At 40.0% G+C, this 72,089-nt stretch overlaps 1 protein-coding gene and 1 non-coding gene across 9 annotated transcripts in view; both read right to left on the bottom strand.

The window, feature by feature from the left end:
- LOC112750361 (uncharacterized) overlaps nt 1-6,856 on the bottom strand; it is a 9,254-nt gene extending 2,398 nt beyond the window's left edge. For 3 of the 8 annotated variants that reach the window (XR_011871978.1, XR_011871979.1, XM_072216325.1), the window contains exons 1-7: nt 6,542-6,856; nt 6,368-6,442; nt 5,608-5,710; nt 5,432-5,483; nt 4,635-4,739; nt 4,402-4,502; nt 1-666 (exon numbers count right to left, since the gene is read on the bottom strand). The exon at nt 1-666 is cut by the window's left edge and continues 21 nt beyond it. Coding sequence is in view for 5 of the 8 variants with exons in the window: in XM_072216325.1 (XP_072072426.1) it covers nt 1-666; nt 4,402-4,417 (682 nt within the window). In the remaining 3 variants the exon portion in view is untranslated. Of the gene's footprint in view, nt 667-4,401; nt 4,503-4,634; nt 4,740-5,431; nt 5,484-5,607; nt 5,733-6,367; nt 6,443-6,541 lie in introns of all 8 variants that reach the window. The other 5 variants (XM_029293197.2, XM_029293201.2, XM_029293200.2 and 2 more) reach the window with 5 other exon arrangements.
- A 35,669-nt stretch (nt 6,857-42,525) lies between these two features.
- On the bottom strand, nt 42,526-42,632 carry LOC112752594 (small nucleolar RNA R71). Its single transcript, XR_003177023.1, has one exon. It is a non-coding gene; the product is annotated as a small nucleolar RNA R71 (small nucleolar RNA).
- Nucleotides 42,633-72,089: the final 29,457 nt, after the last annotated feature.

Genomic DNA, 72,089 nt, shown 5'->3' with positions numbered 1-72,089 from the left:
CACCAATGGTTGGATTGAGCTCATCATAATCATATTCATATTCTTCATCATTTTCATCTAATGATATCCCATATTTTTCAAAGAATTCGTCTAAAGTCATAGCAGGGATAAGAGACTCAATCTTATGTTCTTCTTCGTTGGCATCTTCTTCATTCGATTCCTTCATCGACATTTTATTGGTCGGCTTCTTGCTTTGACCCTCAGCGTCATTGGTATTTATCATGACTTTATCACCCTCTACCTTTGATTTCTTCATTGGCACCTTCTTCCTAGACGGCTTCTTTCCACCTGGATCCTCATGTTCAATAGCTTTCATCTTGACTAGATGATTTTCTTCATTGGAATTCTTTGTTGGCATCTTGATTTGATCCTCACCGTCTCTGATGTTTGTTATCTTCTTGGTTACCATTTTTCTTTGACCTTCATCGTCACCTCTTGTCAACACCTTTTTCGGCATCTTGCCCTTTTTCCTTGTCTCATGTTTACAACTATTAGCCCCACATGCAGCTAAAACATGTTCCCTTTTTATTTGAAATTGTTTTAGCAAGGAATAAGCACTTGTGAATTGAATTTTTCCTGAATTTTTTACTGGACTCCTCATCTTCAAAGGACTTCTTTGTGACTCTATTTGTGATAGGTTCCTTAACCTTTTTCTTTTGGAATTTCCTTCATTGTTCATCCAGTATAAAAAAAAGAAGTCAAATAAAGCATCAATACTAACATTACGAAAATTAAAAGAAAGAAGAAATATGGTAACGCATTAGAAAATAAACATGATAATGCATTAGAAAATAAACATGATAATGCATTAGAAAATAAGTTAAAAAATAAAGCATCATGGACAATTTGTGCACTACCTCAAATTCAGCATTACTGTCAAACTCATCAGACACTATTTCTTTGTCTTTAGGTTTGATCTTGTTCGGTGTCACATCAACAACAGTAGGTCGCACACCCTGTCTAACCAAGTCTACCTCACCAATATCACTTAAGGGTATCAGACTATTCACAGATTCATGTGGCTCTCTTATGTTAGGGTCATACTGTAATTGGACACCAATGTTAAACAAGTCTCTTGGAACCGTTTTCATCACATAATGCTTTTGGGGAATATATGGATCTTTCACATAAAACCATTGGTGTGCTTGGCTTGCCAACACAAATGGTTCGTCTTGGTAACATCTTTTGTTGAAATGAACGTATGTCAAACCATAATTATCTTCCTCAGCCATAAACCACTCACACTTAAATAACACAACTTTAAATTGGCTATAATAGTCTAACTCGATAATATCCATGATTCTACCATAATATCTTATATTGGCCTTGATTGGTTTTTTGTCCTTAACACTCGCAAAGCTTATAGTTTCAGCCACCACAGTGACACCACTATTTTGCGTTTTCCGCATCACTTCTCGCTGCTTAGTATGAAATCTGTACCCATTGACGACATAAGCAGAAAATGATTTTGCAACTTTATTTGGACCCCTTAGACAGCTGCCGTATCCAACTGGGAACATCATCCTTCATGGCACGTCCTGTAAACCATTCTATAAAGTCTTCATTTTGATCTTTAACAGCGTTCCACTTTCGCTTCCGCTTGGCTTGCTTTTGTTGCTCACCGTGTTCTCTACAAGGGATGTGTATTATTATGTAATACTACCAAAATTAGTCTAAGGATAGAAGAAATGAGACATGAAATTTCACCTCATGTAAGGCTCCACATTAACGCAATTGTTCAATACATATGCATTAGCTTGAAGGAGTGACTTCTCATCCAAAATAATTAGTTGCCCTTTTTTTCCACCCAATGGACTTCCTTTGTTTGTGAACAAATTTGAATCAGGATCTTTGGTTGAAGTGCCTTCATCATTATTCCGAGATACTCTGTTGAATCTTGTTTTTACTCCCTCATGCAAATATCTTGAACAAAAAGTTAGACACTCTTCAGCCAAATAACCCTCTGCAATTGATCCTTCCGGACGACTTCTATTGCGAACATACCCTTTTAGTGTGCACATGTATCTCTCAATCGGATATATCCAGCGAAACTGGACGGGACCACCTAACCTTACTTCATTAGCTAAATGAATAGGCAAATGAACCATTATATCAAAAAAGGTAGGGGAAAAATCCTCTCTAACTGGCACAAAGTCTCTACAATCTCTGACTCCAAACCATTAATCTCTTCTAGCGAGATTTTCTTTTGACATAGCCGACGAAAAAAGGAACATAGGCGCACTAGAGGAACAGCAACATGATCCGGAAGAATGCTCTTGATTGGTATTTGCAACAGGTAATGCAACATGAAGTGAGCATCAGGAGTTTTGTAACCGTAAAGCTTTCTCTCTTCTTGTTGTACACAACGAGAGATGTTTGAAGCACTTTCATCAGGATATTTTATTTTCTTCAAAACACCACAAAAAATGGATTTCTCCCCTTTGGTCATTGAGAAGCATGCTTTGGCAAGTTTAGTTCTTTTGCCATCCTTCGTATTTGTTGGGTGAAGATTCTTTCGAATGCCCATCTCCTTAAGATCATAACGAGCCTTTGCATGGTCCTTCGTCTTTCCAGGAATATCCAATAAGGTACCAACTATACTATCGACTATGTTTTTTTCTATATGCATTACATCAAGGTTGTGCCTGATCATACAATGCTGCCAATATGGTAACTCAAAAAAGATTGATTTTTTTCCATTGGCCTTTACTTTTGTTTTGCGTCTTCCCAGAGGCATTATCTACTGACTTTAGCATATCCAGAACCTCTTCACCGGTTAACATTCGTGGTGGACCCCTGAATTCATTTTTTCCATTAAAAGATCTCTTGTTAGACCTCCATGCATGATCAATTGGCAAAAATCTCCTATGGTCCATGTAAACTGTCTTTTGGCTATGTTTCAAATAACAAAAAGAAGTATCATGGTTACAACATGGGCAAGCCAACTTCCCTTTGGTACTCCAACTGGACAACATGGCATACGCTGGAAAATCATTGATTGTCCAAAGAAGTGCAGCATGCATTTGAAAAGTTTCATTCTTAAAAGAATCATATGTATCTATCCCTGACACCCATAGCTCCTTCAGCTCTTCGATCAATGGTTGTAAAAAAATATCAATATTATTTCCTGGTGAACAAGGTCCAGGTATGATTAAAGAGAGCATGCAATATTCTGACTTCATGGACATCCAAGGGGAAAAGTTGTATACCATTAAGACAACTGGCCATGTGCTATGTGACATATTCATAGTTCGAAAAGGATTAAAACCGTCACTTGCCAAACCAAGCCTCAAGTTGCACAGTTCTTTTGAAAAGTTATGGTACCGACTGTCCAAGTTCTTCCATGCTTGGCCATCAGCAGGGTGCCTTATGCAACCGTCTTTCAAACACTGCTCGTCATGCCACCTCAACGCCTCTGCTGTGGTTGGGCACATAAAAAGCCTTTTAAGCCTTGGTACTAAAGGAAAGTATCTTAAGGTTTTCGCAGCAACCTTGTGAACTTTATTCGGAAGCGCAAAGTCCTCTTCATTGCCATCCGTAGTAGGAGTCTGATTATATAGAGACTCTTCACAGATACGGCAAACTGAGTCATTTATGTACTCATTCCGATACAGCATGCAGTCATTAGGACATGCATCAATCTTTTCATAGTCAAGACCCAACTCTTTAACTATATTCTTAGCTTTATTAAAAGAAGTGGGAATGTTCAAATCAGGTATAGCTTCTTTCAATAACTCCAAGAGGGAGGTAAAAGATTTGTTACTCCACCCATGTAGACACTTCAAGTGGTAAAGACGAATGATGAATGATAATCTCGAAAATCCAGTTGTACAATTCGGATATAATTCCAGACCTGCTTCGTCTACTAGCTTATAAAATCTCTTCGCATCTTCATTTAACCCATTGTTCCCCTCCTCAAGATTTGCCATATTTCCGAATACGTCACGCAGCAACCCGTCAATAACATCAAGGCCGCCTCGATCATCCATGTCAGTATCTACTACTGTTGGAATTACTGATTCCCCATGATTAGTCCATCGTTTATAACCTTCGACAAACCCATAGCAAATAAGATGCTCATATACGGCGTCTCGTTCACGCCAATAAGTGTTTCCACACTTTGCACACGGACATTGGATTTCTTTTCCAACCGGTTTTCCCTTTACGAAGGCAAACTCTAAAAAATTATTAACACCATCTATATACTTGTTCTCAAATCTTGGTGAATCCATCCAATCTTTTGATAGAGTATGATTAAACCTAACAATGTAAATACCTGAACTTACTAAACATGATCTAGTAGGTCAATTATAGTGACAATCTAGCTAGCATATACACACTTACTACCTAAATAAATGGAAGATCAAATTATTTTATATAACAAGTATGATACAAACTTACTGCTTAGTTCCTTCATTTTGAGATGCTATATGAAGTTATTATACACAGTGTCACAGCAACTAGTCAACTCCTTTTGTCTTTATCAGTCCAAAAAAATTATACTGTATACAAAACAAAACAAAAAATTCAAGAGAAGCTAAAAAATATTCAATAACTCTGTGATCCATCAAGGTTAAATACATCACCTAAAATAAACAAAATAAAGTCAAAATTGCTTTATGAAGCTCCATTACCTGTGCAGCTAAAAATTTAGTGCTTGCTGTCAACTTGGTCTTCACCTTTTTTTTCCTCACCTGAAATCCATCTCCACCCTTATTACAAAGTGTAGAACTATTTTCCTGAAAAAAAATCAAGAGCTAGTAATATTTGAAGAGAAAGTAATGAATAAGAATTTAAACATGAATTTTGTCCTATATATGCTTGTCATCTGATTCAAATTACGAAGTCAGGCTATAAGTCCTACGTTTTTTGAAGTCATACAACATTGATAAATATACTTGAAATGGAAATAATAGCTATTTTCATGAAAGAAAAATGAAAAAACTAAGTGCAAGTTAGTGACGTAGAAGTAAAGTAGCCCCTAAACTTGATACATTTAATAATATTTTAAAATAAAAAATAATACTAATTAAAACATGTAATAATAAAAGTTTGACCTTCATAGGGTGGCACTGATGTCATCATAATATAAACTCCAATCAAAGGGACTTATATATATAAATGGTGTTGGTAGTAGTAGGGTAGCTATCATCAAATGTTTGAATAGCCTTTTTTAAAATTAAATTAAAATTCCTAACACTGTATTTAAAAAATGGAAAAAAATTTGAAATATTCTAAAAATATTAGTATTTTAATAGTTTTAATAGTTAAGTAATTAAATTAACGATTATAATTATTAAAATATCGGTATTTTTTAAATATTTAAAATTCTTCTTAAAAAATTAATACGAAACATTATAAAAATAAATGTATGTACAAACATAAAAGGTATATATAAAAAAATGAAAATGCTAAGAAGAATGGGACCGACCTGTGACCACAATCCTAGAAAACAAGTACTCTTTGCCTCTAAGCTTCCATGCCTTAATTAAAGAAAAAATGAAAATAATAATTAGCTATTGAAAAAAAAAGCTTAAAGGGGTAGCCACATAGGGATTTTGATCCAAACAGCACATAACCAAGATAAAAAAATAAAATACAACTTACCTGCAACGACAACAATTGTTAGAATATCGCCAATTTTTTTGAGCTTCTTCACACTCTGTTTATATGACTTAAATGATTTCAAAGCTGCATCTTTAGCTAAGAGCTGCAACAATTGAGTGCCATAACTATAACCAAATATTAAAAAATAAAATAAGATAAAAAAAATATCATAAAAACCATGACTGCAAGACAGAAAAAAAGTTATCAGAAAGATTAGTGCATTAACTAAAGTTCTCTAATGTAGTCATAAAACTTCTATGGAAATTTCGTCAGTACTCCTATCAAATTGGGAGGTTCATACCCTTATATTGTGTTGTGTGACCAAGAATTTCCCATTGGTTTTATTAACTAAAATAATTAAATTTTTAAAATTCATAAAATTTGTGATCAAATCTCAACCATTGATTGGATAAGAGGTACTGAAACCCTATTTTTTTTATACATGAACATTGCACAGTAAAGTCCCTAACACTAATCCTATTCATTGCACCATTGGAGCCAAACCAACAAGATCTTGAAACCAGATTCAAGAGATCATTTCAACAATTTGCTTTGATTCAGCCAAATATTTTACTACATATTCAATCAATGAAATATTTGAAAGTATACACAAATTTAATGGGGTAAAAGAAAGAAGTAAAACTTAATAAATCAAAGTAACTATAGATAGGTGAAATACATTAGTTCAATTATTTGAACACAACAAAATTTTAGAAAACCTAAATAAAATAAACAGCAAAGAAAGGGTTTCAAATCTTACCGCTTTTTCAAGAGGTCCAGGTTCGATATGGTATTGACGGCGTGAGAGTGTAAGCAGGTCTTCCCCTTTTGCTCTCTCAAAAATAATAATAAAAAAAATGATATTTTATATTAAATAAATATTATGTATTAATCAAAAAGAAAAAAAGAGAAAAGAAGATGGGATCTTAGAAACCTGGGAGTGAGATCAGAAATGGGAAGCAATGGGTGTTAGCAGGGGTGTTTTACTGCAGGATGCCACCGGTTCTGGTTCTGCGTCTAAAAGATGGAGTGGCGACGGCAACGGTGACGGTACACTGACACAGTTGAAGCAAGACGATGAGAGTTTGGCATGACGAATAGGCCAGGAAGCAAGAATGAAAGAGGGCTTGGCTAGGGTTATCTTTTCCCACTATTTTTTCCTTTCTTAAGACCTAGCTAATACGAGGGAATGGAGATTTTGGGAGGGAAAGGGGATTTTGGGAAGAGAGGGGGTAAACTAACGACGACGTTTTTGGTTTTGTGGGGGTGGGGTAGGGTTTTAAACAAAATAATTTCATAAACCATATTCTATGGTCACTCCAAAAAATTGTGACTATAGACCATTTAAGGTCACCCTCTAAAACCGTGACCATAAACCCCTTTTGGTCACCCTTTCGTAAAATCGTGACCATAGACTTTTTTTGGTCACCCCTCAAAACCGTGATCATAGATGCCTTTTGGTCACGGTGAAAAATCGTGACCATAGACCATTTTAGGTCACCCGGCCCTAAAACCGTGACCATAGACCCCTTTAGGTCACCCAAAAAACCGTAACCATAGACCCCTTTAAGTCACCCTTGTTTAAAAAACCGTGACCATAGACCCTTTTTGGTCACCCCAAAAAACCGTGACCATAGATGTCTTTTGGTCATGGTGAAAAACTGTGACCATAGACCATTTTAAGTCACCCCCAAAACCGTGGCCATTGACCCCTTTAAGTCACCTCAAAAAATCGTGACCATAGACCTCTTTAAGTCACCTTTGTTTAAAAAACCGTGACCATAGACCCCTTTTTGGTCACCCAAAAAAATCGTGACCATAGATGTCTTTTGGTCACGGTGAAAAACCATGACCATAGACTATTTTAGGTCACCCCCAAAACCGTGACCATAGACCCCTTTAGGTCACCCCAAAAAACCGTGACCATAGACCCTTTAGGTCACCCTTTTTTTAAAAACCGTGACCATAGACCCTTTTTGGTCACCCCAAAAAACCGTGACTATAGACTACTTTTGGTCACCCCTATAAACCGTGACCATAGTCCCTTTTAGGCCACCCTTTTTTAAAAAATCGTGACCATAGGTACTCTATGGTCACCCTTTTTAAAAAAACCGTGACCATAGCTTTTTTTTGTCACGGTAAAAAACCGTGACCATAGAGGGTCTATGGTCACGGTTTTTTACTGTGGCCAAAAAACCGCGGCCATAGACCCAAAATGTTGTAGTGAATTAAATGCTTGTGGTGCTTGTGTATCAAGTGGTAATACTTGAAAACAAAGCATTTAGAGTCATAGCTTTGTTATCAACTCATGGGGCAAAGCACCCAAAAGGAGAAGCTAATAAGAAAATCAAAAGCTTGTTTCAAAGGAGAATTATAAGGAAAAGATTTCATAAATTGAGCTAGATAGAAGCATCAATCATTTATATTTCTTTTGTGATTGTAGCATGCATAGAAAACTAGCTAACCATGAACATTGAGTTGCTATTCTTCTCACCTTGGATTGTCAATCTTTATTGCATGATTCTTTTCTTGCTTGGGGACAAGCAAGGTTTAAGTTTGGTCTTGTGATAACATATCATCATGTCATATTTTTCTATGCTTTTTCATACAAGAAATTGATGATTAGAGCTTAAATATTGCATTCTTTTATGCTTAAATGGTATATTTCCTTGATCTTTTGATTTCATAAATTTTTTTGGAAATAAGTGGAAAAATAAGCAAAATAGCACAAATCAGTTCAAAAGAAGAAAAGAAGGATTTTGGGGCACACTTTGAAGTTTGAGCACGCTTGAAACTTTAGCCACGCTTTTAAAAGTGTGGTCCATGACCATGAAGCCGTGGCATTTAGTTAATGCCTTATGCATGCATCATGAATCAATTAAGCATGCATGCATTTAAATTGAATGAAAGCAACGGCATGCATTTTCATTAATGCCAATGGATTATTAAAGCATGCATGTAATGCATTATAAATTAAAGCATGCATTTCACTAAAGCCAATTGGCCAAAAAACATATCATGCTTTAACGTAATGCATTAGCATTTAATTAATGAAAGCATGCATTAAAGCTAAGCCAATGAAAGCAAAAGCAGCAAGCGTTCATGAAGGGTAGCGTTCATTTGTTTCAACGGAGCGCTCACCCATGAAGACAAGTGGAGATGCACTACAAAAGCATGCCAAGGAGCGTTACGTTGAAACATTTAACTTTTTCGGGCTTCACAAAACAAAAAAAAGCAAGGCACAATGCCAAGGAGGGGTGAAGCTAAGGTTCGAACTAGGGAACACAAGGAAGGAGCAACACAAGGCTTTGGCAAGAAAATTAGCCAAAATGCATCCACCAGGGCTCGAACCAGGCACACATGGAACCAAAAAATTGTTAACGGAGCACTACTTGTAAAGAGAATTTGGCCAAAATGGGACAGCTATGGTTCGAAGCTAGAAACCCATATGCAAGCAAAAGGGGCGCTCAGTTAACTTTGTTAACTTAGCGCTATGAAGGCATGCACAAGGAGGCTTGTCACGCACCAAAACTGAAGGCCAAAGGCAAGGATTGAGCGCTCAGTTACCTTATTTAACTGAGCGGTCCACTGGAGCTGCACCAACACACCATGGCACTTAAACCAAGCCAACCGAACCCATCTCTCTTCAAATCCAAAGCAAGCAAAGTCCACATCATTACTCAAAGGAACAAGAACAAGCTAGAATGAGGATTTTCATTTAATTATAATTTGTTTTTCATTCCAATTTCATTTTCATTTTGTAAAGCCTATATAAAGGCATCAATTCCATTTTATAGAGGAGGCTGGCTCCAATAGGGAGCAAGTAGAATAGAGAGCTTACCTTTACATTTTAACTTGAATTGGGGAATTGGAATTGAGAGCTAAGTTCTCTCCTCCTTGTTCTCACTTTTGGATTACTTGCCTTCTGTTTTTGAAATATGGATAGAGATTGAAGGAATTCTGTTTCAATCCTTGATCTACAATTCATCTTTGTTTTCTTCTGCATAATTCTAAGGATTGGGAATTGGATTTAGCTTTCTGTCTTTATTTTCATTTCTTCTGTAACTCTTGCTATCTGTTCTTGGAATTTAAATTGAGATTGAAGAGCTTCACTGATTCTAAGTTTGAGAATCCTCTTTTACCTCTCTTCTCAATTGTTCTAAGAATTGGATCCAAGTTTTATTTGCTGTTCCATTTACTTTTCATCTGCAAATTGTTCTCTGTTGGATCAAGGAAGGAATTGAGATCTATACTTGTTTTCTAGTCTCATTGATTTCCTGAGATCTTGAATTTCTCCTTTAGATTTCATAATCGAGCTAAATTTAAATTCTATTTTAGTTATTCTGAAATTCCCTTCATCTTACATTTCTCTGGTTCACTGCAATTTATATTTTCTTGCTCAGTTTTATTTTGAATCCCAGTCCTCAAATCCTTTATTGTTCAAGCAATTTAAGATTCCTAGCAATTTAGATTCAGCAATTTAAGTTTCTTGCAATTTAAGTTTCAGTCATTTACTTTTCTTGCAATTTAAGTTTCAGCTATTTTACTTTCTTGCACTTTAAGTTTCTGAAATTTTACTTTCTGCACTTTAAATTCCTTGTCATTTACATTCTGTTGCTTCAATTTTCACTCAAATCATCAATGTTAGCTTGACTAAACTAATCACCCACTAAAGTTGCTTGATCCATCAATCCCTGTGGGATCGACCTCACTCTAAATGAGTTTTACTACTTGATGTGACCCGGTACACTTGCCGGTGAGTTTTAGGTGTTGGAATTTCGGTTCCAACCCATCAGTTGTGCAAAAAATATTAAGAAAAGTCACTAGGATTCCAAGTTCTCTTCTGGAGCTGCACTCTGAGTGGTTGTGGGAGGAACAGTCTTTATAGGAACATCATCTACAGTTCCATCCTCTCGATTCAGAATTTGGACGTGAGGGTCGGGCTCAGGACGACCGACCACGGCAGCAGTCGAAGAAGTCGGCAGAGCAGCAGCTTTGATTGGCGGCTCAGGGCGAGGACCATCCTCATCTTCCTCGTCTAGGGCGGGAACAACTTTTACCATCTTCAACAACGTTGTCTAGACTGAAAAGACTCAGGTCGAGCTCGGGAGCAAGAACCCGGACCTAAGCTTTTAGGTTCTCATATGCGTCAGTCACTGGTGCACGAAATTGTGATCTCTAAAACGGCGCCAACAACTTGGTACGCACGAATATAATCTCAACTCTTTTGTCACAACTCCGTACAATTAACCAGCAAGTACACTGGGTCGTCCAAGTAATAAACCTTATGTGAGTAAGGGTCGATCCCACGGAGATTGTCGGCTTGAAGCAAGCTATGGTCATCTTGTAAATCTCAGTCAGGCAGATTCAAATGGTTATGGGATTTTCATAATTAAAATATAAATAAAATATAAAATAGGATAGAAATTCTTATGTAATTCATTGGTGAGAATTTCAAATAAGCGTATGGAGATGCTTTGCTCCTTCTGAATCTCTGCTTTTCTACTGCCTTCATTCAATCATTCATACTACTTTCCATGGCAAGCTTTATGTTGGGGATCACCGTTGTCAATGGCTACCGTCCGTTCTCTCAGTGAAAATGGTCCAAATGCGCTGTCACCGCACGGCTAATCATCTGTCGGTTCTCGATCATGTTGGAATAGGATGCATTGATCCTTTTGCGTCTGTCACTACGCCCAACACTCGCGAGTTTGAAGCTCGTCACAGTCATCCCTTCCCAGATCCTACTCGGAATACCACAGACAAGGTTTGGACTTTCCGGATCTCAGGAATGGCCGCCAATAATTCTAGCCTATACCACGAAGACTCTGATCGTGAACCAGGAGGCTAAGAGATACACACTCAAGCTATTGCAGGTAGAACGGAAGTGGTTGTCAGGCACGCGTTCATAGGTGAGAATGATGATGAGTGTCACGGATCATCATATTCATCAGGTTGAAGTGCGAGTGAATATCTTGGAATAAGAATAAGCTTGAATTGAATAGAAAAACAATAGTACTTTGCATTAATTCATGAAGAACATCAGAGCTCCACACCTTAATCTATGGGGTGTAGAAACTCCACCGTTGAAAATACATAAGTGAAAGGTCTAAGCATGGTCGTGAGGCCAGCCTCCATTGTCTAAGGAATAAACGTTCCAAAGATGAAAGATGAAAATACGATAGCAAAAGGTCCTCTTTATAGAGAACTAGTAACCTAGGGTTTACAAAAATAAGTAAATGATGCAGAAATCCATTTCCGGGCCCACTTGGTGTGTGCTTGGGCTGAGCGTTGAAGCTTTCACATGTATATACTTTTCTTGGAGTTAAACGCCAGCTTTGGTGCCAGTTTGGGCATTTAACTCCAGCTTTTATGCCAGTTCTGGCGTTTTGACGCCAGAATTTTTATGCTGACTTGGAACGCCGGTTTAGGCCATCAAATCTCGAGCAAAGTATGAACTATTATATATTTCTTGAAAGCCCAGGATGTCTACTTTCCAACGCAATTGAGAGCGCGCCGATTGGGCTTCTGTAGCTCCAGAAAATCCACTTCGAGTGTAGGGAAGTCAGAATCCAACAGCATTTACAGTCCTTTTTCAGCTTGAATCAAATTTTTGCTTAGCTCCCTCAATTTCAGCCAGAAATTACCTGAAATCACATAAAAATACACAAACTCATAGTAAAGTCCAAAAATGTGATTTTTGAATAAAAACTAATGAAAATATACTAAAAAGTAATTAAAATATACTTAAAACTACCTAAAAATAATGCCAAAAAGCGTATAAATTATCCGCTCATCACAACACCAAACTTAAATTGTTGCTTGTCCCCAAGCAACTGAAAATCAAACAAGATAAAAAGAAGAGAATATACTATAAATTCCAAAATATCAATGAAACTTAGCTCCAATTAGATGAGCGGGACTAGTAGCTTTTTGCCTCTGAACAGTTTTGGCATCTCACTTTATCCTTTGAAGTTTAGAATGATTGGCATCTATAGGAACTCAGAATTTAGATAGTGTTATTAATTCTCCTAGTTTAGTATTGTTGATTCTTGAACACAGTTACTTTATGAGTTTTGGCCGTGACCCTAAGCATTTTATTTTCCAGTATTACCACCGGATACATAAATGCCACAGACACATAACTGGGTCAACCTTTTCAGATTGTGACTCAGCTTTGCTAGGGTCCCCAATTAGAGGTGTCCAGAGCTCTTAAGCACACTCTTTTTGCTTTGGACCATGACTTTAACCGCTCAGTCTCAAGCTTTTCACTCGACACCTTCACGCCACAAGCACATGGTTAGGACAGCTTGGTTTAGCCGCTTAGGCTAGGATTTTATTCCTTTGGGCCCCCTATCCACTGATGCTCAAAGCCTTGATTCCTTTTTACCCTTGCCTTTTGATTTAAAGGGTTACTGGCTTTTTCTGCTTGCTTTTTCTTTTTCTTTCTTTTTCTTTTCGCCTCTTCTCTCTTTTTTTTTTTATTTGCATTTTTTCTGCAAGCTTTTGTATTCACTGCTTTTTCTTGCTTCAAGAATCAATTATATGATTTTTCAGATTATCAAATAACATTTCTCCTTTTTCATCATTCTTTCAAGAGCCAAAAATTTTAACATTCATAAATAACAATATAAAAAATATGCACTGTTCAAGCATTCATTCAGAAAACAAAAATATTGCCACCACATCAAAATAATTAAACTAGTTTCAAGGATGAATTCGAAATCATGTACTACTTGTTCTTTTGTTTTTAGATCATTTTTCATTTTAAGAAAGGTGATGGATTCATAGGACATTCATAGCTTTAAGGCATAGACACTTAGACACTAGTGATCATGTAATAAGACACAAACATAAATAAAACATAATGCATAATTTTCGAAAAACAGAGAAATAAGAACAAGGAAATTAAAGAATGGGTCCACCTTAGTGATGGCAGCTTGTTCTTCCTCTTGATGATCTTATGGAGTGCTTGAGCTCCTCAATGTCTCTTCCTTGCCTTTGTTGCTCCTCCCTCATGATTCTTTGGTCTTCTCTAATTTCATGGAGGAGGATGGAATGCTCTTGGTGCTCCACCCTTAGTTGTCCTATGTTGGAACTTAATTCTCCTAGGGAGGTGTTGATTTGCTCCCAATAATTTTGTGGAGGAAAGTGCATCCCTTGAGGCATCTCAGGGATTTCATGATGAGGAATTTCCTCATGCTCTTGTCCATGAGTGGGCTCTCTTGTTTGCTCCATCTTTTTCTTAGTGATGGACTTGTCCTTATCAATGAGGATGTCTTCCTCTATGTCAATTCCAGCTGAATTGCAGAGGTGACAATTGAGATGAGGGAAGGCTAACCTTGCCAAAGTAGAGGACTTGTCCGCCACCTTGTAAAGTTCTAGGCTAACCTTGAGCATTGGATGAACTCCAACCATCCCCTAGCCACGGGTTTGAGGTCATGCCTTCTTAGTTGAACCGGCTTTCCTCTTGAATCTCTCTTCCATTGAGTGCGCTCTTCACAAATGTCTATGACGACTTGGTCCAACCTTTGATCAAAGTTGACCCTTCTAGTGTAGGGGCGTGCATCTCCTTGCATCATGGGCAAGTTAAATGCCAACCTTACATTTTTCAGACTGAAATCTAAGCATATCCCCCAGACCATTGTAAGCCAATTCTTTGGGTCTGGGTTCACACTTTGATCATGGTTCTTGGTGATCCATGCATTGGCATAGAACTCTTGAACCATTAAGATCCCGACTTGTTGAATGGGGTTGGTGAGAATTTCCTAACCTTTTCTTTGAATCTCATGTCGGATCTCCGGATATTCACTCTTTTTGAGCTTGAAAGGGACCTCAGGGATCACCTTCTTCTTGGCCACAACTTCATAGAAGTGGTCTTGATGGGCCTTTGAGATAAATCTCTCCATATCCCATGACTCGGAAGTGGAACCTTTTGCCTTCCCTTTCCTCTTTCTAGAGGTTTCTCCGGCCTTAGGTGCCATAAATGGTTATGGAAAAATAAAAAGCTTTAGCTTTTCCCACACCAAACTTAGAAGGTTTGCTCATTCTCGAGCAAAAGAAGAAAGAAGAGAGTAGAAGAAGAGGAAATAGAGGAGATGGAGGGGGTTTAGTGGTTTGGCCAAGGGGGGTAGTGGTGTGTATGTTGTGTGAAAATGAAGGTGGTGAGTAGGGGTATTTATAGAGTAAGGGGGAGAAAGGGTTCGGCTATGTAGGGGAGGATTTTGGGAGGAAAATGGTTTGAATTTGAATGGTGAAGTAGGTGGGGTTTTATGATGGATGGATGTGGATTGGTGAAGAGATTATGGAGAAGAGGGTAGGATTTGATAGGTGAGGGGTTTTTGGGGAAGAGGTATTGAGGTGATTAGTGAAGGGTGTTATGGGAAGGTGTGAAGAAGAGAGAGAGAGATGAGGTAGGTGGGGATCCTGTGGGGTCCACAGATCCTGAGGTGTCAAGGATTTCTCATCCCTGCACCATGTTGGCGTGTAAACGCCCCCTTGATTGCTAATCCTAGCGTTAAACTCCAGGTTGCTGCCCATTTCTGGCGTTTAACGCCAGCTTTTCTCCCCTTTTTGGCATTTAAACGTCAGCTTTTCTCTCTTTTCTGGCGTTAAACGCCAGCTCTGTGCCTATTTCTGGCGTTAAACGCCAGTCTGGTGCCCATTTCTGGCGTTTAAACGCCAATAGGCTTCTCCTCCAGGGTGTGCTATTTTTAATACTGTCTTTCATTCTGTTTTTGCTTTTTCAGTTGTTTTTGTGGCTTCACATGATCATCAACCTACAGAAAACATAAAATAACAATGGAAAATAAATAGACATAATAAAATTGGGTTGCATCCCAACAAGCGCTTCTTTAATGTCAATAGCTTGACAGTGGGCTCTCATGGAGCCTCACAGATACTCAGAGTATGATGATGGCCTCCCAACACCAAACTTAGAGTTTGAATGTGGGGGCTCTATTTGACTCTGCATTGAGAGAAGCTTTTCATGCTTCTTCTCCATGGTTACAGAGGGAGATCCTTGAGCTTTAAACACAAGGGAGTCCTCATTCATGTGAAGGACCAATTCTTCTCTGTCAATATCAATCACAGCTTTTGCTGTGGCTAGGAAGGGTCTGTTAAGGATGATGGATTCATCCATACACTTTCCAGTGTCTAGGATTATGAAATTAGCAGGGATGTAGTGGCCTTCAACCTTTACCAAGACATCCTCTACAAGTCCATAAGCCTGTTTCCTTGAATTGTCTGCCAACTCTAGTGAGATTCTTGCAGCTTGTACCTCAAGGATCCCTAGCTTCTCCATCACAGAGAGTGGCATGAGGTTTATACTTGACCCCAGGTCACACAGAGCCTTCTCAAAGGTCATAGTGCCTATGGTACAAGGTATTGAGAATTTTCCAGGATCCTGTCTCTTCTGAGGTAATCTCTGCCTAGTCAAGTCATCTAGTTCTTTGGTGAGCAAGGGGGTTCATCTTCCCAAGTCTCATACCAAATAACTTGGCATTTAGCTTCATGATTGCTCCAAGGTACTTAGCAACTTGCTCTTCAATAACATCTTCATCATCTTCAGAGGAAGAATACTCACCAGAGCTCATGAATGGCAGAAGGAAATTCAATGGAATCTCTATGGTATCTGTATGAGCCTCATATTCCCATGGTTCCTCATTAGGGAACTCCTTGGAGGCCAGTGGACGTCCATTGAGGTCTTCCTCAGTGGAAATCACTGCCTTTCCCTCCTCTATGCATTTGGCCATGTGGGACGTGTTTATGGCCATGCATTCTCTCTTTGGGCTCTCTTCTGTATTGCTTGGAAGAGTACTAGGAGGGAGTTCAATAACTTTCTTACTCAGCTGACCCACTTGTGCCTCCAAATTTCTAAAAGAGGACCTTATTTCAGTCATGAAACTTTGAGTAGTCTTAGTTAAATCAGAGATTACGGTTGCTAAGTCAGATTAGCTCTGCTTAGAATTCTCTGTCTGTTGCTGAGAAGATGATGGAAAAAGCTTGCTATTTCTAAACCTATTTCTTCCACCATTACTGTTGTTGAAGCCTTATTGAGGCCTCTGTTGGTCTTTCTATGAAAGATTTGGATGATTTCTCCATGAAGGATTATAGGTGTTTCCATAGGGTTCTCCCATGTAATTTACCTCTTCCATTGCTGGGTTCTCAGGATCATAAGCTTCTTCTTCACATGAAGCTTCTTTGGTACTGCCTGTTGCTGCATGCATTCCAGACAGACTCTAAGAAATCATATTGACTTGCTGAGTCAATATTTTGTTCTGAGCCAATATGGCATTCAGAGTATCAATCTCAAGAACTCCTTTCTTCTGACTTGTCCCATTATTCACAGGATTCCTTTCAGAAGTGTACATGAATTAGTTATTTACAACCATTTCAATGAGTTTCTAAGCTTCTGCAAGCGTCTTCTTCAGATGAAGAGATCCTCCAGCAGAGCTGTCTAATGACATCTTGGACAGTTTAGACAGACTATCATAGAAGACCTATGACGCTCCATTCTGAAAGCATGTCAGAAGGACACCTTCTGATCAATTGCTTGTATCTTTCCCAAGCTTTATAAAGGAATTCACCTTCCTTCTGTCTGAAGGTTTGGACTTCCACTCTAAGCTTACTCAATTTTTGAGGTGGAAAGAATTTGGATAGAAAAGTACTGACCAGCTTTTCCCAAGAGTTCAGGCTTTCCTTAGGTTGTGAATCCAACCATATTCTAGCTCTGTCTCTTACAGCAAAGGGAAAAAGCATAAGCCTGTAGACCTCGGGATCAACCCCATTGGTCTTGACAGTGTCACAGATTTGCAAAAATTCAGCCAAAAACTGATGAGGATCTTCCAATAGAAGTCGTAAAACTTGCAATTCTGTTGCATCAGAGAAACTAATTGAGGTTTAAGCTCAAAGTTGTTTGCTCCAATGGCAGGGATAGAGATGCTTCTCCCATAGAAGTCGGGAGTAGGTGCAGTAAAGTCACCAAGCACCTTCCTTGCATTGTTGGCATTGTTGTTATTTTCGGCTGCCATGTCTTCTTCTTGTTTGAAAATTTCTGTTAGGTCCTCTCCAGAGAGCTGTGTTTTAGCTTTTCTTAGCTTTCTCTTCAAGGTCCTTTCAGGTTCAGGATCAGCTTCAACAAGAATGCATTTGTCTTTGCTCCTGCTCATATGAAAGCGAAGAGAACAAGAAAGTATGGAATCCTCTATGTCATAGTATAGAGATTCCTTGAGGTGTCAGAGGAAAAGAAGAATAGAAGGAGGAGGTAGATATGAGAATTCAAACTTATAGAGAGAGAGAGTCCGAATTGCTGATAGAGGAGGAGTGTTAGTCCTTAAATAGAAGGAGGTGAGAGGGAGGGGAGAGAATTTTGGAAAAAAAAATTGAATTAATTAAAAGGAATTTTGAAATAATTAAAAGAAATTTTGAAAAATTGGTTGATGATTTTCGAAAATTAAAATTGAGAAAGTAGTTAAGTGATTTTGAAAAGGATTTTGAAATTAGCAATCAAAAAGATATGATTGAAAATTAATTTAAAAAAAAAAAGATATGAGTGAGAAGATATAATTGAAAGGATATGATTGAAAAATACTTTAAAAAGATTTGATTTTAAGATTATTGACTTGGCTAACAAGAAATTTAAAAGATATGATTCTAAAATTCAAATATTGAACCTTTCTTAACAAGGAAGAAATTTTTGAATCAAATCACTAATTGTTAGCAAGGATTTTCGAAAATAGTAAAAAAAATGGAAAGGATTTGATTTTGAAAAGATATGATTGAAAAGATATGATTTGAAAAAGATTTTATTTTGAAAAATTATGAAAATTTGAAAAGATTTGAATTAAAAATAAAATCTTCCCTCTTCTGCCCTCATTTGGGCATTAAACGCCCAGAATGGTATCCATTCTGGCGTTTAACGCCCAAAATACTACCTTTTTGGGCGTTTAACGCCAGTCAGGTACCCTGGCTGGCGTTTAAACGCCAGTTTTCCTTCCTTATTGGGCGTTTTGAACGCCCAGCTTTTTCTCTGTAATTCTTCTGCTGTATGTTCTGAATCTTCAATTCTCTGTATTATTGACTTGAAAAGACATATTTTGAAAATTTTGTTTTGAATTTTTAATGATGAGAAACAATCAAAATGCAACTAATCATGGAAAACTAAGATCAAATAAACAATGCATGCAAGACACCAAACTTAGAAATTTTTATATTGGAGACGCTAACAAATTGAGAATGCATATGAAAAACAACAAAACACACAAAACAAGAGAATTTAAAGATCAGAGCAAGGAAATCATCAAGAACAATTTGAAGATTAATGCAGAACATAATGCATATATTCAAAAAATGCAAGAGAATTAAATAAAACATGCAAGACACCAAACGTAAAAATTGACACTAGACTTAAAAATTGGTTTTTATTATTTTATAATTTTTTTGTATTTTTTGAAAATTAATTGGAAAAAGAAAATAAGGAATTCAAAATTCTTAATGAGAATTCCAGGAATCATGCAATGTTAGTCTAAAACTCCGGTCCAAGAATTAGACATGGCTTACTAGCCAGCCAAGCTTTCAGTGAAAGCTTCGGTCCAAAACACTAGACATGGCCAATGGCCAGCCAAGCTTTAGCAGATCATTACTTTCAACAGCAAGATTGATAGAAATCAACAAGCTCTTGTGATGATAAGTAGAAACCTCGGTCCAAAAGTTTAGACATGGTTTCACAACCAGCCAGACTTCAACAAATCATCATGAAACTCTAGAATTCGTTCTTAAAAATTCTGAAGACATAGAATAATTTCTTTTTGAAATTTTTTCGAAAATAAAAAGTAAAAAGCTTAACCATAAAATAAAATTACCTAATCTGAGCAACAAGATGAACCGTCAGTAGTCCAAACTCGAACAATCCCTGACAACAGCGCCAAAAACTTGGTGCACGAAATTGTGATCTCTAAAACGGCGCCAACAACTTAGTACGCACGAATGTAATCTCAACTCTTTGTCACAACTCCGCACAACTAACCAGAAAGTGCACTAGGTCGTCTAAGTAATAAACCTTACGTGAGTAAGGGTCGATCCCACGGAGATTGTTGGCTTGAAGCAAGTTATGGTCATCTTGTAAATCTCAGTCAGGCAGATTCAAATGGTTATGGGATTTTGATAATTAAAATATAAATAAAATATAAAATAGGATAGAAATACTTATGTAATTCATTGGTGAGAATTTCAGATAAGCGTATGGAGATGCTTTGCTCCTTCTGAATCTATGCTTTCCTACTGCCTTCATTCAATCATTCATACTCCTTTCCATGGCACGCTTTATGTTGGGGGATCACCGTTGTCAATGGCTACCGTCCGTCCTCTCAGGGAAAATGGTCCAAATGCGCTGTCACCACATGGCTAATCATCTGTCGGTTCTCGATCATGTTGGAATAGATTCCATTGATCCTATTGCATCTGTCACTACGCCCAATACTCGCGAGTTTGAAGCTCATCACAGTCATCCCTTCCTAGATCCTACTCGGAATACCACAGACAAGGTTTAGACTTTTTGGATCTCAGGAATGGCCGCCAATAATTCTAGCCTATACCACAAAGACTCTGATCGTGAACCAGGAGGCTAAGAGATACACACTCAAGCTATTGCAGGTAGAACAGAAGTGGTTGTCAGGCATGCGTTGATAGGTGAGAATGATGATGAGTGTCACATATCATCACATTCATCAGGTTGAAGTGTGAGTGAATATCTTGGAATAAGAATAAGCTTGAATTGAATAGAAAAACAATAGTACTTTGCATTAATTCATGAAGAACATCAGAGCTCCACACCTTAATCTATGGGGTGTAAAAACTGCACCGTTGAAAATACATAAGTGAAAGGTCTAGGCATGGCCATGAGGCCAACCTCCATTGTCTAAGGACTAAACATTCCAAAGATGAAAGATGAAAATACAATAGCAAAAGGTCCTATTTATAGAGAACTAGTAACCTAGGGTTTGCAGAAATAAGTAAATGATGCAGAAATCCATTTCCGAGCCCATTTGGTGTGTGCTTGGGCTGAGGTTGAAGCCTTCACATGTAGAGACTTTTCTTGGAGTTAAACCCCAGCTTTGGTTCCAGTTTGGGCGTTTAACTCCAGCTTTTTTGCTAGTTCTGGCGTTTTGACGCCAGAATTTTTATGCTGACTTGGAACGCCGGTTTGAGCCATCAAATCTTGGGCAAAGTATAAACTATTATATATTGCTGAAAAGCCCAGGATGCATACTTTCCAACGAAATTAAGAGCGCGCCAATTGGGCTTCTGTAGCTCCAGAAAATCCACTTTGAGTGCAGAGAGGTCAGAATCCAACAGCATCTACAGTCCTTTTTCAGCCTCTGAATCAGATTTTTGCTCAGGTCCCTCAATTTCAGCCAGAAAATACCTAAAATCACAGAAAAATACACAAACTCATAGTAAAGTCCAGAAATGTGAATTTTAAATAAAAACTAATAGAAATATACTAAAAAGTAATTAAAACATACTGAAGACTACCTAAAAACAATGCCAAAAAGCGTATAAATTACCCGCTCATCAGTCACACTGCCCACAAGATGGCCCTGAAGCTCAGCGTAATCAGCATAGGCTGACTCAAGTCTCTCCCTGACCTTCAGCAACTCATCGTAAGTAGTAGTGTAACTCTCCTTCGACCTCTTGGCCATCTCCTCGGCCAAGTTCGCTGCCGCCTCAACCCTGGTAGCCCGGACTTTTCCTTCTCTAAATCTAGCTCCATTTTAATAACTCTAACATCCAGCTCATCCTTCAACCCCTTAATCCTATCAAATTCTGACTTGGCCTCATCCATAAAGGCCTTCGTTGCATGAACGGGGATATCCTGAGCAGTTCAACATAAGGCTGCACCTATGTGTGCCATCTTAACACCATTCCGGGTGATGAAATCTAGGTGGTGAAGAATGGACACGTTGTCCATAGAAAGTCGGCCATAAGGAGTAATCTGGTTATCCATAAACCCCACAGCATCAAAATCAGGGGCATCCAAATTGAAGGGCTCAGTAGTCCTCTGCTTCTTGGGGAGAGGACCGGCAGCAGAAGGAGAGGCAGCACCAGGGGTCGGATGGGGTGGATCAGAAGAAGCCAAGTGAACCTGGGGAGTTGGGATGATCTTCCTAGGCCCAAACGAGTCTGAGGTCGACCTTCTAAGCATAACATTGGAAGATCCCTTCCCAGGACCTTTGGCCGAAATATTCTGGGCAGCAGTTGCCTTCCGGGCCCTCTTAAAAGCCTTCATACCATCAGTAGTCTTCACTATCTCTAAAAAAATAAAACAGCAAAACCAAAGTTGCAAGTTAGAAAAAGATAGATCGAGAAAACAAACAAAATAACAAAGATAAAGCTAGCAAAGAAATCGGTAGCTACCCAATTCAGCTCGAAGAAGGGAGGGATCCCCCAAGAACCTCTTCGTATCAAGATGAGGAGGCTCCCCCCAATTCTCCTCTAGAACATGTACAAAAGCCTGCTCATCCTCGTCCAACATTTCCCAAGTATACCTAGACACTACTACATTCTGTTGCAAGGATAGAGGGAAAGCAGGCTCATCATTCTTCTCCAAGAAGAAAGGCCGAGCTCCTTCAACAGCTCGGACCTTAAAATAATAGTTTTTAAAATCCCTAAAAGACTCGTCGTACATAGAAAAAACTTTCTTTCCCTGGGCAGCTCGGAAAGAAATCCATGAAGCCTTCTTCTTAGCTGCCCCAGCTTCGTCAAAACAAAAAGGTAAAGAAAGAGAGTTTGAGAAGGTCGGACATCCAGCTCTTGGCACAATAGTTGGAAGATCTTTATGAAGCCCCACGAGTTCGAGTGAAGATGAGACGGGGCAACATTACAGGACCACAACAAGTCGGTCTCAAAGGAAGTAAAGGGAAGGATGATGTTCATTTGGCTAAAAAAGTAGTCATAAGCATAAAAGAAGGGACGTTCTCCCTGAGTCAGAGAAGAAAAACAAACCCTCTCCTCAGGGTCAGGCGCTACCACTTCATAATTCTTCTCTTGATCTCTATTACTACATCGGTGATGCCTCCTAAGTTGCACTCAATATTCAAAATTCACCACAGAAACACACATCAAAACAAGGGAGTCCAGCCAGTCAGACATGCCCTCAGGGACTTTGGAAGACATCTCGATAATGTTTTTGCAAGAAGACATAGGCCAACTAGTCCTACAGTGAGAAAAAGGAAAATGGGTTACTAATCAAGCAGCTCGGACAAATATGGAGATAACTCGGGCAAAAACATGCAAATGTTAAAAGTCAGATACAGCAGTAAAAGGAAACCCCAGGACTCACACCAAGGTCCAGGAGCATCCTTTGGAGGCAGTTATGAGGTAAGAACCTGGAAAGAAAGAAATCAACAGTCTATCTCCTAAAAATCTCTCAAAATACAAATCCTCCACCAACATCACTCTACACAAGCAGCAAGAAACCCATTAATCATCAAAATAGCAAAAGCTATAGTTATCCTCTACCAACAGGCCAAGCAAAAATAGGGAACCCAGAGACGAGGACATATAAGGACGAAAAGAAACAAGAAGCAGCGATAACCCTAAGGCAGCAAAATTGCTCAAACACATGACATAGCAAGAGAGTGCAAGAATCACTGTAAAGATGCAAGCTTTCTCAGGAAAAAACAGAAATGAAATGCCACAATCTTTTCAAAGGAATCAAGACTCACAATCAGTAAAAAACCGTATGCAACAGTTTTCTCCATACAAAAGATGACTATTAAACACATAAAGGGGAGAAAAGAAAGATGCTAACCTGTAAAAGGATAAGAAGCGAGCGCAAGGAGAAGATCAGAAAGAAGCGATGACAAATCCACACCAACAAGAAAAGAAGTGCACAAAGGCATGAGAGAAATGGGGGGAACAGAGCAATGGCAGTGAATAACGAAGTAGAAGGAGACGAAGTAACTAAAAAGTAAATCTTTTTGAAATTCAAAGTAAAGATACGAAAGAGGGAAAGAAGGAACGGCAAAAGGAGTTAATAAGCATTAAACCCTCGCACGTTTCCAGGAAAACAAAAACAACTAATTAAAGAGGAAAACGTTCCACATTCAAGCCACTAATAAGAGTTTTACAACGAAGGTCGATGAAAATGCTCGAGCTCGGCTTCCCCAAAAGAAGTCAAAGTCTAGAAAAGGATACGACCTTAGAAGAAAGACCAAGCTCAAGCAGGGGCACTGTTCATGCCCTGGGTCGAGCTATACGACCCGGGCTAATGGAAGACAAGTCGACCGACCTCTCTAGGTCAGGATTACCCGAGCTCTTCTCAAAGAGCTCGACCAAAATGCTACAGAGCCCAAGCAGGCCCAAATAAAGGGACATAGCCCAATCTAAAGGCAACCAAAGCCTAGAAAGATAAGGGCGGTTCCCCTTAAAGATAAGATGACCTCACTCAGAAGATAAGATAAGATAACTAACTTATCTTTTCCGGAAAGGTCAGCCTACACCATTATAAATACAACGGAGCACCCATGAATAACTCATACTCTGATTCTACAAAAAACTTGCTTAAAGCCCATGCTAACTTAAGCATCGGAGTCTCTTGCAAGTACCACCACCCTCCGGTGACGAAGAATCAGCAACATCTCCAGCTCTACCGGTTCTATCAAGTCAGACATGACAGCTCCGGACACCACAGAAGATCTCATCCGAGATCGACCTTCAATTTCAGGTAACCCTCGGAACAGGAGCCTATAAAGCACCTTAGGGATTTTCAGACAGCCTGTTCTACTGTTAGGTGTCGTGGTGCAGATGAAACTTCTATTCTCTTAATTGCCTTCCCATTTTCTCTTGAGGGAAAGGCGAGAGAGTGGTACTACACTCAACCTGAGGCAGTTGTTACCAACTAGGATACGCTCAGGAGAGAATTCTTGGAAAAATACTTTCCAGCTGAAGTTATAGACAGACTGAGGAAGTAGATCTTCTGCCTTATTCAAGGTGAATCAGAAACTCTTTATGAGTATTGGGAGCGCTTCAAGAATCTTCTGGACGCATGCCCCCACCATATGATTGACAAGTTGGTGTTGATTAGCTACTTCACACAAGGCATGAAGCCTCAGGATAAGACTACATTGGATGGTGCTAGTAATGGTTCTCTGAAAAAGTACAAGACCACAGATGAAGCGTGGCAACTGATCAGCGACCTAGCTGAGTCCACTCGGAATGCTAGGCACAGGAACAACCATCCCAAGGCTGTTGCAGAGGTTTCCTCTAGCATTAAGACTACTGCTCTTACACAGTCTCTGTGTGAGATGACCAACCTACTGAAGCAGATACAACTGAATCAACAATAATCTCAACCTCCCTCACCGCAACATAGTCAACAATTGGTTCCTCAGAGAGTGTGCAGGATATGTGCATACTATAGTTATTATACTGATGAGTGTCCGCAGCTCCAACAAGAAGACAACACCTTGGCAGCTACTCAATTTCTATGACTGCCCGAATCCAGGATATTATCAACAAGGCAGAAACTATAACCAAGGTGGGAATCATAACCAAGGTTGGCAAGATAACTCCAACCATGGGTGGAGAGATAATTCTAACCAAGGCTGGAGGGATAACTATAACAGAAGAGACAGAGACAACCAGAAAAATTAGAGGTGGAATAATAACAATAATCAGAATAACCGGTATCAGCAGAACAAGAACCAGCCTTAGAGAGCACCTCACCTAAGGCAATCCCAGGCGCCTCAGAACAATCAACAGCAGGTCCCTCAAATCACTTACCTCCCTTCTTCTTCTAATGACGAATTACTTCAGTCTATTGAGCACGGACAGAAGGCCATGGAGAGCACGCTTAGCTCCACCTTAAACGGTCTGGCCTCTGCTGTGCAAGCTCCTGCCTCACAGATTGGATCAATGAACACTTCCAACAATCAACTTTCAAGCTCCTGTGCCATTCCTTCTCAGCCTTTACCCAACCCCAAAGGTGGCATCAATGCCATCACTTTGAGGTCTGGAACCACACTGCAAGAGAGGAATCATGAGGAGCCAAGCCCATAAGAACACGTCCCAGTTGAGAACAAGGTTGAAGTGGAGGAGGTTGAAGAAGAAGATGAAGTGCAAGACATGGTTGAAGAAGTAGCAGCTCAACCAGGGCCTGGCACACCAGAAGAAGTTAAAGCTACCAGAGACACTATCCCTATCCCATTTCCGCACCTTGCAAGGAAGCCCAGAAAGCAGATGGAACTCGATCCCAAAATGGTAGAAATCTTTAAAAAGGTTGAGGTAACTGTTCCCCTTTTTGATGTTATTCAGCAAGTACCTAAATATACGAAGTTTCTAAAGGATTTGTGCATGCATAAGGATAAGATTACTGAGTTAGAAACTATTCCTTTAGGTAGTTCTATATCTACTTTAATGGGGTATATACTTGAAAAATGTAATGATCCAGGTCCATGCATGGTTAACTGTACCATTGGGGGTGTACTATTTTCTAACTGCATGTGTGATTTAGGAGCGTGCGTGAGTATTATGCCTTTGTCTATATATGATACTTTGAGGCTCCCTCCCTTAAAAAGGTCGGTAGCTCGTTTTGTGTTAGCAGATAAAAGCATTATTACAGTGGTTGGAATTGCTGAGGACATGCTGGTGAGCATTAAGGGGCTCACATTTCCCATTGACTTCTATATCTTGGAGATGCCCCCTAATGACTTAGGAAGACCGTCATCCATCCTGCTTGGAAGGCCATTCCTGAGGATTTCAAAGTTCAAGCTGGATGCCTTCTCAGGAACTTATTCTTTTGAGATAGATGGCAGAGCAGTGAGCTTCAACCTGAATGAAGCTATGAAACATCCTCTGGAAGACCATTCCATCTTCCAGTGCGACATCATTGATGAGACCGTAGCTGCAGTTCACTAAGAAGAAGTAGAAGAGATGCACATGGAGCAAGGTCTAAGTGTGGGAAAACCCTCTGAACATAATGAATACACTTTGCCGCCATCACTAGCTCCAGAAGATCCAGTGTCCAGTCAAGAGCAGAAATTGGAGTTAAAGCCCCTTCCACCTCACCTCAAGTATGCTTACCTTGAGGATAATCAGAAGCTCTCAGATATCATTGCAAGGGAACTCACATCCCAATAAGAGGAGCAGTTGCTTAGTGTGCTGAGAAGACACAAGAAAGCAATTGGGTGGAGCTTGGAGGATATAGTAGGCATCAGTCTTCAAGTTTGTGAGCACAGGATATTTTTAGAAGAGGGACAAGGCCTGTCCGTCAACCCCAAAGGAGACTGAATCCCACCATCTTGGAGGTTGTCAAGAAGGAAGTGACCAGATTACTGGAAGCTGAGCAAGGAGAGCTCATAGCAACTAGAGTGCAGAATTCCTGGAGGGTTTGCATTGATTACAAGCACCTCAACCAGGCTACTCGTAAGGATCACTACCCCCTGCCATTCATTGATCAAATGCTGGATCGCTTGTCAGGTAAATCGCATTACTACTTTTTAGATGGTTACACAGGCTATTTTCAGATTCATATAGCTCCTGAAGATCAGGAAAGGACTACTTTTACATGTCCCTTTAGAACATATGCTTACAAGAGGTTGCCTTTTGGCTTATGCAATGCACCAGCTACTTTCCAAAGGTGCATGATGAGTCTTTTCTCTGATCTTATTGAGAGCTGTATGAAAGTTTTCATGGATGATTTTAGCGTATACGGTGATTCCTTTAGCCTTTGCTTGGATATTCTATCTAGAGTATTAGACAGGTGTGTTAGTTCAAACCTTGTTTTGAATTTTGAAAAGTGTCATTTTATTGTCAAACAAGACATTATTCTAGGACATGTTGTCTCTAATACTGGTATTTCAGCTGATCCAGCAAAGGTAGCTGTCATTTCTAGTTTACCTTACCCCTCCTCCGTGAGGGAAGTCTATTCGTTCCTTGGTCATGCAGGTTTCTACCGGAGATTCATCAAAGACTTCAGTAAGGTAGCACTACCTTTATCCAGACTGCTGCAGAAGGATGTTGAGTTCGAGCTGAGTGAGGCCTGTATAGAAGCGTTTGATAAGCTGAAGATCGCCTTGACTCAAGCCTTCATTGTGAGAGGACCATACTGGAGCCAACCCTTTGAGATTATGTGTGATTCCTCCAACCATGCAGTAGGAGCGGCGCTGGCTCAGCGCACAGGTAAGGATCCTTTTGTAATTGCATATGCTTCAAAAACCTTAGACGCTGCTCAGTCTAATTACACTACCACTGAAAAAGAGCTTTTGGCTATTGTTTTTGCTCTGGATAAATTTCGAGCCTACTTACTTGGTACTAAGGTGGTAGTGTACTCAGACCATATAGCTCTAAAATATTTATTAGCTAAAAAAGAGTCCAAACCAAGGCTAATATGTTAGATATTGCTGCTGCAAGAATTTGATTTAGAAATTAAGGATAGAAGTGGTTCCCAGAATTTAGTGGCAGAGCACTTGAGTCGCCTTGAGCATGTCAAGGATGACTCTACTCCTATCAATGATACTTTTCCATTTGATATCTTGCATGCAGTATCTGAAGTAGTTCCTTGGTATGCACCTGTAGCTAATTATCTAGTTAGTCATACCTTCCCTCCCAATTTTACTAAGCATCAAAGGGACAAGCTGAAAAGCGAGTCCAAATATTATATATGGGATGACCCATATTTATGGAGGTATGGTGCTAACCAGATAATTAGAAGGTGTGTACCTCAATCAGAATTCTAGTCCATTTTAGAGGCCTGCCACTTCTCTGAGAGTGGTGGTTATTTTGGTCCTCAAAGAAAAGCTAGAAAAATCTAAGACTGTGGATTCTGGTGGCCCACTCTTTTTAAAGATGCCACTGCTTTCTATAAATCTTGTTCCTCATGCTAGAAGTTTGGTAATATATCCAAGAGGGATGAGATGCCCCCAATAAATTATGTTGTTATGTGAGATTTTTTATGTTTGGGGCATTGACTTCATGGGTCCGTTTCCAAACTCTAGCGGTTTCTTATATATATTGTTAGCTGTAGATTATGTTTCTAAATGAGTAGAAGCAATTCCTGCCTGTACTGATGATGCTAACAATGTTGTCTCTTTTGTTAGAAACCATATTTTTGTCGCTTTGGATCACCACGAGCAATCGTGAGTGATCAAGGTACCCATTTTTGTAACAGGAGATTGACCGCTCTACTGAAGAAGCATGGCGTTATTCACAAGGTAGCAATAGCTTACCATCCCCAGACTAATGGACAAGCAGAGGTGTCTAACAGAAAGATAAAGCATATCCTGGAGAAGATAGTCAAGCCTCATAGGAAGGACTGGAGCACCAGGCTACAAAATGTGCTTTGGGCATATCGGACAGCATACAAGATACCTATAAGGATGAGCCCCTTCCGCCTAGTTTATGGAAAGGCCTGTCACCTCCCAGCAGAGGTAGAACATAAAGTATTCTGGGCGGTAAGAGAGATCAACATGCAATTTGAGAAGGCCGAAACTGAAAGGAAGATGCAACTACAAGAATTAGAGAACCTTTGCCTAGAAGCATATGATAACTCCGGGCTATACAAAGAGAAGATAAAGACTGTGCATGACAAGCACATCAAAAGGAGAGATTTCAGACCTGGGGAGTTAGTTCTCCTTTACAACTCCAGACTGAGGCTCATGCTAGGCAAGCTGAGATCCAGATGGGAAGGCCCCTACAGAGTAGAGAAGGCAAAGCCATATGGAGTCTTTCACCTGAGTCATCCTTCAAGCTCTAAATTCATCAAGGTCAATGGATATATCATGGTGAGAAGTTGAAGAAAAACAAGGAGCTAGAGATCTTCCTCTTGGAGTATCCACCAATAGCAGAAGAGACTGAGCTAGTGGACCGTCCAACTTAAGGACGTTAAAGAAAAGTGTTTAGTGGGAGACAACCCACCATGGTACGATCTTTCATTTTTATTCTTAGCTTTATTTTATTTTATTTTTCTCAACAGTTATTCATAATTTCTACATAATAAACTGCATACTGCATTCTGCATAAAAAAAAAGTGCACCCGACGCGGGAGCGTCGCTGACGCGCACGCGTCATATGTGTGTGCATGAAAAATAAAGATTGAGCAGAGAGTTACGCGGGAGTGGCACAGAAAGGGTGCATTGCGCACAAACATGCTCACGCGTACACATCCATGACGCGTGCGCATCATTTGAAATTTTGGCACTCCATGCGTACGCCTCCAGCACGCGCACGCGTGGATGATGAAATCGGCGTAAATGAGTATTTGGGCAGAGAGTTGTGATGGTGTGGGGCTGGAATTGTGCTAGGAGCACAAGTCCTATCACGCGTACGCGTCCCTGACGCGTAAGCGTCATTTTCTTATCCAGGCCATGCACGCGTGCGCGTCCCTGACGCGCACGCGTCGTTTAAAATTTTGGCAAATGTGCGTATTGTATAGAGAGTTGTGCGTGCGCGAGGCTGCCTTCGCGCTATTCACACAACCACTATAACACGTACGCATCCCTGACGCATACGTGTCGCCTGAAATTTGCGTGCTCTACGCGTACGCGTCATGCACGCGTATGTGTCGCCTGCGACGCACAACTAAAACACCTCAGCATCTGATTTCAACTCTTCCACCCCTCAAATCCTAATTCTTTTCAATCCCAATTATTTCTTCTTTCTTCTTTCTTTCTTCTTCCTTATTCTTTCCTACTTTCTATTACTTTCTTCCTTCCTTCTTCATCTTCTTCATCAAGGTTCTTTTCTTCTTCCCCTTTTACTCTTTCATTATTACTTTACTTTATGTTTCTTTCTTCTTTTTTCTTTTGATTTCATTATCTATGGTTTCTTTTTCTTTATTCTTCCATGTATTTTTATGTTGGTATTGGAATTTGATTTGGGTCTTACCTTACTATAATGAAGCTTGTGGATATTATGAGGAGTGATTTGACAATTTATATTTTTATTTAGCTCTCTTATACATTTGGATTACATTATTTTCTTTCCTATTATACCTTGCACACCACGTGTTTGTGAAAAAGCTTTTATGACACTTTGAATCCTATTTTCTTTTACTCTTTTACTTGAATGCCTCTTTTTCACAACACTTATGCTCCACATGTGTTTGAGATTATCTTTCACAATTGTCATCATTAAAAATGCTCTGTTATTTGGCACATTTACCACTTGATGCTTGAGCTATGCTTCTCATGCCTGTTATTTGCATGTTTTTACCCTCTTGCATCTGCTTATTTTGAATTGCCTAACTATTCTTTATTAATGTCTTACCTACATGTTGTAGCTACTATGTAGTTGGGCTATCATCTTTCCTTTGGCATTCCTTATCACTTGGAATTTTCTCCCTTCCAGTCTTAGTTATCTATACTCTTCCTTTTTCTTCTTCCTTAGGCATGGGTACCAAGAAAGGAAAGGAAAAGACCACTGACAAGACACCAGCAAGGAGAGGAACCAAGAGGATCATTAAGGTGAAGAGGATTATTAAGGTTGATGAATCAGAGAAAGCTTTTCCTGCCCGAGACTCCACGCGGTTCACTAACCGTTACTGCGAACAGATGTTTCCCATTTTAGCTGAGAGGAACTACAACAATGAGCATCTACTGATTGTTCCAATATACGTTGTTGATTTTGTGGAGCCCCGCATGGAGAGGAGACAGTGGAGATTTTTGAGGAGACAGCCGCGAGAGGCCAACTTATCATGGGTCGTTGAGTTCTACTCAAACTTCTATTCGCCTACTCTGTAGACTGTCTTCGTCCGTCAACAGCAGGTCTCTGACTCTGAGAGTGCCATACAGAGAGCATTGGACCTTCCACCTAGTCCAGAGGGATGGGACGTCTATCAAGAGGCCTCTTTCAAGCGCCAGACATACCAGTTCTACTGGAATAGCGACCTTGGTGTCATAGCACAACCTGGCAGCAAGTGGATCTACGGACAGCATAGGACTCGACCTAAGAGCATCTCAGCCTAGTCACTCACCCTAGAGGCTCACGTGTGGGCTCAAATCATGTCCCACTATGTCTTTCCGAGCATTCACGAGTTGACCTTCACAGCAGACATGGCTGTCCTCATCTGGTGCATCCTGACAGAGCAACCCCTCAACTTGCCCCGACACATCCAGGCTGCCATGGGACACGTACAGATAGCGGGTAACCTGCCTTTCCCCGCCTTGGTTTTAGAATTGGTCTCCGCAGCAGGTGTGTCCTATCGGGCAGGAGACACAAAGGTCATAATTCCTAGGGCCAACCAATATATCCCAAATGGAAAGTACATCAGGCCACCTATCCTCTCTGCAAGTCGGCCTGCAGGCCCACCTTTGGATACTCCTCCTTCTTCTACTCCACCATCATCTACATCACAAGCACCATCTACCCATCAGATGTTTCTTCAGATCCTTGAGAGGCTCGACCGGCAAGACCGGCGAATGGAGCAAATGGAGCGTCGTAACAAGTGCCGATACGACTACCTAAAGGAACTCATACTTGGTACACACCCACCTCCAGAACCAAAAGACACCCCAGATTCCCCTTCATCCAGTAGCACAGGCAGCCAAGACGAAGCAGACACTGGAGGCGATGCCTCTAGCCCTCTCTTGCTCCTTACTGATGGCACGGAGGACCGTGCCAAGCTTTAAGTGTGGGAAGGTCAGTCCTTGACTTCCGGAGGTAACTTCTCTCGCTCTTAACACCAACATTTTTAGTTTTTCTTTTGTTAGATAGGATAGATTGCATGGTAGTAATTGCTTGCATGTTTGTTTTGCTTGGTTTAAGTGATGAGTTTCTTTTCAATACCTTTTTTATAGTATTTCACTAACTTAAATTAAAAATTTGTGTTAAACTTGTTTGAAGCTTGTATTTGGAACATGAATTATAGCTAAGAACACACAACCTGTGAGACTTGAGCTTAATTGCATGGTTACACTATTTAGCCATAAATTTTTATTCTTGTGTGTTTTCTTCTCTATGATTGTAATCTATATTTTGTTCCATTCTATATGTCCATTGTTGAGTATATTTACATGCTTGCATATGATTGAGGCCATCATTTGTTGTTAGCTCACTTATCCTAAATAGCCTACCCTTTCAATCACCTTTGTTAGCCACCTTGAGCCTTTTAATCCCCATTTGTTCTATATTTTACCACATCACTAGCCTTAAATGGAAGAACAAATAATTACTCCAAATGAATCTTTGGTTAGCTTAAGTTAGAGATTGTGTATCAATTAAGTGTGGAGAACTGTGGGAACTTGGCTTAATGAAAGTATACAGTGTTTCATTAACAAAATATTAGAAATTTGGGTACCTACTCATGTGAGACCAGAAAAATTAAAAATCCATGTGCATTGATATGTTATGTTTACTTTTATACTTTTACTTAAAAAAAAGAGAAAAAAAGAAAAAAAAAAGAGAAAAAAAATATATATAATATAAATAAATAAATAGGGGATAAAATTACCCCAATGCTTAGTTTGATAAAAGATCATTGCATATGTGGTGAAATAAAAAGGAAAATTTGGTACATGAGTATATGAATTATACAAAAGTGAGAATTTTGGGTAGCTAAGCATGAATTAGAATTACATAGAGTGTGTGTGTGTTAGGTGAGAGCTTAGTTTAGTCAAAGATTCATATTATAGCTCACTTGGCCATACATGTATCCTCACCCTTACCTTAGCCCCATTACAACCCTGAAAAGACCTCATGATGTTTGTATTGATATACTAAATATTTGTTAATTGGTTAGATGAAGAACAAAGTTTAGAAAGCATGACTAGAGAAGAATAGAGCGATTAACCCTAGACACTCGAGAGTTAGAGTGATATACACTACCAGTGAGGGTTCAATGCTTGATTCTATGTTGATGAGGGAAAAACGATTCCACACAAACTCACCGACAAGTGTACCGGGTCGCATTAAGTAGTAATAACTCACAAGAGTGAGGTCGATCCCACAGGGATTGATGGATTGAGCAACTTTAGTTAAGTGATGAATTTAGTTAAGCGAATATTTGATGATTTGAGTGAAACTTGATTAACAGAAGTAAAATTGCAAGAAAATAAAAGTGCAGAATGAAAATTGGCTGAATCTTAAAGTACAGAAGAAGTAAATTGCAGAAACTTAAAGAGCAAGAAAGTAAACAAGTTGAAACTTAAATTGCAAGAAAGGTAAATGACTAAAACTTAAAGTGCAAGAAACTTAAATTACTGAATCTAGATTGCTAGGAAACTTAAATTACATGAAGAATAAAGGGGATTTGGGTATTGGGATTCAAATTGAACTAGAAAATAGAAGTGCAGTAGATTAAAGAAGTATGAGATGAAGAGAAATTGCAGAAGAACTAAAACAGAAATGAAAAATTGCAAAAGAATCAAAACAACAAGAAATCTTAGCTCAATTATGAAATCCTAAAAGAGAAATTGACAATTGCAAAAGAGTAACAAGAACAGAAAGCAGATCTAGATCTCAATTACTCTCTTGACCAAAAAGTAAAGAAGAAATTGCAGAAGAAGTAAAATGAAAACAGAAAAGAAAGTTAAGATCCAATTTCCAATTCTCAAAACTATAAAAAGAAAAGTAAAAGATGATTCTCAGATGAAGAATTTTAGTAGAGTTCTTCAATCTCAGTCCAAAACCCAAAACAGAAAATAAAAATTGCAGCAGAAAGTAAAATGAACACAGAAAGCAAACTTAGATCTGATCCCAATTCCCCAAATTCTAAAAAGGAAAATTAAAATAGAGAAAGCTAAAAAATTAGAAAAGGTCCGTCTCAAATTAAATTTGCTCCTATTTATACACTTTCTATTCTCAGTCATCAAAACTTGGAGTGGGCTTTTTGATTTGGATTTGGTCTTGAATAAGTGGGTCAGGGTGCTTGGTTCTCCTTCCAGTAGAGTGCTCAGTTCACTAAATGAGCACTGCGCTCACTCTCCTTTAGTGTACATCCCTCGTGCGCACGTCTTCTACTAGCGCTCCCTTATTGAGCGCTGGCTCTTTGGTGAGTGCCTTCCTTGGTGCGCAAAATTTGAGCGCTACATTTGCTTCATTGAGCACAGTACCATTTGGTTCGCTTATTTCTTCACTAGCGCTCCTTTATTGAGCGCTGCTTTGGCTATTTGAGCGCTGCTTAGTGCGTAGGATGGCCCAAGCTTGCCTCCTCACTTGAAATTCGCGAAAAATGTAGAAAAGTAAGCACCACGCTCACTCTAGAAGTTAACGCTAGCCAAAATGTTGCTGAGCGTGGTGTTCTCTTTGTGAACGAAACGCTTTATTGTTTTGCCTCCTCCTTTCTGCATTTTTTCATTTTTTCACCTACAAGTAATCAAACAAGCAATCAAAGTCTCACCAAATTCACAAGGTCTTTGAATCATTCATGAAATCAATTAATTCTAGCATAAAACCTATGATTTTGTGTAAAATAAAAGATATTTGATTGATTCAAAATAATCATGAAAATCCACTCCAATCACTTATTTATTGTGCAAGAAAGTGCATAAAAACCTAATGAAACAAATGGAAAATGCTTGTAAAACTAGTATAAGAAGACTTGTCATCACAACACCAAACTTAAACCTTGCTTGTCCCCAAGCAAGCACTAAACATGAGAAGAAATGAAACAAAACAGAGAAGTATATATGTCCTTATTTAGCAGGTAATAGAATTTGGACTATGGGGTTTTATGCAGACAAGATGCAGCTCAATTATTCTTTGCTGATAGATATGAAATGTCTCTTTGAGGATTCACTAGAGTTGCTGCTATAATGCCTTGTTCTTTTATTGATCCCTGTTAGCTTTTTCCTTCTTTCTTTTGCTTAGAAACTTATTTCTCAATGATAGCTAAGTGTCAAGTGTTGCAGCAGCCTTTTGGCTCAATTTTTCTCAACACCTCTTCACTACAGACACTTGGCTCACAATTTTTCTTAGGAACATTGATGCCCAGCACCTCTTTGGGTTACTAAATGCTTTGTAACTAGGTTGCTCTTGATAATGGACTTTCGGTTGGTAATCCTGGATTAGTTAATCCAAGTTACCAAGTTTTAAAAGACTCCTCAGAATCTAATTGTCCAAGCAGATCCTAGTATAAGAAGCATCACAGACATATGTCCTAAGGTCCAAGCTTTTGGTGTCTAGCCTTATTATTTGTTTCTTTCATTTTTGTTGCCAATCCTTGGCTTTTCTTTTCTTTTTCCTTCCTAATTTTCCTCATTTTCTAGGGATGTTCATTAATAGAAGGTTTTATAACAGCAAATGAGTTCATACTACAAAGAACATTCTATTCTTCAGCTTTTTATTATTGAGCTTATCATCCAATCAAGAAATTACCACCACTGAATTTCATTCTAATTCCTACCACATTGGACAATTACTTTCTATTTCAAAACTTTTCTCTTATTGATGCAAAAGGAAAACAAGACAGAATTTAATGTAGATGAAGATGAAAACAAGTATTTCAACTAGTGCATTTAACAGACATAAAAATTTGCACTATTTGCACTAAGTATCAAGAGAAACAGCAGCTTCTCATTCAGAATATTTCAAAACAGAGTGAATTTTGTGACAATACAACCTCTCAGGAGTGTCTTGCAGCTTTCCTTTTGTCATCATCATCTTTTACTTTTGCTTTTTCTTGGGTGTTGATTCTTTTAACAGGCTGAGTGTCTTTTCTACACAATTATTGGAAGTTGATTGTTTTCCAAGCACTGAGGCAGATGATTAGTATGCATGAATTATTGTAGATTCTTGAACTTACTTTGGTGAGGAAACACCAAACTTAGTCCCTTGCTACTATCCATAATGCATCAGTTACAAGAAACCTTGTGCTTTTGCTAAAAGTAATAGAACTAAAAACTAGAAAACAGACAATGGTTTAGTGGTTTCCCTGATTGCTTGGAGCTAGTAACCATTTATGCAGAGGGTTGAAATGTATTTTTAAATGAGATTTTTTGTGGAATACCAAACTTAGCATCCTTCATTCACCCTTAAATTGTTTTGGTGTGCAACACCAAACTTAGCTCCTTGCAATACAGATAAATCTACTTAACCATTTTATTGAAATAGTTAAGAAAAGAAATCTACCTCTGGTTGGGTTGCCTCCCAACAAGCGCTTCTTTATCGTCATTAGCTTGACGTTCTTCATCCTTGTTTACCCCAGCTCATGAATGCTCTCTTCTTTGTCCCAATGGCCTCCCAAGTAATGCTTTGCCCTGTGACCGTTTGCTGTGAAATTGTTCTTTGTTGCTTTATCTAGCAGTTCAAGGCTTCCATAAGGAAGAACCTTTGTCACCAAGTAGGGACCAGTCCATTTAGACTTGAGTTTGCCAGGGAAAACTTTGAGCCTGGAGTTATACAAGAGTACTTGCTGTCCTGGTTTGAACTCCTTCTTTCAGATCCTTTTGTCATGCCATCTCTTAGCTTTTTCCTTGTATATCTTAGCATTTTCATAGGCTTCCAGTATAAACTCATCCAACTCATTTAATTGCAATAGCCTCTTCTCTCCTGCTGCTTGAGAATCAAGGTTGAGGAGTTTAGTGGCCAAGAAAGCTTTATGCTCAAGCTCTACAGGGAGATGACAAGACTTGCCATATAATAACTGGAAAGGAGACTTTCCAATAGGAGTTTTGAAGGCTGTTCTGTATGCCCAGAGAGTATCTTCTAATTTTCTGGCCCAATCCTTTCTTGTGTTCCCCACTGTCTTCTCCAAAATTCTCTTCAACTCTCTATTTGCAAGCTTTGCTTGGCCATTGGTCTGTGGGTGATATGGTGTGGCTACTTTATGTATCACCCCGTATTTGTGAAGTAGTTTCTCCATCTGTTTGTTGCAAAAATGGCTACCACCATCACTGACAAGACCCTTAGGCACTCCATATCTAGTAAAAATATGCTTCTTAAGGAATTGGAGGATAATTTGTACATCACATGTGGTTGTTGCTATGGCTTCCACCCACTTTGAGACATACTCTACTACTACAAGTATGTACTTGAAGGAATATAAAGGTGGAAAAGGGCCCATAAAATCTATGCCCCAAAGACTAAAGAGTTCTACCTCCAGGATGTAGTTTTGAGGCATCTCATTCCTTCTTGTTAATCCTCCAACTCTTTGGCATTCATTGCATTGATGAACAAACTCTCTAGCGTCCTTGAATATGGTTGGCCAATAAAATCCGCTTTGAAGTACTTTGGCTGCTGTTCTTTCTGGCCCAAAGTGTCCACCATAAGCCGAGCCATGACAATGCCATAGTATGTCTCTCACCTCTCTCTCAAGAATACATTTCCTAATCATTCCATCTGGACACCTCCTGAATAAGAATGGTTCATCCCATAAGAAATTTTTGGCCTCATTGAGCAGCTTCTTCACTTGTTTCTTGGTGAATTCTTGGGGAATCCTCCTTCCAACCTTGTAGTTTGCAATATCTGCAAACCATGGGCTTGTTGAATTTGTAAAAGGTGTTCATCTGGAAAACTTTCATTCACTGGGTGTGAAGCTTCTTGATTTGTTTCTTGTGGCAGCCTTGATAAATGATTAGGAACTTGATTTTCACTCCCCTTTCTATCTCTTACTTCAATGTCAAATTGTTGTAGCAGCAACACCCACCTAATAAGTCTTGGCTTTGAATCCTGTTTAGACATAAGATACTTGAGAGTAGCATGATCAGTATATACTATAACTTTTGAGCCAATCAAGTATTGTCTAAATTTATCAAATGCATATACAATTGCCAAAAGCTCTTTCTCAGTGGTGGTATAATTTTTCTGCGCTTCATTTAACACCTTACTTGCATAGTATATAATATGATGCAGCTTGTCTTTCTTTTGCCCCAATATAGCACCAATTGCAAAATCACTTGCATCACACATAAGTTCAAAAGGCAACTCCCAATCTGGGGGTGTGATGATTGATGCTGTAGTGAGTTTTCTTTTTAAAGTTTCAAAGGCATGCTTGCAATTGTCATCAAAGATGAAAGGATTGTCAATCACTAGAAAATTGCTTAGTGGTTTAGCTATTTTTGAAAAGTCTTTGATGAATCTCCTGTAAAAACCAGCATGTCCAAGAAAACTTCTTACTGCTTTCACACTAACAGGTATAGGAAGCTTTTCTATGATCTTTATCTTAGCCTTATCAACTTCTATACCCTTGCTTGAATCTTTATGCCCAAGAACTATCCCTTCAGGAACCATGAAATGGCATTTCTCCCAATTCAAGACCAGATTAATTTCTTGGCATCTTTTCAAGACAAGAGTCAAATGATGCAGGCAGGTATCAAATGAGTTACCAAAGACAGAAAAATCATCCATGAATACTTCTAAGAATTTTTCCACCATGTCAGAAAATATAGAAAGCATACACCTTTGAAAAGTTGCAGGGGCATTGTATAGCCCAAAGGGCATCCTTCTATAGGCAAAGACTCCGAAGGACATGTGAAGGAGGTCTTCTCTTGATCCTTGGGATCCACCACTATTTGATTGTACCCAGAGTACCCATCCAGGAAGCAATAATAGGCATGTCCAGCTAATCTTTCCAGCATCTGATCAATGAAGGGGAGAAGAAAATGATCTTTCTTTGTAGCCTCATTGTGGGGTTTAGTCTTCTCTGAGGTTGCACAACCGGTTTGGAGTCTTCCTCCAAGAGTATCTTGTGCATACATATGGCAGGACTTATGCCCTTCAGGTCATCAATGGTCCATCTGATGCCAGGGCATTTTGGCCAGTTTCACTGACCTTTTCTTTACTGTTTTTAAGGTAGTTTCATGCATGTTCTTAGAAAATAAGCTAGTTTTGGATAGATATTCACTCACATCTTGATTCAAGCATACATTGTGCACTTTACATGATTTCTTGAGGATTTTGCATGAATTATATGACAAATTGGATGATGCATGACTCATGACTTGGACTAGAACTTTGATGCACTTTGTTGCTTGATTTCAGGACAAAGGAAGCAAGGAAGAACCACGTTAGCAGCCACGTTAGTCTAACTAACGTGACCACTAATGTGGAATGGGAGCTAGCTTGCAACGTTAATGAGAAAAGAAATCGCCAATAACGCTCTCGAAGCCATCATAACCCATGTTAAGAGTCACGTAAACTAAGTTAACGTGAACTCTAACGTGGAAGAAAGAAAATGGAGCCAACGTTAGTGACACTTACCTTTGTCACTAACGTTGGACCAAGCTCATAAGTGGCCACGTTAAGAGCCACGTTAACTTAGTTAACATGGACTCTAACGTTAAGAAGCAAAAGAGAAGCCAACGTTAGTGACATTCACCTTTGTCACTAACGTTGGCCAAGCCTCCATAAGCCACGTTAACTCCCACGTTAACTTAGTTAACGTGGAAGCTAACGTGGAGAGAGCAATTGATAGCCAACGTTAGTGACACTTACCTTTGTCACTAACGTTGGGGTGAACCACCAAGAGCCACCATGAGCAACGTTAACTCCCACGTTAACTTAGTTAACGTGGAAGCTAACGTGGATAAAGAGATGATGAGCCAACGTTAGTGACACTCACCTTTGTCACTAACGTTTGAGATGGCTAGCATGACTACGTTAGAAGCCACGTTAACTAAGTTAACGTGACTCTAACGTGGGAAATAGGGGCACATTGGAACGTTAGTGACAAAGGTAAGTGTCACTAACGTTCTCGAAAAATTGGCACTGCTACGTTAGAAGCCACGTTAACCTAGTTAACGTGGACTCTAACGTAGGGACAAGGGAGGACTCTCCATGTTATTGGGAAAGGTAAGTCCTAATAACGTGTGCGAAGGACTAAGAGGCAACGTTAGTGGTCATGTTAGTGCCACTAACGTTGAAGTCAATGTGATCATATTTGGGTTAGGAACGTTAGTGAAAAAGGTGATTGTCACTAATGTTCTCGAACCCACTCTTTCACTTAACGTTGACACCACTAACGCCCTGAGTCAAAGTCCCTGCCTAGTTCACCTTTTCTCTCTGCAAGCAAAGCTAAGCCCAATAAAAAGGATAACTGCTTCAAACTCAAGATTCAGAGGCCCATACCCAAGACTTGAAGAGCCAACTAGAAGATGAGAAGAGTAGTATATATAGGAGTAGCTTTGAATTAGTAAAGAGGAGGTTGGAAACTTTAGGGAGCCTTTGGCATAGAACTACTCTTTGTATTTTACTTTCTCTGCAATTCTAGTTTTACTTTCATCATGTATTCTCCATCTTGGTTTTCATTTTCCAGAGCTATGAACAACTAAACCCCATTCATTGGGTTAGGGAGCTCTGTTGTAATTTGATGGATCAATATTAGTTTTCACTCTCCTTTTTCTATCTTTTCTCTTGATTTTACTACAAAGCTTTTGATCTTCATCCAATTGGGTAGTTATCTTGGAAAAGAAGCTATTCATACTTGGATCTCTTCTGAACCTTGAAAGAGGAATGAAGAGATCATGCTAGAAATGCTTTCTCATGCTGGACCAAATTGGGTTTGGATGGATATGTGACTATAATCCTACCAACACTTAATTTGGGAAATGCATGTGGTATAATCCGTGACCATACTTCATTTCTTCTCCTGAGCAATTGACCAAGGAATTGGCTATTGATCAAGATTTGAGAGATTGAATTACCAAGAAATTGGAATTCGATCACTTAAGATTGCCAAGGAGATCAATGAATGCATTGATTGAGGAAGAGATGAAAATGAACTTGATCTGGAGAATGCAACATCTCCTGAGCCCAATGAACTCCCCATTTCTGATCTTACCCATTCTCTTTAATTTCTTCCATTTACTTTTATGAGCAATTACCCCATTCCCGTTTAAGATTCTGTAATTTACTTTCCGCCATTTACATTCAGCTCTTTATTTCTAGCATTTACTGTTTCTGCTATTTACTTTCCCGCCATTTAATTTTCTGCAAATCTCAAATCAAATTCTGGTTCGCTCAACTAGAACATTCCTCTAATTAAAGTTGCTTGATCAATCAATCTCTGTGGGATTCGACCTCACTCTATTGTGAGTTTTTACTTGACGACAAATTCGGTACACTTGCCGAAGAAAATTTGTTGAGAGACAAGTTTTGTGCATATCAAGTTTATGGCGCCGTTGCCGGGGATTGATTTTGTATCAACAATGATTAAGTTGGAGGATCACTAGATTGAGCATTTTTCTTTTGTTTGGTTTAAATTTCTGTTGAGTTAATTCGCATTCAGTTTTAGTGAATTTCTTCCCTTCCCCCTACTTTTTCGTTTATTTATTTTTTAGTTATTTACAAGTCAGTTCACTAACCCACTAACTGTTTGATATATTGCATCACTCACACTAACAGTAATTCTAACAGAATACTTTCTGGATCTGTTTCCTTGCTTGTACTTTGTTGGTTGTATGACAGGGAGGAGAAGCGGGGCTTCAACTTCCTTTGATTCTGAACATGAGAGGACCTTCCTTAGATTAAGGAAGGAAGCAAGAGGAAAAAGAGTAGTGGGTGCTGAGGAAGAGGAAGAGTACTTTGAACTAGACATGGAGGAGAATATGGAGAACCATCATGAAGAAGAGGCTCACAACCATGGCAGAGAAGGTCTAGCAAATCATGCTGGGCAAGAGAGAAGAGTTCTAGGCTCCTACATCAACCCAAACCCAGGAAACTGTGGGAGTAGCATTCAAAAGCCAACCATACATGCCAACAACTTTGAACTAAAACCACAGCTCATCACCCTTGTTCAGAACAATTGTTCATTCGGAGGAGGCGTCCAAGAAGACCCCAATCAACATCTAACCACCTTCCTGAGGATATGCGATATTGTGAAGTCTAATGGTGTTCATCCTGACACCTGTAGACTACTTTTGTTCCCTTTCTCACTCAAGGATAAGGCATCTAAATGGCTGGAATCCTTCCCTAAGGAAAGTTTGACAACCTGGGAAGATGTGGTGAACAAATTTAGCCAGATTCTATCCTCCTCAAAGAATCTACAGGCTGAGAGCTGAGGTTCAAACTTTCAGGCAGCAGGATGGTGAGACTCTATATGAAGCATGGGAGAGGTTTAAGGACCTAACAAGGAGGTGTCCACCAGATATGTTCAATGAATGGGTGCAGCTACACATTTTCTATGAAGGCCTTTCTTATGAATCAAAGAAAGCAGTAGACCACTCATCCGGGGGATCTCTGAACAAGAAGAAGACCATTGAGGAGGCCATAGATGTCATTGAAACTGTAGCAGAGAATGACTACTTCTATGCCTCCGAAAGAGGGAACACTAGAGGAGTGATGGAGCTAAACAATGTAGATGCACTGCTGGCCCAAAACAAGCTCATTACCGAGCAATTAGCTGACCTCACCAAGAAGATGGAGAGGAACCAAGTAGCAGCAATCACCACCTCATCAACAACCCAAGAGGGAGTGAATGCAGAGGCAGAGAGTGAGCAGGAGCAAGCCAACTACATTGGGAATTCCCCTAGACAAAATCATGACCCATACTCCAAGACCTACAACCCTGGTTGGAGGAATCACCCAAACTTTGGGTGGGGTAATCAACAAGATCAAGGCCAAGATCAGAGACGTCACAACCCCAACAACAATGCAGCTCACCAACAATTCACACAGAGAACATATCAACACCACCATAATAACATCTCTCTACATCCATATCAAAACCAAAATAACACTCCTTATCCACCTCCAATCCCAACCTACCATCATCTGATGAAAGACTCTCAAGGATTGAGAACCTGCTTGAAGGCATATGCCAAGAGATCCAAGACAACAAGGTGTTCAAAGAGGAAGTGCGAGCAAATTTTAAGAACCAGGGAGACACCATCAAGAGGTTGGAATCTCAAGTGAGGTATCTCTCTGAGCAGATTCCCAAACCTACAGATGGATTCCTAAGTGACACAGAGAAAAATCCGAGAGGTGAAACAAAGAAAGTAAGATGGAAAGATTGTAAGATGGTCACTACAAGTGATAAGGAGACTGAGGACAAGCCAAACAGGCCGCCAGAACAACTTGGAGATACCTTAGCAGAGAAGAAGGAAAAAGATCACCAAGAACCAAAAATCTCACAACAGGAGCTGCTGAGACTCTATTCACCCTTTCCCCAACTACTCAATGGTGCTGTGGAGAAGAGAATATACTCAAGATTTCTTGACTTGTTTGCATCTCTGCATGTAAACATACCATTCATCAAGACCATCCAACAAATGCCTGCATACATCAAGTATATGAAGGAACTGCTTCCCAAGAAAAGCTCACTCAAGGAAGGCCAAACTATAGTGATGAACAAGGAGTGCAGCGCCCTCATTCAACCAGAGTTGCCTACAAAAAGAAAGGACCCAGGGAGCTTTCACATCCCCTGTGCCATAGGAGAAACAATGTTTGATAAAGCACTCTGCGATTTGGGAGCAAGCATCAACTTAATGCCCTTATCCCTTATGAAAAGGCTGCAGATCAATGAGATAATGCCCACAGATGTAGTCATCAGGCTGGCTGACAAAACTCAAAAACAAGCAATAGGAGTGGTGGAAAACGTGTTGATAAAGGTTGGGAAATACTTTCTTCCCACAAACTTTGTCATATTGGACATGGAAGAGAGTCACACTTACCCAATCATATTGGGAAGACCATTCCTAGCTACAGCCAGAGCACTCATAGATGTGGAGCGAGGGGAGCTAATCTTGAGGATCCATGATGAACAGCTCACCTTCACTATTTTCAAACACTCACAAGAAACAGATCAAGAGAACAAGGAACCAAGGAAGGATCACAGTGAGATACTGAAGGAAGAAACAAGCACGAAAGCACAACCAGCACATCTGGGAACTCCCTTAATTGATGAACAAGGCAAACAGCAACTGCCACAGCTCAAAGAAAATCATGAGAAACCTAAACCACCAGAATCATATGAGACCAGTAACCACATTTCCTTAGAGGAGGAGGTCACAAAGAGTAAGACAACATCACAAGGAACAAAGAAGAAGGTACCAAGGAGGTGGAGGAACAAGAAGATCCCTACCGAGGACTTCTCTCCAGGGGATAAAGTGATCTCAGCTTACTTCCCAGATATCCCCCCTAATCTCCCCACTGTACCATCTCAGTTACCTAAGGTCTTCACTATCAACAGAGTTCTCTCCTTGGAACATGTAGAGATCATTGATACAGCCAATAGATATAGGTCCACAGCAAGAGGGGAGGACTTGAAGCATTATCAACCTCCCTGATGAAGGAGAAACGTCAAGCTAGTGACGCTAAAGAAGCGCTTCATGGGAGGCAACCCATGTTTTATATGCTTTTAGAAAATAGTGAATAAGTCAATATTCATGAATTCCAACCCAAACTTGACAAACACTTGGTAAAATCCTTATTAGGCAGTATATAGTGAAGAATAAGTTTGGTGTTCAAGGCATGCCGAGAGAGCATGAATGCAATTCAGAGCATGCTAGTCCTGGAGCCTTGAACAAAATTTTTTCATCACAATGCTACAAACTAAGTTTGGTGTCACCCAAGGTGCCACCAATGTGCACATAAGGATACACAGTTAGTTAGTTAGTTGGTGTTCATGAATAAACAATCTAGTTCTTTTTCTTTATTATTCTAGCAATAAAGTTTAATTTCTCAATGATATTGATTTTTCTTATTTTTTTTTATACGAAAAGGGAAAGGAGCATTGAAAGGGATTGATTGGACAATTAAATGAGGAAGGTTCGGATAACACAAAAAGGAGAATATTTCACACGTGTCTCAATGGGGAATGCATGGGGAATGGTTGCCATGCAACATTGGAAGAAGAACAAACTTGGAAACTGAACCAACCCCATCATAAAGTTGGTAATCCTTGTGCTTATTCCATACAAAACCACATCCGTTCATCATACACCAACCCCATCAATCCACACCTTTCATCTCCTCCTCACTTCCCTATATAAGTGAATCCTAGTCCGTACTTCCCCTTCACACCCAAAGTGCTATTTCTCACACTTCACACATTTGGCATCCAAATTCCTTCATCACACCTTGTCCTAACCAACCAAATTCCTCATCTATCTGTACCTTCCACTCTCTTCACACAGCAACTCAAATTCATGGCAGCATCGAGCACTCAAGAGGGACACAAAGAGGACAAACAAGGTGGAAAGACAACTATCTGTCATGAATCATATGCTTGAACACACCCCATGAGACTAGCTAAATAACAAGATCCTAATAAGAAAAAGGGAAAGAACAATCAAAGTTGAAGAATAAAAGAAAAATAGCAAGAAAAGAGGCTAGGCACCAAGGGTTTGAGTCTTGAGGGATGTATCTGTGGTGTTCCTATACCAAGGATCTGCTTGGATTACTAAGCTCTCAGGGGTGCTTTATCACCTGGTAACTTGGGTTAACTAACCCGGGATTATCAGCTGAAAGTCCACTATCAAGAGCAATCTTTGCTACAGAACATTTAGTAACCCAAAGAGGTGCTGGACACCAAGACCTCAAGGAAAGAAAATAAACAAACCATGTGCCTGTGGTGTGTATGTATGGGGGAGAGACTTGAGGAAGTAAGTCCTTAGGGGTGCTTCAACACCTAACACCTTGAACCAACTGGTTCAGGAGTGTTGGCTGAAAGCTTATTCTAAAGAGTTGCCCCCTTACAGAGCACTTAGCCTAAGAACACAAATAAGCCCTGAAATGACAACAAAAGGATCAATGAATAAAAATCTCATGGGATGCAATCAAGTGAGTATTCTAGAACATGATAAAGGTCTGAAAGCCAGTAAAGGAATGAACCTAAGTTGCTATGCATGAAACCACCATAAAACTAGGGACATGACTTCCACAAGAATGACTCATTTTCTCTTGGTATTCCATTCATCATTCTCTTGTTCCAGTACTTGCTTAGGGACAAGCAAGCTTTAAGTTTGGTGTTGTGATGCCAGGGTATTTTGGCCAGTTTCACTGACTTTTTCTTTACTGCTTTTAAGGTAGTTTCATGCATGTTCTTAGAAAATAAGCTAGTTTTGGGTAGATATTCACTCACATCTTGATTCAAGCATATATTGTGCACTTTACATGATTTCATGAGGATTTTGCATGAATTATATGACAAATTGGATGATGCATGACTCATGACTTGGACTAGAACTTTGATGCACTTTGTTGCTTGATTTCAGGACAAAGAAAGCAAGGAAGAACCACGTTAGCAGCCACGTTAGTCTAACTAACGTGAGCACTAACGTGGAATAGGAGCTAGCTTGCAATGTTAATGAGTAAAGTAATCACCAATAACGCTCTCGAAGCCATCATAACCCACGTTAAGAGTCACGTTAACTAAGTTAACGTGAACTCTAACGTGGAAGAAAGAAAATAGAGCCAACGTTAGTGACACTTACCTTTGTCACTAATGGTGGACCAAGCTCATAAGTGGCCACGTTAAGAGCCACGTTAACTTAGTTAACGTGGACTCTAACGTTAAGAAGCAAAAGAGAAGCCAACATTAGTGACATTCACCTTTGTCACTAACGTTGGCCAAGCCTCCATAAGCCACGTTAACTCCCACGTTAACTTAGTTAACGTGGAAGCTAACGTGGAGAGAACAATTGATAGCCAACGTTAGTGACACTTACCTTTGTCACTAACATTGGGGTGAACCACCAAGAGCCACCATGAGCAACGTTAACTCCCACGTTAACTTAGTTAACGTGGAAGCTAACGTGGATAAAGAGATGATGAGCCAACATTAGTGACACTCACCTTTGTCACTAACGTTGGAGATGGCTAGCATGACTACGTTAGAAGCCATGTTAACTTAGTTAACGTGGACTCTAACGTGGGAAATAGGGGCACATTGGAACGTTAGTGACAAAGGTAAGTGTCGCTAACGTTCTCGAAGAATTGGCACTGCTACGTTAGAAGCCACGTTAACCTAGTTAACTTGGACTTTAACGTAGGGACAAGGGAGGACTCTCCATGTTATTGGGAAAGGTAAGTCCCAATAACGTGTGCGAAGGACTAAGAGGTAACGTTAGTGGTCACGTTAGTGCCACTAACGTTGAAGTCAACGTGATCATATTTGGGTTAGGAACGTTAGTGAAAAAGGTGATTGTCACTAACGTTCTCGAACCCACACTTTCACTTAACATTGACACCACTAACGTCCTGAGTCAAAGTCCCTGCCTACTTCACCTTTTCTCTCTGCAAGCAAAGCTAAGCCCAATGAAAAGGATAACTGCTTCAAACTCAAGATTCAGAGGCCCATACCCAAGACTTGAAGAGCCAACTAGAAGATGAGAAGAGTAGTATATATAGGAGTAGCTTTGAATTAGTAAAGAGGAGGTTGGAAACTTTAGGGAGCCTTTGGCATAGAACTACTCTCTGTATTTTACTTTCTCTGCACTTTTAGTTTTACTTTCATCATGTATTCTCCATCATGGTTTTCATTTTCCAGAGCTATGAACAACTAAACCTCATTCATTGGGTTAGGGAGCTCTGTTGTAATTTGATGGATCAATATTAGTTTTCATTCTCCTTCTTCTATCTTTTCTCTTGATTTTACTAGAAAGCTTTCGATTTTCATCCAATTGGGTAGTTATCTTAGAAAAGAAGCTATTCATACTTGGATCTCTTCTGAACCTTGAAAGAGGAATGAAGAGATCATGCTAGAAATGCTTTCTCATGCTGGACCAAATTGGGTTTGGATGGATATGTGACTTTAATCCTACCAACACTTGATTTGGGAAATGCATGTGGTATAATCAGTGACCATACTTCATCTCTTCTCATGAGCAATTGACCAAGGAATTGGCTATTGATCAAGATTTGAGAGATTGAATTACCAAGAAATTGGAATTCGATCACTTAAGATTGCCAAGGAGATCAATGAATGCATTGATTTAGGAAGAGATGAAAATGAACTTGATCCAGAGAATTCAACATCTCCTGAGCCCAATGAACTCCCCATTTCTGATCTTACCCATTCTCTTTAATTTCTGCCATTTACTTTTATGAGCAATTACCCCATTCCCGTTTAAGATTCTGCAATTTACTTTCCGCCATTTACATTCAGCTCTTTATTTCTAGCATTTACTGTTTCTACTTTTTACTTTCCCGCCATTTAATTTTCTGCAAATCTCAAATCAAATTCTGGTTCGGTCAACTAGAACATTCCTCTAATTAAAGTTGCTTGATCAATCAATCTCTGTGAAATTCGACCTCACTCTATTGTGAGTTTTTACTTGACGAAAAATTCGGTACACTTGCCGAAGAAAATTTGTTGAGAGACAAGTTTTGTGCATATCACCATCCTAGTGCATCTTTTTGAGTTCTCAATATAGCAAGGAGTCTTCCTTCTTCTTCTTCACTCAAGGTAGAGTTGATGATCATTGGGAAGCTATCTGCTGTACCAAGGAATGCATATTTAAGGTGTGGAGGTAGAGGTTTCAATTCTTGGGTTAGTTTCTCCTCTGCCTTGCTTTCAGAAGAGCTTTCAGTCACTTGTTTCTTTGAGGCATCTTGAGCTGCTTCCATCTCTCCTCCTTGTTCTTCCTGAATGGTTACTTCAAGCACTTCCTCCACCAGATCTTCTATCATTTTCACTCTCATGTGCTGTGCTTTCTCAGGGAGGTGTTCCACAGCTTTGAAGATATTGATGATCATTTTTTCATCATGTACCCTGATGGTCATCTCACCTTTCTCCACATCAATGATGGCTCTTGCTGTTACTAAGAAAGGTCATCCCAATATGATTGAACTGTGTCCCTCTTCTTCTATGTCCAAGATAACAAAGTCAGCAGAAAAAATGAATTCTCCAATCTTCACCAATAAATTTTTTACAACTCTATTTGGTATCTTGAGTGATCTGTCAGCCATTTGAAGTGACATCCTGGTGGGCTTGACTTCCTCTATTGCAAGCTTCTTCATTAATGAAAGAGGCATCAAATTGATGTTGGCTCCTAGATCACAGAGGGCTTTGTCCAATGTTTTATTGCCTATAGTGCAAGATAGGATGAAGCTTCCTGGATCTTTGAGCTAGCTTTGGTGGAAGACCTCTTTGGATGACAACAATGCATTCTTGGGTCAAGATTACTGTTTCTTTTTCATTCCAGCTTCTCTTTTTGTTGATGAGCTCTTTGAGGAATTTAGCATATAGAGGCATCTTCTCCAATGCTTCAGTAAGAGGGATGTTGATCTCCAGCTTCTTAAAAACTTCTAAAAACTTTGGGAACTGTTGATCCTTTAGCTCCTTTTACAATCTTTGAGGATATGACAGAGGAGGGGTGTAAGGCTTCACTTCCTTCCTCTGTTCTTGTGGAGGCTCCTCTATACTTTGCTTACCCTTCTTTGAAGATTATGGCTGTTCCTCTTTCTCCTTGAGCTTCTCTTGGTCTTGCTTGTCTTTTTCTCCTACTTGCTTCTTGCTGCCAATATCATTCTCCACAGGCTTCTTGTTAGCTTCTTTGCCATTCTCCAAGGTCTTTCCACTCCTAAGTTGAATAGCTTTGCATTCTTCCTTGGGGTTGGGAATAGTGTCACTTGGAAGTGCATTGGTTGGCCTTTCAGCCACTGTTTGCTTGGACAATTGGCCAATTTGCCTCTCTAGATTCCGCAGTAAAGCTTCATGATTCTTATGGGCCAATTCTTGATGCTTGATCATCTTTTCCATCATTATCTCCAAGTTGGAGATCCTTTGAGATTCTTGGGGTGGTTGTGGTTGATTTTGGGATATTGAGGCTGGATGATAGTTATTTTGGTTAGTGGATGGGTTGTTGGGTGGATAGTGGTTGGGTTGAAGTTGATTGTTTTGTGGTTTTTTGTATCGGTTTTGGTTAGTGTTTTGATGGTTTTGATGGTTTGTGTTTCTGGAATTGTTCTAGGTTGAGTTTCTCTACCATGAGTTTTGATTCTGATTGTCTCCCCACCTCAAATTGGGGTGGTTCCTCCAAGAAGGATTGTAGGTATCACCATGAAATTCATTCTGATTAGCACCTTGGTTGTGCATATAATTGACTTGCTCTTGCTGCTGCTCTTCATAAATTTCTTCATTCTGCCCCCACCCAGCTAGTGGTTGATTTGCTGTGTTCACTACTGCAATTTGAAGACCATCAATACTCTTGGCCATCATCTCTATTTGTTGTTGGATCTGTTGATGCATCACCTTGTTTTGTGCCAAAATGGTATCCACACCTTCTAGCTCCAATACACCCTTCCTTTGAGCTGGTTGGCGTTGCCTTTGATGACCATAGAAGTATTGGTTGTTTGTCACAGTGTCTATCAAATTTTGAGCTTTCTCAGCTGTCTTCATGAGTTGCATTGAGCCTCTTGCTGAATAGTCAAGTGCCTCTTGAGCTCTCAGTATCAGTCCTTCATAGAAGTTTTGGAGTCTATCCCATTCACTGAACATTTCTAGTGGGCACTTCCTGATTAAAGCTTTGTATCTCTCCCAGGCATCATACAGTGACTCTCCATCTAATTGAGTGAATGTTTGTACCTCCGTCTTCAATCTGACGATCCTTTGGGGAGGATAGAACTTGGCTAGGAATTTGCTCACTAGATCTTCCCAATTGTTGATTCTTTCTTTTGGAAATGCCTCCAACCATTGAGCAGCTTTGTCCCTTAATGAAAATGGGAACAGCAGTAACTTGTAGATGTCTGGGTGTACGCCATTTATTTTAACTGTGTCACATATCCACTGTGTCACATATCCTCAGAAAGATGGCTAAGTGTTGATTTGGATCTTCCAAGGGACCTCCTCCATAAGAACAGTTGTTCTGCACCAAAGTGATGAGTTAAGGCTTCAATTCAAAGTTGTTTGCATTAACATTTGGGGTAAGTATGCTACTCCCACAGTTTCTTACATTGGGGAAGGTGTAGGAGGCTAGAACTCTCCTTTGAGGCTGGCCATTGTTATTAGCCACCTCTTCTGGTGGATTAGGGGCATTCCCCTCCATTTCTTGATTTTCTTCTTCCGAGGCTTCTTCTCTAACAACTCCCTTCCCTCTTGCTTCCCTTCTCAATCTCAAGAGTGTTCTCTCTGGCTCAGGATCAAAAGATGTGAATTCACCTCTTCTCCCTCCTGACATGCAACCAAAACACCAAGAAACACAAACAGAGCACTCTGTAGCTTGAGTGTAGTTAGGATTAGTGAAGACAAAGTCTCAAACAGTTAGTGTGCTTGATAAAAATAAAGAAAAATGCTTAATCTAGATTATCACCGAACTTAATCATTGTCAATCTAAATCAATCCCCGGCAATGGCGCCAAAAACTTGATGAGGAAAAAATGATTCCACACAAACTCACCGGCAATTGTACCGGGTCGCATCAAGTAGTAATAACTCACAAGAGCGAGGTTGATCCCACAGGGATTGATGGATTGAGCAACTTTAGTTAAGTGATGAATTTAGTTAAGCGAACTTTGATGATTTGAGTGAAACTTGATTAACAGAAGTAAAATTGCAAGAAAATAAAAGTGCAGAATAAAATTGGCTGAATCTTAAAGTGCAGAAGAAGTAAATTGCAGAAACTTAAAGAGCAAGAAAGCAAACAAGCTGAAACTTAAATTGCAAGAAAGGAAAATGACTGAAACTTAAAGTGCAAGAAACTTAAATTACTGAATCTAGATTGCTAGAAAACTTAAATTGCATGAAGAATAAAGGGGATTTGGGTATTGGGATTCAAATTGAACTAGAAAATAGAAGTGCAGTAGATTAAAGAAGTTTAAGATGAAGAGAAATTGTAGAAGAACTAAAACAGAAATGAAAAATTGCAGAAGAATCAAACTTAGATCTGATCCCAATTCTCCAAATTCTAAAAAGGAAAATTAAAAGATAGAAAGCTAAAAAATTAGAAAAGGTCCGTCTCAAATTAAATTTGCTCCTATTTATACACTTTCTATTCTCAGTCATTAAAACTTGGAGTGGGCTTTTTGATTTGGATTTGGCCTTGAATAAGTGGGTCAGGGGGGCTTGATTCTCCTTCCAGTAGAGCGCTCAATTCACTAAATGAGCGCTGCGCTCACTCTCCTTTGGTGTGCATCCCTCGTGCACACGTCTTCTACTAGCGCTCCCTTATTGAGTGCTATGCTCACTTATTGAGCGCTGGCTCTTTGGTGAGTGCCTTCCTTGGTGCGCAAAATTTGAGCGCTACGTTTGCTTCTTTGAGCGCAGCACTATTTGGTTCGCTTATTTCTTCACTAGCGCTCCTTTATTGAGCGCTGCGCTGGCTTTTTGAGCACTGCTTAGTGCGTAGGATGGCCCAAGCTTGCCTTCTCACTTGGAATTCGCAAAAAAGGTAAAAAGTGAGCGCCACGCTCACTCTAAAAGTGAACGCTAGCCAAAATGTTGCTGAGCGTGGTGTTCTCTTTGTGAACGAAATGCTTTACTATTTTGCCTGCTACTTTCTTCATTTTTTCATTTCTTCACCTACAAGCAATCAAACAAGCAATCAAAGTCTCACCAAATTCACAAGGTCTTTGCATCATTCATGAAATCAATTAATTCGAGCATAAAACCTATGATTTTGTGTAAAAAAATGATGTTTGATTGATTCAAAATAATCATGAAAATCCACTCCAATCACTTACTTATGGTGCAAGAAAGTACATAAAACCTAATGAAACAAATGGAAAATGCTTGTAAAAATAGCATAAGATGACTTGTCAAAATATGTTCCCTGCTTTTATGAGCTATCTTCTTACAAGTTTACTTGTTTTTATTGTATGATTTGAATTAGTGGAATCTGATTTATATTTGTCTTGAAGAACTTGTTTACTTTTAACCAAGTAAACTGAACCATCTTAGCATACAGTTGCATTCATATATAGGTTGCATTTCATGAGTCTTACTTTCCCTATTCATTCCCTTTGTCTGCTTGAGCTTAGCATGAGGACATGCTAATGTTTAAGTGTGGAGAGATTTGATGCACGACTATTTCGTGGTACATTTTGTACTTAATTGAGTGGATTTTATCCACTGAACTCACACTTATTCATACTATTTGCATGATTTTACAATTCCTTCCCAATTTTGTTCCATGATTGAAAACTTGCTTCCTAAGCCTTTAAATTGTGTATTTTAATTCCCTTTTATACCATTTGATGCCATGATCCATGTGTTAAGTGTTTTCAGACTTTATAGGGTAGGAATGGCTTAAAGAATGGAGAGGAAGCTTGCAAAAATGGAAGGAACACAAGAAATAAAGGAGACAACCAGCAAGCATCGATGCGCACGCATGACTCACGCGTGCGCGTGATCTGGAGAATTTCACAGCGACGCGTGCGCGTACCTGACGCGTACGCATGACTGACACGTATGCGTGACATGCGCGACCTGCAGAAATCACAGAAAATGCTGGGGCGATTTTAGGCTGAGTTTGGACCCAGTTTTCAGCCCAGAAACATAGACTAGAGCCAGGGGACAGCAGAGACTCAACACATATTCACATTACGCATAGTTTTAGTTTAGTTTTTGAATCTTAGAGAGAATTCTACTCCTTCCTCTGCGGTTCTTCACATTCTAATTTTAGAGTTTATTGCTTTTGCTTTGGATATTGAGAAGAGTCATTACCTCCGTTGAAGTCGGTATTATTCTAGTTTGCTTTCTTATTCATTTACTCTTTTATTGCCCATTAACCCTGTTGGATAAGTATGTTTATGATTTTGGGATTTATTAATGCAAAGTACTATTTTTATATTTAATTAATTTTCAGTTATTATTTAATTTATTATGTCTTCTTCTTATTCCCTTTACATGTCTGTGAACGTTATATTCATTTCAATGGAGTAGACTCCCAACTTGACTTGGGAGTTGATTAAGAGAAAACCCTTGAGTTGGAATACTCAAGTATTAATTTTAATTGGAAGTTGTTGGCTAACTCTCTAGTCTCTGACTCTAATCCTTCTTTATGAGAAGATTAGGACCTGAGGATATAGTTGGTTAGTTAGTTACTTTACTTTCCTTTATTGATTAAGGGATGACCAAGTAGAACAACAACTTTTTGCTATTACACTTAGGAAAATCCAACAAGGATAGAAATTCCAATTAATCTTCTCCCAGTCAAGGCTTTTATTTGAATGATATAAATTCTCTCATTAATTTCCATTGCTTCAATTTACAATTATTTATTTTTTCTGTTTCTCAAACTCAAAAATCTCTTGGAAAACCTCTGACCAATAAGCTGCACTCTTTTGTCAACTCGTTGGGAGATGACCTGGGATTTCAACTCCCAGTATTCTGTTCTTAATTTTGTGACAACTTGTTTCTAAATTGATAAGCAGATTTTAGTCGGTTGAGAACTATTCATGCCCTGGGTCGAGCTGTACGACCCGGGCTGATGGAAGACAAGTCGACCGACCTCTCTAGGTCAGGATTACCCGATCTCTTCTCAAAGAGCTCGGCCAAAATGCTATAGAGCCCAAGCAGGCTCAAATAAAGGGACATAGCCCAATCTAAAGGTAACCAAAGCCTAGAAAGATAAGGGCGGTTTCCCTTAAAGATAAGATGACCTCACTCAGAAGATAAGATAAGATAACTAACTTATCTTATCCGGAAAGGTCAGCCTACACCATTATAAATACACTGGAGCACCCATGTATAAGTCATACTCTGATTCTACAAAAAACTTGCTTAAAGCCCATGCTAACTTAAGCATCAGAGTCTCTTGCAGGTACCACCACCCTCTGGTGACGAAGAATCAGCAGCATCTCCAGCTCCACCAGTTCCATCAAGTCGGACACGACAGCTCCGGCCACCACAGCAGATCTCATCCGAGATCGACCTTCAGTTTCAGGAAACCCTCGAAACATTGGCGCCATTGCCGGGGAACCTGGAAGTCATTCCATTACCATGGCAGATAACCTTGACAACGACCACGACTCCGGATTGGAGGAGAGAACTCCTCATAAGAACGCGGACACCACACCAAAGGATACACATCAACCAAATAAAGACAAGAATTCGCCAAACACAGAAATCATGGAGGCTCTACAAGCTTAACAAGATCGCCTCAAACAGCTCAAAAAAGAGGCCGAACATCAACGGGAAGCCAAAAGAAACCTCCAGAGAGAAACTAGGCGACGCAGAGAGTTGGAGGACAAACTCCTAAAACTCGAAGCCGACCTGAAAATCAAAACCAGCCAAACCGGTCGCGATAACACCCCCCACAAGGATCAAGACCCCTTCATCAAGGAAATCATGAAAGCTAAGGTTCCAAAGGATTTTAAAGCTCCCGACATGACACCATACGATGGTACCTCCGATCCCAGCCATCATCTCAGCAATTTCAGAAGTAGAATGTATCTCACTGACGCCTCAGATGCTACTCGATGCAAAGCCTTCCCGACCACTTTAACAAAGACAGCCATTAAGTGGTTCGACAATCTGCCCCCTAGATCCATCACAAGTTTTGACGACTTGGCCAAGAAATTTCTTGGCAGATTTTCCTTCCAGAAAGACAAAGTCAAACACGCCCCAAGCTTATTAGGGATCAAACAAGGAGATCGGGAGAGTCTTCGCAATTACATAGAAAGATTCAACAAAGCGTGTCTGGACATACAAGATTTGCCAACAGAAGCCGCTATTATGGGTCTCATCAATGGCCTACGTGAAGGACCATTTAGTCACTCTATATCAAGGAAACATCTTACGTCTCTGAATGAAGTACAAGAATGAGCAGAGAAGTATATCAACACGGAGAAAAACTCTCGACTAGGAGAGACCTCAAAATCTGGATTCCCCTACCCCTCTCGGGACAAGGATAAAGAGCCCAAGAAAAAAGAAGATCAACATAGAGAGAAGATTAAAAATATCACAATTTCACCCCTCTTCGGGTGTCTCTCATTGAAGTTTATCGAGAAGTATGGCACACTGAGAAGATCCCACCACCTCGACCAATCAAAAGCAAAAGAGGAGGTGGAAATCGGACAGAATATTGTGAATATCATCGAATCTATGGACATCCCCCCAATGAATGCTTCAACTTGAAAAACATCATAGAAAAATTGGTAAGACAGGGGAGACTAGATCGGTACTTAGCTAGTAAGTCGGATGAGCCCAGGAAAAGAAGAAGGGACGAGGAGGTCGAACGAACTGAACAACCACCTCTCACCCCGCAGAGACATGTCCACATGATAAATGGAGGATTTGCAGGAGGAGGAATCTCCAAGTCATCTCGCAAGAGACACCTTAAGGAGATATATCATGTCGAGGGAGAGGAAGGAGCACCCGACCTCCCTACTATTACTTTCACCAAAGAGGACGCGGCAGGCATCATCCCGGACATGACGATCCCATGGTCATCACTGTCATATTGGCCAATGCTAATCTCCACCGTACACTAGTGGACCAAGGAAGCTCGACGGATATCTTGTTTAAATTCGCCTTCGACAAACTCGGCCTACTGGAAAAAGAGCTCAGAGAATATCCGAACAGCTTGTTTGGACTAGGAGACACTCCAATGCAACCACTTGGATACATCTCACTACACACAACTTTTGGAAAAGGAACCCGATCAAGGACACTCAACATAGACTACATCGTAGTCGACGTGGGCTCAGCCTACAATGCCTTGATAGGTCGGACAATGCTAAATCAGCTCGCCGTGGTAGTTTCAACTCAACATCTATGCATGAATTCCCAACTTCAGAAGGGATCGCCATGATAAAAGGAGACCAGAAAACCGCACGACGATGTTACAACGAAAGTCTGAACCTTAGAGGCAAAGGAGAAGCAATCAACACTATCAAACTCGGGGGAGTTCAAGGTCGGGAAAAGCTTCGTCCACAACCGGAGGGCGAGATCGAGAAAGTCCAGATCGGGGACGTCCCAGATAAGACAACAAATATTTGTGCAACTTTGAAAGGAGACATAAAGGAATCTCTGATACAGCTCCTAAAAGATAATGTCGACCTCTTTGCATGGAAGGCCGCAGACATGCCCGGCAGAGATCCCAAACTAATGTACCACAAACTAGCAGTATACCCAGGATCTCGGCCAGTATAACAGAAGCGTCGGAAGCTCGGGCCAGAAAGATCCCAAGCCGTAGAAGAACAAGTACAAGCTCTACTGGTGGCAGAATTCATAAGAGAAGTCAAGTATCCACTATGGCTGGCCAACGTTGTATTGGTAAAAAAGTCAAATAGGAAATGGCGAATGTGCACTGATTACACCGACCTCAATAAAGCATGTCCAAAAGACCCTTATCCACTCCCAAGCATAGACACTCTAGTGGGCGCCTCCTCCGGATACAAGTACCTCACCCTCATGGATGCTTATTCGGGATATAATCAAATCCCAATGTACCCGCCAGATCAAGAAAATACCTCATTCCTAACCCCAAAAGCAAATTACTGTTATGTCATCATGCCATTTAGACTCAAAAACGCAAGGCTACCTACCAAAGATTAATGAATAAGGTCTTCGCGGACCATATCTGGAAACTCATGGAGGTATACATGGACGACATGTTGGTAAAAACATAAAAGGAGGAATCATTACTCTCCGACCTCACCAAAGTGTTCGACATCATCAGAAAGCATGGGATGCGACTTAATCCCGCAAAGTGTACCTTTGCAATAGAAGCCGGCAAATTCCTGGGTTTTATGTTAACACATCGAGGAATTGAGGCAAACCCGGATAAGTGCCGAGCTATACTCGACATGAAAAGTCCAACCTGTGTTAAAGAAGTGCAACAACTCAACGGAAGACTGGCAGCCTTGTCCAGATTTCTAGCCGGATCGGCCATAAGATCTCTTCCCTTTTATGCCACATTAACGAAGGGAAAGAAGTTCGAATGGACCACAGAGTGCGAGCAAGCCTTCCTGGATTTCAAAAATTTCCTGGGACAACCATCCATTCTTACTCGACCACGGGAAGGAGAAGCACTCATATTATACCTCGCAGTGGGAAGTCGGGCAATAGCCTCAGCGCTGGTCAGAGAAGACGAAAGGGGGCAACAACCTACCTACTTCATCAGCAAAGCCCTCCAAGGAGCTGAACTGAATTATCAAAAGATAGAAAAGTTTGCCTACGCTCTCATACTAACTTCTCGACGACTTTACCCATATTTTCAGGCTCACACCATCAAGGTTCGGACTAACCAGCCCATAAAAGGCATTCTACAGAAGACAGACTTAGCTGGAAGAATTCTACAGTGGGCGGTCGAGCTATCTGAGTTCGATCTTCAGTATGAAGCTCGGACGGCCATCAAGACTCAATATTTGGCCGATTTTATTGCTTAATACACTGACACCCCGGAAACTCCTACAAAATGGAATCTCTATGTAGACGGCTCTTCAAACAAAACCGGGAGCGGGATAGGTGTGATAATAGAAAGCGATCAGGGAACCCAAATCGAACTTTCCTTGAAATTCGAGTTCCCTGCTTCCAATAACCAGGCCGAGTATGAAGCACTGTTGGCTGGTTTGAAGCTGGATAAGGAGGTTGGAGCTCAAAATCTTATTATCTTCAGCGATTCACAGGTAGTTACCTCACAAATAGAAGGGACCTACCAAGCCAAAGACCCTACTATGAAAAAGTACCTGGACAAAACCAGAGACCAGCTCGAACAACTCAGGGAATATGAGGTCCGCCACATACCTCGGGAACAGAATGCTCGAGCTGACGCACTCTCAAAACTAGCCAGCACCAAACCAGGGGGCAATAATAGAAGCCTCATCCAGGAAATATTGCAGAACCCATCAATTTCAAAGGAAGAAGAAATCCTAGCAATATCAGACCAAGATCAAGGATGGATGATTCCCATAGTCAACTACCTTAAATCAGAAATAATCCCTACTGATAAGAAGGAGGCAAAGAAGTTAAGATAAGAAGCACAATACTACACCATCATAAACAACATCCTATATAAGAGAGAGATCTCGACACCCTTATTAAAATTTGTACCGACCTCCAACACAAAAGAAGTCTTGGAAGAAATACACAGTGGCATATGTGGCAACCATCTTGGAGCACGAGCTCTCTCCAAAAAGGTACTCCGAGCAGGATTCTTTTGGCCGACCTTGCAAAAAGAAGCAACAGAGTTTGTCAAGACATGTCCACCATGTCAGAAACATGCCAACTTTCACATTGCCCCACTAGAGGAGCTCATCAGCGTAACATCACCTTGGCCATTCACAAAATGGGGACTCGACCTCCTGGGACCCTTTCCCCAAGGATCAGGACAAGTCTAGTTCCTCATTGTAGGGATCGATTACTTCACAAAATGGATTGAGGCAGAGCCCCTAGCAAATGCCACTGCTCAAAGAAGTCAGAAGTTCTTATATAGAAATATTGTCACAATGTTTGGGGTTCTTTACTCCATCACCACAAACAATGGAACTCAATTCACAGACACAGGCTTCAGGAAGCTGGTAGCAGACTTGAAAATAAAACATCAATTTACATCCATAGAACACCCACAAGCTAATGGACAACCAGAAGCAGCTAACAAAGTCATATTGGCTGGGTTGAAATGGAGATTAAAGGATGCAAAGGGAGTCTGGGCTGAAGAGCTCCCACAAGTCATATGGGCATATCGGACAACTCCATATTCCACCACAAAGGAATCACCTTTCCGATTGGCTTACGGAATAGAGGCAATAATCCCGGTAGAAATCGAAGAAGGATCCCCCAGAACGATCTACTACAATGAAGAGGCCAACTCCCAACTCCAGAGGGAAGAGCTCGACCTACTTCCAGAAATCCGAGAAAGAGCTCAGATCAGGGAAGAGGCATTAAAATGTTGAATGGCCTCAAGATACAATCGACAAGTAGTACAGCGAAGCTTTGACGACAACGACCTCATCCTAATCCGAAATGATATCGGAACAAGTCGACCAGGAGAGGGGAAACTAGCAGCTAACTGGAAAGGACCCTACCGAGTCATAGAGGTACTGGGAAAAGGTTACTACAGGGTGTCAGAACTTAAAGGGTGAGAGCTACCAAGGTCGTGGCATGCCTGTAACATAAGAAGGTACTATAGTTAGGAGGTAATAAAGATCTTAGGTCAAGGTGCACTCTTTTTCCTGAAAAGGTTTTTTAACGAGGTACCTGGTGCACGAAATTGTGATCTCAACGGCGCCAAAAACTTGGTACGCACGATTGTAATCTCAACTCCTTTTCACAACTCCGCACAACTAACCAGCAAGTGCACTGGGTCGTCGAAGTAATAAACCGTACGTGAGTAAGGGTTGATCCCACGGAGATTGTCAGCTTGAAGCAAGCTATGGTCATCCTTGTAAATCTCAATCAGGCGAATTCAAATGGCTATGAGGTTTTGATAATTAAAATGTAATTAAAACAGAAAATAAGATAGAGATACTTATGTAATTCATTGGTGAGAATTTCAGATAAGCGTATGGAGATGCTTTGCTCCTTCTGAATCTCTGCTTTCCTACTGCCTTCATTCAATCATTCATACTCCTTTCTATGGCAAGCTGTATGTTGGGGATCACCGTTGTCAATGGCTACTGTCCGTCCTCTCAGTGAAAATGGTCCAACTGCGCTGTCACCGCACGGCTAATCATCTGTCGGTTCTCACTCATGTTAGAATAGGATCCATTGATCCTTTTGCGTCTGTCGCTACACCCAACACTCGCGAGTTTGAAGCTCGTCACAATCATCCCTTCCCAGATTCTACTCAGAATACCACAGACAAGGTTTAGACTTTCCAGATCTCAAGAATGGCCGCCAATAATTCTAGCCTATACCACGAAGACTCTGATCTCGAGGCTAAGAGATATGAATTCAAGCTTGTTTTCATGTAGAACGGAAGTGGTTGTCAGGCACGGGTTCATAAGTGAGAATGGTGATGAGAATCACATAATCATCACATTCATCATGTTCTTGTGTGTGAATGTATATCTTAGAGAAGAAATAGGCTTGAGTTGAATAGAAAAATAATAGTACTTTGCATTAATTCATGAAGAACAGCAGAGCTCCACACCTTAATCTATGGGGTGTAGAAACTCCACCGTTGAAAATACATGAGTGATAATGGTCCAGGAATGGCCGAATGGCCAGCCCCCTAAATGTGATCAAGAGATCAAGAGTGATACAAAGATAGTCTCAAAAATGATCTAAAGATGTAAAATAAATCACTAAAAGTAGTTTTTATACTAAACTAGTAACCTAGGGTTACAGAAAATAAGTAAATGATGTAGAAATCCACTTCCGGGCCCACTTGGTGTGTGCTTGGGCTGAGCATTGAAGCTTTCATGTGTAGAGACTCTTCTTGAAGTTAAACGCCAGCTTTGGTGCCAGTTTGGGCGCTTAACTCCAGCTTGTAACTTAGTTCTGGCGTTTAACACGAGAATATGGCAGGAAGTTGGCATTTAAATGCCAGTTTGTGTCGTTAAAACTCCAGCAAAGTATGAACTATTATATATTGCTGCAAAGCCCAGGATGTCTACTTTCCAACGCAATTGAGAGAGCGCCAATTGGGCTTCTGTAGCTCCAGAAAATCCATTTCGAGCGCAGGGAGAAAAATACACAAACTCATAGTAAAGTCAAGAAATTTGATTTTTATTTAAAAACTAATAAAAACATAATAAAAATTAACTAAAACATACTAAAAACTACCAAAAACTAATGCCAAAAAGCATTTAAATTATCCGTTCATCACAACACCAAACTTAAATTGTTGCTTGTCCTCAAGCAACTGAAAATCAAATAAGATAAAAAGAAGAGAATATTGATGACAAGTCATCTTAGCCTAGTTTCACTAGCCTTTTTCTTTTGTTTTCAATTGAATTATGCACTTTCTTGAGCCATAAGCAAGCCAATTGGGTAGATTTTCATGCTTCCTTTGATTTAATCAACCATGTATGAGTTCATGCTATTTCATGAGGTTTTATGCTATAATTGTCACATATTATGAAAGAATGAATATCTCATGATTTTGAGCATAGCTTTGATGTGTTTGGTTGATTAATGATAGGTGAAGAAAGCTTGGAGAAAGGTTGAAGCAAGAAGGAATGGCTAGGAGGAAGAGAGGACAAAAAGTTTGAGCAAAAGTTTGCCTCAAACTTTAGCTCAAACTTTTGGAATAAGTGAAAATGAACCAGGGAGCAAAAAGCTGGACCAAAAGTTTGCCTCAAACTTTTGTGCAAACTTTTGGGCAAAAAGCTGGAGCAAAAGTTTGCCTCAAACTTTTGTGCAAACTTTTGGGCAAAAAGCTAGAGCAAAAGTTTGCCTCAAACTTTTTGGCAAACTTTTGGCATCACAAATCAACACCCTGGAGAGCAAAAGTTTGCGCCAACGTTAGCCTCAAACTTTTTGGCAAACGTTGGCGCATGAACAACACACCCTGGAGAGCAAAAGTTTGCGCCAACGTTTGCCTCTAACTTTTTGGCAAACGTTGGCGCCATGAGTGTGCAAGGGGAGGCCAACGTTGGAGCAAAAGTTTGACCCCTAACTTTTGCCCCAACGTTGGTATCAGCAAAAGAGGGTGGCTGATGTGAAAAGTTGGAGTAAAAGTTTGCCTCAAACTTTTACTCAAACTTTTACTCAAACTTTTACTCAAGCTTTCATGATTCCAAACCCGGTTCAATTCGGTTCTTCTCCAAACTCCAAGAGAAATCAACCAAGGCCTCTATCAACCCAATTCCATCAAGAGCAAAGGCCCAATTGAAGGCTTGAAGACCATTTGAAGAAAGTGTATAAATAGCATAGGATTTAAGTTTTCGGAGAGCTTTCTTTTCTGTTTTGATTAGTGCACTTAGTAGAGAGCTCATCTTACATTTCTTGGCATTGTTGTTTTATTTCAAGAGAATTTGGGAGGAGAATTGATCTCTCTTCTTCCTTGTTCTTGCCCAGCACTCTTTACTTTCCTTGTCTTGTATCTTGGGTTGGAGAATTGAAGGAAATCTGTTTCAATCTCATCCTGAGATCTCTCTGTTTAATTTTACTGCATAATTGAATTTCCATTTTGGTTAATTGCTTCTGCCTTCTACTTTCTCTGCAATTTACAATTTACAATTCCTTTGCAATTGTTCTTGTTGGATCTAGGAAGGCATTGAGATCTAGACTTGGTTATCTAGTCTCTTGGGTCCTGAGATCTGAATTCCAATTTTACTTCCTCTGTTTAATGCTTTTCAATCTCATTTACATTTCTGTTTTTAGATCTGATTCAATCTAAGTTATCTTCTACTTCTCTGTTCATTGCAATTCACTTTTTCTTGTTTAAATTCTGCAAATCCAATTCCCAATTCCCTTTACAATTCAAGCCATTTACATTTCTTGCAATTTAAGATTTTGCAATTTACATTTCTTGCGTTCTAAGTTTCTGCCATTTAATTTCTTGTTCTTTAAGATTCAACACTTTAAATTTCAGTTCTCTTTACTTTCATGCAATTTACCCACTCCCTTTACTTTCTCTGCAATTTAAATTCTGCAAATCACAAATCTCTCAACCAAATCTTGATTCGCTTGACTAAATCAACCACTAAGCTAAAATTGTTCAATCCTTCAATCCCTGTGGGATCGACCTCACTCCCGTGAGTTTTTATTACTTGATGCGACCCGGTGCACTTGCCGGTTAGTTTTGGGTGTTTTGGAGAAATTCGTTTTTCCACAAAAATATCCCATCAAGTTTTTGGCGCCGTTGCCGGAGATTGAAATAGATTGACAATGATTAAGTGAGGTGGTAGTTTAAATCAAGCACTTTTTCTTTTCTGTCCTTTAATTTTCAATTAACCCACTAACTGTTTGAATTTTTGCTTAAGCTAACTAAAACTTCATTCTAGCAGTAGATTGAAGTGTCACTAGTTTGTGTGTTTCTTATGTTTTGCTTGTATGTCAGGTACAAGAAGAACCACACCCACCTTTCATGAACAAGACGAAAGAACTCTCAGGAGGTTAAGAAGAGCTGAGAGAGGGAAAAATATTGTTGGAGAAGAGGAATCAGAAGAAGAATTCCAAGATATGGAGGAACATTCAACCAATCCACCTGGTGGAGCAGACAACAACAATAACAACCCACCCCAGAGGAGAGTTTTTGCCTCCTATACCTTTGCAAATGCTAGACATTGTGGAAGCAGCATTCTCACCCCTAATGTCAATGCAAATAACTTTGAATTGAAGCCACAACTCATTACATTGGTCCAAAACAACTGCTCGTTTGGGGGAGGACCATTGGAGGATCCAAATCAACATCTATCTACCTTCTTAAGGATTTGTGACACTGTCAAGTCCAATGGCGTGAATCCTGAGACCTACAAGCTTCTGCTGTTCCCGTTCTCATTAAGGGACAAGGCCGCACAGTGGCTTGAAACTTTTCCTCAAGGAAGCATCACTAGCTGGGATGACTTGGTGACTAAATTTCTAGCCAAATTCTATCCACCCCAAAGAGTCATCAGGCTGAAGACTGAGGTGCAAACATTCACACAATTGGATGCTGAAAATCTGTATGAAGCATGGGAGAGATACAAGGCTCTGCTGAGGAAATGTCCACCAGAAATGTTCACTGAGTGGAACAAGGTACAGAACTTCTATGAAGGACTCACTCTAAAGGCTCAAGAATCACTTGACCACTCAGCTGGAGGATCATTGCAACTGATGAAAACAGCAGAAGAAGCTCAAAATCTTATTGACATGGTGGCCAACAATCAATATTTCTTTGCTCACCAAAGAAATCGCCAACCATCACAAAGGAGAGGAGTAATGGAGCTAGAAGGAGTGGACTCAATCTTGGCTCAAAACAAGATGATGCAGCAGCAAATTCAACAACAATTTGAGCAAATGGCCAAGAGGATTGATAGCCTCCAAGTTGCAGCAGTTAATACAAGCCAACCATCATCCACATGGGGGCAAAATGAAGAAACTCAAGAAGAACAACAACAAGAGCAAGTACAGTATATGCACAACCAAGGACCAAATGAAGTGTATGGTGATACATACAATCCATCTTGGAAGAACCACCCAAACCTCAGATGGGGAGATAATTACACCCAAAACCAACAACCATGGCAGAGGAACTCGAACCAAAACAACCCAAGAAGCAACCAAAACCACAACCAGCAGTAAACTAACCAGAACCTCTACAGAAAACCTCAAAATAACTACCCCAACCCCAACCAGTACCAATCCAATAATCAACCCACCAACCAAAATGCCTACCATCCACCACCCACATCTCATAACCCACCTCAAGTATCACCTGAATCTCAAAGACTCACTAACTTGGAGACCTTGATGGATAAAATGTTGAAACACCAGGAAGTGACAACCAAGAACCATGAAGCCTCCATAAAGAGCCTAGAGAGGCAGATGGGGCAAATCTCCAAGCAGATCTCTATTGAGAGACCTTCAAGCTCTCTGCCGAGTGACACAATTCCAAATCCTAAGGAAGAATGCAAGGCAATACAATTAAGGAGTGGGAAAACATTGATGAACAATAATGACACTACAAAGAAGCAAGCAGAGAGCAGTAAAAGGCCAATAGAAGATGAGGAGCAAACAAAGGCAGATGAAACCAAGGATCAAGTTGTGATGCCAAACAAGAGCATTGAGAAACTCAAAGAGAAGGACAACCAACCATACGGTTCAGAAGAAGTAACTCAGGGACAGCAGCAAATAGGAAAGAGCATCACACCTCCACTGCCATATCCCCAGAGGTTCAACAAAGAGACTAAGGACCAACATTTTCATAAGTTCCTTGAGACTTTCAAAAAGCTGAAAATCAATATTCCCTTGGCTGAAGCACTTGAGCAAATGCCTCTGTATGCCAAGTTTTTGAAGGAGCTTATCAACAAGAAAAGAAGTTGGCTTGAGAAGGAAACCGTGTTACTCACCGAGGAATGCAGTTCTTTGATTCAAAGGGGCATTCCACCAAAACTCAAGGATCCAGGAAGCTTTGTAGTCTCATGCACCATTGGCAGAATAATTCTCAACAAAGCTCTCTGTGACCTTGGTGCCAGCATCAACTTAATGCCTCTCTCAATGATGAGAAAACTTGCTATAGAAGAGCTTAAACCCACCAGGATGTCATTGGTCATGAATGACAGATCAATCAAAACACCCACTGGAATTGTGGAAAATCTGTTGGTGAAGGTTGGGGAGTTTATTTTCCCAGCAGATTTTGTGATTTTGGATACTGAAGAGGAAGGAAACAATTCAATCATTTTAGGAAGGCCATTTCTAGCCACAGCAAGAGCCACTATTGATGTAGAAAAAGGAGAAATGATCTTCAGGGTCCACAATGAACAAATGGTCATAAACGTCTTCAAGTCAATGCAACACATTCCCGAGCAAGAGGATTATGTGAGAGTGGACATGATAGAGAGTTTGGTGGAAGAAATGCTGGAAGAAAGTCCTCAAGAGCAAGAAGGAAATCAAGGGGCAACAGAGGAACAAGTAGCTGAGACTTCTATTGAGCAAGATGAAAAACAAGACAAGAAGGAAGAAGTACGAAAACAAGAACTGAAACCATTACCCACCCATCTCAAATATGCATTCCTTGGCACATCGGAGAGCTTCCCAGTAATCATTAATTCATCCCTGACAAAGAAAGAAGAAGGAGAACTTCTTGATGTACTCAAAGCTCACAAAGATGCTTTAGGATGGACCATTGATGACCTGAAGGGAATCAGCCCTGCAGTGTGTATGCATAAGATCCTCTTGGAAGATAATTCCAAACCAGTGGTTCAACCACAAAGAAGGCTAAATCCCACAATGAAGGAAGTTGTCCAGAAGGAAGTAATGAAGTTGTGGAATGCAGGGATAATCTTCCCAATATCTGACAGCCCATGGGTAAGCCCGGTTCAAGTTGTACCAAAGAAAGGAGGAATGACGGTCATCACTAATGAGAAGAATGAGTTGATCCCTACTAGAACAGTGACTGGGTGGAGGATGTGCATAGACTATAGAAGATTGAATGATGCCACCAAGAAGGACCATTTCCCTCTCCCATTCATTGATCAGATGCTGGAAAGGTTGGCCGGCCATGCCTATTATTGCTTTTTGGACGGATATTTTGGGTATAATCAAATCGTGGTGGACCCCAAGGACCAAGAGAAGACTGCCTTTACATGTCCATTTGGAGTCTTTGCATACCGGAGGATGCCCTTTGGGCTTTGCAACGCCCCTGCCACATTTCAAAGGTGTATGCTCTCCATTTTCTCTGATATGGTCGAAAAGTTTTTAGAAGTCTTCATGGATGACTTCTCTGTTTTTGGTGATAATTTCAATGCTTGCCTAAACCATTTAACCTTTGTTTTGAAACGGTGCCAAGAAACTAATTTAGTTTTGAACTGGGAGAAATGCCATTTCATGGTAACCGAAGGGATTGTTCTTGGCCATAAAATTTCAAGAAAAGGGATAGAGGTTGATAAGGCAAAGGTTGAAATCATAGAAAAACTCCCTCCACCAATTAATGTGAAATCTGTTAGAAGTTTCTTGGGACATGGTGGATTCTATAGAAGGTTTATCAAGGATTTTTCAAAAATAGCCAAACCTTTGAGTAATCTGTTAGTGCTTGATAACCCTTTTGTCTTTGATGAAAACTGCCAGCATGCCTTTAAAACTTTGAAAAACAAACTCAAAACAGCACCAATCATCACACCTCCAGATTGGGAGTTACCTTTTGAACTCATGTGTGATGCAAGTGACCTTGCAATTGGTGCTGTACTTGGGCAAAAGAAGGGAAACTTACATCATGTCATATACTATGCAAGTAAAGTGTTGAATGAGGCCCAAAAAAATTACACCACAACAGAGAAGGAGTTGCTAGCTGTAGTTTATGCATTTGATAAGTTTAGATCATACTTGATAGGATCCAAAGTTGTGGTTTATACTGACCATGCTGCACTTAAGTATTTGATGTTAAAACAGGATGCTAAACCTAGACTTATCAGGTGGATATTGCTCCTACAAGAGTTTGACATTGAGGTAAGAGACAGGAAGGGCAGGTGTGTCCCTGAGAGTGAAATGAGGGATATCCTGTGGCACTGCCATGGTTCAGCTTATGGTGGACACTTTGGCCCAGAGAAAACAGCTGCAAAGATATTGCAGAGCGGCTTCTATTGGCCAACTATCTTCAAGGATGCTAGAGAATACGTTCACCAATGTAATGAATGCCAGAAAGCAGGAGGATTAATAAAAAGGAATGAGATGCCTCAAAACTTCATCTTGGAACTGGAATTATTTGATCTATGGGGAATTGATTTCATGGGGCCCTTTCCCCCTTCCTATTCTTTCAGATATATCTTAGTCGCAGTGGAGTATGTCTCAAAGTGGGTGGAAGCCATAGCCACGACCACCTGTGATGTACAGATTGTCCTCCAATTCCTTAAAAAGCACATTTTCACAAGATATGGAGTGCCCAAGGGTCTTGTCAGTGATGGTGGTAGCCACTTTTGCAACAAACAGATGGAGAAGCTCCTCCACAAATATGGAGTAATCCATAAAGTTGCCACACCTTACCACCCTCAGACTAGTGGCCAGGCTGAACTAGCAAATAGGGAATTAAAGAAGATCCTAGAGAAAACAGTGGGAAGCACAAGAAAAGATTGGGCTAGGAAGCTAGAAGATGCATTATGGGCATATAGGATAGCTTTCAAAACTCCTATTGGCAAGTCACCCTTTCAGCTATTGTATGGCAAATCCTGCCACCTCCCTGTAGAGCTTGAACACAGAGCTTTTTGGGCCACTAAACTCCTCAACCTTGATTCCCAAGCTGCAAGAGAAAAAAGGTTGTTGCAACTGAATGAGTTAGATGAATTCAGGATAGAAGCTTATGAGAGTGCTAAGATATACAAGGAAAGAGCTAAGAGGTGGCATGACAAGAAGATCACAAAGAAGGAATTCAAGCCAGGACAGCAAGTGCTCCTGTATAATTCAAGGTTTAAGATTTTCCCTGGCAAACTTAAGTCTAGATGGACTGGCCCATACTTGGTGACAAAGGTTTTTCCTTATGGGAGCATTGAACTGCTAGATGAAGCAACAAAGAATCAATTCACAGCAAATGGTCACAGAACAAAGCTGTACTTGGGAGGACAATAGGATAAGGAAAAAGAGGTCCAGAACCTACAGCCTTCTTGAAAGGAATTGAAGGATGTCAAGCTAGTGACAATAAAAGAGCGCTTGTTGGGAGGCAACCCAACCTGAGGTAGTTTTCTTTTCATAGCTTTTTCAATAAAAATGTTGAATAATTGATATGTATTGCAAGGAGCTAAGTTTGGTGTTGCACACCAAAAACAACTTAAGGGAGAATGGAGGATTCTAAGTTTGGTGTTCCACCAAAACCTCATTCAAAAGCACATTCTAACTTCCTGCACATTGTTAGTTCCAAGCAATCGAACAGATTATTCAACCACTTAACTGCTTTTTAGTCTTAACTTCATAACCTTTAGCAAGGACATAAGATTTTGCCTAAGAGTTAACCTGCTGTATCCAGAGAAGTGGCAAGAACTTAAGTTTGGTGTTCCCACACCAAATTAAATCCACAAGCCACACTCAATTCATGTATACTAACTGGTCATCTAAGGGCTTGAGAAGAAAGTAACTTTTGAGAATTATGCAGGAAATTCACCACCATTTGAAGACACTATGCATCATAACTCAAAAGGGCACAACAGAAGGAAGGACAAAGGAACTGCAAACCAATAGGTTGTATTTACACTTAACTTTTACTGTTGAAAAATGTTTTGACTTGTGTTTTGTTAAAGTGTTCATCTAATACAAGTAGAATCACTCTTAGAATAAGTAAGCTAGTCTATGTGTGTACTTGTGTGTTTACTTTCACTGAACAAAAAGCATGCTTTGTCCCCTACATTTTCAATTCAATAAAAGAAATGTTTGAATGTGAAGTGAGATAGTTCTCTGTTAGATAGAAGTACAATAAAAGTAAGTGGTGGTGTGTGTGTGTGATTGTATAATAGCTCACTTTGGTGAATAAAAGAACTAGGATGTCTCCTTCTAAGTATAAAGTGGCCTACTGTCTATGAATCTCAATCAAATAAAAATCCTTGGTTAGACAGAAAAACAAAAAGAAAGAAAAAAAAGGGGAGAAAAAGAGATAGCCAAAGAGTGGCAGAACAAAAGAAAAACAAAAAGAAACAAAGCTGGACACCAATAGCTTGAACCTTAGAATATATGCCTGTGGTGTCTTTGTATTAGGATCTGCTTGGATTATTAAGCTCTTTGGAGTGCATCAACATTTGATGACTTGGGTTAACTAACCCGGGATCATCAGCTGAAAGTCCACTATCAAGAGCAACCTAACTACAAGGCATTTAGTAGCCCAAAGAGGTGCTGGGCATCAATGTTCTAAGAAGGAATGTGAGCCAAGTGTCTATAGTGAATAATGTGTCAAGTATAAAAAAAAAAGGAAATGAACTTGCTACACATGACACTCAAATAAAGCTTATGAACAAAATAATAGCCAAGGATAAAGGAATAATGAGAGGTCATAGCAGTATGTTACTTGAAGCTTGAAGGAGACTTTCTAGGCTTAAGAGTCAATAAAGAGGTGAGTGTTTACATATCCACATAAAACCCCATGAACTACCAATAACACTCTACTAGCATGAACATCCTCTTCCATTTCATTCTTTCTTCTCAATAAATCATTTCTTGCTTGGGGACAAGCAAGCTTTAAGTTTGGTATTGTGATGACAAGTCATCTTAGCCTAGTTTCACTAGCCTTTTTCTTTTGTTTTCAATTGAATTATGCACTTTCTTGAGCCATAAGCAAGCCAATTGGGTAGATTTTCATGCTTCCTTTGATTTAATCAACCATGTATGAGTTCATGCTATTTCATGAGGTTTTATGCTATAATTGTCACATATTATGAAAGAATGAATATCTCATGATTTTGAGCATAGCTTTGATGTGTTTGGTTGATTAATGATAGGTGAAGAAAGCTTGGAGAAAGGTTGAAGCAAGAAGGAATGGCTAGGAGGAAGAGAGGACAAAAAGTTTGAGCAAAAGTTTGCCTCAAACTTTAGCTCAAACTTTTGGAATAAGTGAAAATGAACCAGGGAGCAAAAAGCTGGACCAAAAGTTTGCCTCAAACTTTTGTGCAAACTTTTGGGCAAAAAGCTGGAGCAAAAGTTTGCCTCAAACTTTTGTACAAACTTTTGGGCAAAAAGCTGGAGCAAAAGTTTGCCTCAAACTTTTTGGCAAACTTTTGGCATCACAAATCAACACCCTGGAGAGCAAAAGTTTGCGCCAACGTTAGCCTCAAACTTTTTGGCAAACGTTGGCGCATGAACAACACACCCTGGAGAGCAAAAGTTTGCGCCAACGTTTGCCTCTAACATTTTGGCAAACGTTGGCACCATGAGTGTGCAAGGGGAGGCCAACGTTGGAGCAAAAGTTTGACCCCTAACTTTTGCCCCAACGTTGGTATCAGCAAAAAAGGGTGGCTGATGTGAAAAGTTGGAGTAAAAGTTTGCCTCAAACTTTTACTCAAACTTTTACTCAAGCTTTCATGATTCCAAATCCGGTTCAATTCGGTTCTTCTCCAAACTCTAAGAGCAATCAACCAAGGCCTCTATCAACCCAATTCCATCAAGAGCAAAGGCCCAATTGAAGGCTTGAAGACCATTTGAAGAAAGTCTATAAATAGCATAGGATT

The sequence above is a fragment of the Arachis hypogaea genome, chromosome 15 (genome assembly GCF_003086295.3).
Source record: "Arachis hypogaea cultivar Tifrunner chromosome 15, arahy.Tifrunner.gnm2.J5K5, whole genome shotgun sequence".
Classification (NCBI taxonomy): Eukaryota; Viridiplantae; Streptophyta; class Magnoliopsida; order Fabales; family Fabaceae; genus Arachis; species Arachis hypogaea.
This window is presented reverse-complemented; position numbering and strand designations above follow the sequence as displayed.